Below are 71,255 nucleotides of genomic sequence, written 5' to 3' on the forward strand. Positions count from 1 at the left end.
GTGGTGTGTGTGCCTGTGTCTCACCTGGGTGTCAGCTTCAGCTACTGTCAGGAAGGCTGGTCTGAGGGTGACGCCCCATGGCAATGATCCCAAAGGCACACAGCAGTGGAGGGGCTAGGGGGAAAAAGGCTGAGGTTATATGGCTCTCCAAGTTGCCTCCTGTCACCAGGATGCCGCCATGGGGAGACGGGGCACTGAGAGAACTCTCTGTTCAAAGCATTCCCAGGTCTGAAAGTACTTCTCAAAACACCACTCTTACTTCCAAAAAGAGCACTCTTTGTGGGCTTCCCTGGAAAGCTGCTGGAATGTCAGCATGTGCTCGTCCTCAGAAGAAAGAACAAAGTTTTCTTCTACAAAACAGGAAGGTCTCCCTCACCCATACCGCAAGCCAGTCCTGGCACAACAGCCAATGTCCATCATCACAGTGAGGTGAATGGGCACCGTGGATTTGGGCAGCAGGTCAGCCAGTGAGGGCAGGGCTGTGGCTCCGGGTCCTGTGGTTCTAATGAATCTGCAATAGCTTCCATCCTACTCTATTTTGTGTCACTGCTGGGCTGTTCCCAGTCTGCAGCCTCAGTAGGCAGGGCCCACAGATGAGCTTGATGCCTGTGGTTGTCCAGACAACCCATCCCAGGCCAGGCTCAGGCAGCCAGGAGGCTGACGAACCACAGGAGAGCATGATAAGTGCACACGCTACAGGAACTTGCCATATGCATCAATGTCCCTCCAAGGGGCAAGGAACCAGTGCAACAGTGCACACAGCAAGTCCACCCACCATTGGACTCAGACGCAGGCACTCGGCGTGAGTATGGCATAGGAAACCAGAATGAGTCTCATTTTCCACATGAACTTCCAACTGCCTGAGTGGTTGTTGTAGAATTTAAAGACATTTTTCTGAACCCCAAGCCAATTCCTTCATCGGAGGCTCAGCTGAAGGAGGGATCTGTTCCAAAGCAGGGGCTAAAGCTATGTCCACCTCCCACATGCCGCCTTTCCTTACATGCTACATAAAATGGTTTGTCACAGGAGTTAACTTTTATCTTAGCTTGGGTTGCTCTACAGAAGATCATAGACAGGGCAGCTAAACAACAGACATTTATTTCTCACAGTTCAAGATCAGGTATCAGCATAGCTGGGTTCTGGTGAGGGCTCTCTTCCTGACTTGAAGACGTCCGCCTTCCTGCTGTGTTTTCACATGACAGAGAGGAAGCAAGCGCTCTCCAGTCTCTTTCTAAGGGCACTAATCCCATCATGCGGGCTCCATCCTCCTGACCGTATCACCTCCCAAAGACCCTAAGGTCATCATGTTGGGGATTACAGTTTCAACATATTAATTCTGGGAGGACATAAACATTCGGTCCATAGCAACATTATTAGTTTTAAGTGTTCTATTTATTTTTTTAACAAGCAATCCGTGTACACAGAACAAAATTTAAAAGTATATAGTGCACTCCCCTCCAATTCCTGCCCCCTAGACACCCCGTCTCCTCCCTGGAGACAAGCACTGCACAAGTTTCACGGGTATCTAGCCTTCCAGAGGTATCCATGTCTCAAGTGCAAACGTCTAAAGCTGGCGAGCGATCTGGGCCATTGTGCACCCACTGTTTTGCACTTACCAACACATATTGGAGAATCACGTCAGTAAATATGAAACTACCTTATTCTTTTAGCAACAGCATAGTACTATTCCATTATGGAAACATGCTGATCTATTTCATCAATTTCCTGTTAGCCAGAGGTTTCCAATCCTTTGTTCTTACTATGCTGAGGTGACTAACTTTGCATGCACATCCTTTCACACTCACCAAAATATTTGTTGGCTAAGTTCCTGGAAGTATAATTCCCAAGTGAAGGGATATGGGCACTTTAAATTTGACAATTACACTCTGGAAGCTGCCATCCGAAGTGTAATCCATGTGGCCCCATCAGCAGTGTGTGAAGGAGCCTCGCCAAGACAGTGCGACAGGGAAAAACACAAGTCGTATGTCACTGCGTACACTCACGTCTTCTTGTGAGAGTAAGTGTACTTCCCGTGTTTATCGGCTATGAGCATTTGCATCTTTTCCCTACTTCTCCTGTTTGTTGGTCTTTTTCTTTTTGATTTGGAGACACTGTATTTATCAGAGAACTTAGCCCTTTCATTTTGCAAGCCTTTCGATTTGTCTTTTGTCTAGACTATTTTATAGGTTTTGTGTTTTTTTTCCATACAGATTTTTTTATGTAGCTGCATTTATGAATCTTTCCTTTCATGTTTCTGGGTTTGGGGTCATATTTTTAAAAGCCTTCCCACTTCAAGATTGTAAAAAGCAGCTGACTTTAAATCCCCTCTACACACACACACACACACACACACACACACACACACACACAAACACTGTATTAAATGTAACTCTACTGCAGTTACGTTGTTTAATATCCACCCATAGAATTACTTCCCTGAGCTGGAAGGAAGATCAAAGATCAATATGTATAGCCCCCTTGTTTTAGCAGTGAGAGACAGAGACCCCCTGGGCGACTGTTATCACCTAATGTCACATGGCCAGCTGGCCATGTGGCTATGTGAGCTCAGGCCGCAGGGAAACCACGGTCTGTCTCTGAATTCTCCCCAGCCCCACATCATCCATGTCTGGAGTCTCTGGGGAACCAAGAGACGAACCAAGAGACGAGCTGAACGGTGGCTTCCACTTTATAAGCTTCACATACAGCTTTTCAATTGATTGTAAAATAATGCAATGCCTTCGACTGTGGGCTTCAGCAGGAGTTTTGAGATACAGATACAATTCCAGAGAGCAAAGAGAAATGCTTTTCCTGCCAATTCTTTTTCAGGGGGATAAAAACAAACAAACAAACAAACAAAGAAACAAACAAAACTGGAGTTCTTGAGAAAGCTCATCCTGGCTGTGGGTTTCCCTGGGAGAGTGAGACTCTTAACAATACAGGACTAAGAGCTCAAACAGGAGGGGCCACACTGTGCCACTGTCATGCGGGGCGGCCTGTGGGAGACCCTGCTCGCTGCACCATGTGTTATGCGGGGTATCCTGCCGACTATGCCATGTGTCATGCGGGAGACCCTGGTCCTACGCCATTTGTCACACAGGGATGTCAGGCGGGGTCTCTGGTCCCGCTCCCCACATAAGAACGCAGGACATGGTGAGGCCAAAAAGGAACACCCACGGAGCCATAAGTAGGGGAGTCATACCAGTATATTCTCTCTGGCGGCTGGGTTGGAGACACAGGAAACAGGAGCCACACAATTCTCAACCCTCACTGCGCCACTTGCAGGCTCAGCCACCATCTTCGTTAGCTCCCCCTTTTTTGCTAGCTTAGCCACGGCAGTTATATTAGTGGCTGATGGCTCACTGGTTACAGCTGACGGCCAACTAGCCACAGCTGATGGCCATTTGATCACAGTTGATGGCCATTTACTACCTGAGCCAGCACCTTTCTATGTGAGGCTGAGAGCCTGGAAACTGCTTTTTGGGGCTCTGTCCCCAAAGCTACCCTCACACAGCCCTTGGGGAGGACCCAGCAGAAGACACCTGGGCACCAGGCCAGCTACTAGTGCTGGGTGTGGGGCAGGGGCTTGAGAATGGAGGGGCAGTGGCCGCTGAAGCTTCTTGGATACTGAGCATTAGCTACTGTCATTGGCAGCTCAGTGGCGTCCAGCCCACCTGTCACCTAACCTTGGTAGGTGGCAGATTTGCTGGCATGCTTTTCTTTCCTCCTTTATAAAATGGAGTCATTCATTACCTATCCCGGGGGGACAATTCATTTTCTAATACCTTTAAATCAAAGAGCCATATTCTCTAACTTGGTCTGTGATCTCGAACAGATCCACTGACCTGCTCCCCACTGTAAGTTCTGGGGGCCCAAGACTCAGAGAGTGGGCACAGCCCCCCAACTCCAGTTAAGGGGAAGCAAAACCACCACCCACCTGGGGAGCTGGCCAGTCTGATCCAGGGCAGGGGAAACTGGCCTTGGAGAGAAGAATCTTTAGTGATTCTCCCTGGCTCTGCTCCCACCAGGCAAAGGTGAAACTGGGAAGGCAGGCAGGAAGGGGGGGTGGGGGGGCAGGCTTTATTCAGAACCATCAACGCCCTGCGGGTTTGTTTGATTTCTGCTATTCAAGGTACACCAGGGCGCCTTGCGGCCTGTGGCAGGGCCCTACCCTGCAGGAGTTAGCTCCTCAGGGGAACGTGGAAAGTCCATGTACCTGCGTGGGCTCCCAGACTAGGGTTTTTGCCGTCCCCACCACCCCTGCGGACCTCACCTTCCCAGGTGCCGGGCTGCCCGGGTCATCACGGAAGATGCCGCAGAATGCACTTCCCCCTCCCATGCATTGGGAACCAACCCGCTCCTGCCTCACCTGGCACCTCCCCTCCCTCTCCAAGGGGCCGCCCAAGGCACCTGGGCGCACGGGTCCCTCCTCTAATCCGGCCCACCCGGACGGGACTCGCATCTGCCCCCTGCTGTCTCATCCGCGGAGTACCTGAGAGCCGCCAGCCCGGGAAAGCCAAGCCCGCAGTTGCCGGGACCCGCGGGGACAGTGCGGGCTCCGGAAAGTGGGGCTGCGGCGGGAGGGGTCCGGCCGCACGTTCCCCGCGCGGTTACGCCTCCTCCTGCAGCTCCCGGGGTTGGTTCCCAGAGACGCTGGTTGCAAAGCCGCACCGGTTACAACTGCACATGCGTGCTGACTGGAGGGGCAAGGCAGCCGGCTTTGGATATCAGTTACTGGTAGCACCCCCAGCAGCATGCCCAGACCCCCATTTCGCAGAAACGTGGGGGCGTTTGCCCCGGACACTCGCGTCCCACTCCTCCCCTTCCAGATGACAAAGCAAGAGAGGCGGTCTGAGACTCCCCCCACCTGCTCCCAACACCCCAGCCGGCCTTCCCAACCCAGAACTCCAGGTGTTCCGAAACTTCTAAAACCTTTTCCATGAAACAGCCTGTCTCCCTGACACTCACCCTCCTACAGAATTTGATTCACTCCCTGCGTGGGTGGGAGTGGGGTGCCCGAGGCCGGGAAGGAGGTCTTCTACATAACTCCACCTGCCAGGAAGATTCTGACCTGAATTTTCCGCAGTTAATGTTTTAGTGCCACATTCATTGTGCCGGGTAAGGGCGTATGCTTTACCTACATCCCCACAGGTCTGCACAGGGAGCGGCTGTCCTCTCTCTAGTGCCGTCCCCAGAGGCAGAAACACCCAGCGCTGCCATTGGGCAAATCCCTGGGAGACCTTCCTCCCGCTTCCTCCTCCTCACAGGTGCGAGGGCAATGACGCCCACCTCGTAGCCTGTCTCAGCAGGTGCTCAGCATATGTTGGTAAGGAGACAATGCAGGGAACGCCGCCAGGTAGGTGCTTCATGAGCTCCGCCTGAAATCACCCAGAGGCCTAAGCCTCTGGCTTCTCTAACCTGGCACTCACTTCATCAGTGACTCAGCCAGAGCACACAGGTGTGCAGGCAAGAGTTAGCATAGCAGGCCTGAGTGCAAAGCTGAGAGCATTCTGGAATGTTCTCCCCATCCTAACTGATGAGGAAGGTTCCTTGTGCTAAACTGTTGGTGCAAACAACATACTGAGTACCCGCTTTCCTCGTGGAAGTCTGGAATCACAGAGGGTGCCAATGTGACCACTCCCCAGGAAAAACCCTGGGCGCTGAGTCTAATGAACTTCCCTGGTGGACTCTTCATAGGTGTCACAACTTGCTGGATGAATCAAGTGCGTCCCGTGAGAGTCCCCTGGGCGAGGACTCTTGGAAGGTCAAGCCTATTTCCTCTGGATGTCACCTGTGCACCTTTTCCGAGTGTGTGATCCTTGCACTGTAATGACTCAGGCTGTGAGTCCAAATATAATCTGAGTCCCCCTAGCGAACCATCAAACCCAGGGATGGTCGGACCACTTGGCCCAGGAAGAGTGCCAGCAAGGAGGAAGTTGCCGTCTTCCAGAACCTTAGAGATACGTTTGCCTCCTTCTATGCATTGGAAGCAAGTCACCAGGTCCAGTACACACAAACTCGCACACACACGTACACACAGGCCCCAAGGGCCTGAATATCAGTGCTGGGGGTCGTTTTGGAGGGCGCACACCCAGGATTCAATGTGACCAGTTGCCTCCTGTGGCCAGGCACCCACCCTCCACACCAAGCTGTCCATGAGCAAGGGCAGAAGGGCAGCCCAGGCAGCCATTTCCTGAGAAAGGCTCCGAGGACGGGTCTGTGCTCACTCATGTCAAACAGGTCTGATCCAGAGGTAATGGGCACCCACTAAGTTTCGCCCTGTGGACTCACATGTGCATGTAACCTTTCCACATCACTTACGCTTTGTGGAGTCCAGCGCACTCATGGCTTAATATCCAAAATCTCTATCCTGACCTTGGCCTCTGCGCACCTAGAGCCCCTCCCCCAAGGCAACCAACACTGGTGATGTCTTCTGTATCTTCCCAGTTATCTTATGCTAATTCAAAAGCACTTGCACATGTCTCCGCGTGTTTCTTCCTGCTCACACAAACTGCGGAGTAAACACATTTGTTTGCAGCTTGCCTTTCTTACTCCGTTCTTGGCCATCCCTGGATTCCAGCCCCGAGCGAACTCCTGCAGCCCTTCTGACGGTGGCACTGTCCACTGTGTGGCTGTCCCTCATGTCTCCCAGCGCCCCGGGCCTGGACATCGAGGGTCTTTCCAGTTTTCTGCTGTAATCAAGTGTTGCACCCAATGACGTTGTAGACTTACCATTTTGCACATCTGTCAAGTCTAGGAAGTGGGCTTGCTGGGTCAAAGTGATGGATGGTTGCCTTTTTTTTTCTTCAGGAATTTCTCTTCTCAGGAGGTATCTCAAGGTTCAGAGGGGAACAGTGGGCTTCAAGTGAAAAACGTGTCTCCCTTATCGCCCACCTGTAATGAGGCAAACATTTCCTGACGGATTGGTCTACTTCAGAGGTGCCCTGTTATGGGCAAGACACATTTCTTTGGCCAAAGCTCTTTTCTTCTGCGATGCCCACATTTTGGAGCGAAGCCACTTGCCAAAACATTGGTAAAATTGGAGGAAAAAGCTTGCAGTGTTACTGTTCATATTCAGAACTTTTTTTAAACTGCCCCAGCAGGCTTAGCTATATACCATCATTGTCCAGCTTGTGTTTAATAAAAGGGATTTTTACGAAGTTTCCTTCTCCCTGTGTAGTCTGTGCTCCTTTCTAGTTGCGTTCTCCTGTTCGCTTTGATCCCTGTATTCAATGCGTTCAGGTTTCTGGCAATCCTTGCCTTTCTATTCTCAGCGAGGGGCTACACAGAGTGTTGGCAGCACCGCCAGGGCGACTCGTCATCTCTCAGGGAGAAGGAAGTGATCATTTCTCAGGGGCACGAGGCCACTATCTTTAGGTCTTTTCTCTGGAGCTGGAGAGGCTCCCCAGAGGAGTGTCTCCAATAAGCTCCTACTGGAGACCGAGGTCTGGCTGCCCCACGCATTGTGGGGGCCGAGGGAAGGGCCACGTGTACAGTCCTAGTCCCTTTGGCCTCGCCAGCTGCCGTGTGGCATCCAGGCCCTCCAAGCCCAGAGCCCCACCGTCTGGCAGCACAGAGGACGGAGCTCTAGGGATCAGCTGCTTCTCAAACTGCCGTAGCCAACCCCGCTCAGCCAGATCTGAGCCTTTTGAGAATTCTGTGTAGCAGTGGACTCCTGGGCTATTCGACCCTGGTTTAGGGTTTCACTCTCGGTTCTATTACCACCTGTCCATTGGCCTTGCCACTTCCAAAATCGTACTGCTTCAGTACTTCCCACCCCTCTGTTACTTTCGTTAAAATGCCATTACTGTTTTATTACTGGAGCGTGGGAGGCAGTGAAATGAGAGGCATGGATTCAATCCATCTCAACCCAGACAGACGCTCCTAATTATCCTCCACTTTAAGAAAAGTTCCTACATTTACAGTTGACAAAAAAGTTCAGAGGCTTTCAATAGCCTTAATTTTAAGATGAAAACATACACTCAAATTTCACATGTGTCCCTCTGGAGTTTGCTCATTTCTGGCAATTTTGAAAAGCTGTTAAAGGCATGAAAATGATGCCTAAAAAGTGGCTGTTGCAACCCCCACTTACCACTGAAGTCCCGGCTCGGCTCCTCTCGGTCAAGACGTTTTTAAATTAGAATCCTGGCTTTGTCAGTTACTCTGTGATGCCTGCTTCCTTAGTTTGCTTCAGTTTTCTTGTAAGTGGGGGTAACCATGACCCCCCTTCATGAGGTTTTTGGATGGACTGAGTCACACGCCAGTTCCCAATTTGCTGTCCCATGGCTCCACGTTCATCCGTCACTACCTGCTCTGCCAAAACAGATCTGAGCCCCTGAGACACCTTTTGCCAACCGGGACCATGTTCTGCCTTGTCAATAAAGGGCACCAGACAGACGTTGCAGGAAGACACGGTTTTGTGGTTGGTTCTGTTGCCCCGGGCCCCCAGGCTGCCCAACTGCCCGTTCCTGGGGCCAGGCCCCTGCAGAGTATGGTGGCCAGCGGCACACAGCAGCTCCCATCTCCCCGTGTCCCTTCGAAGCTCTCGCTGCAGACTGCCTCTGTGGAAATACCTCTCCAGAGATTCTCCCAGCGGGCTAGAAGGTGGATTCCCAAGGTCAGCCTCCACAGACACCTGCCACGCAGTGAGCTGGGCTCACACCCTTCCCAACAGATCAGGGGGATTCCTCTGGAGGTGCTGTCTCAGCCCTGGGTAACAGCTGGTTTTCTGTCAGTCCTAAGTTCTGCAGCATTCTCTACTTTTCACTAGCCAGTCCCTTTCTACCCCCACCCTATTCGAGTCAGTACTTCTATTACATTTTCCTGTCCGAAGGTGTGGTTTCTCCTGATCAGACCCTGACTGACACCAGTCAATGACAGTACATCACTTAAATACCGTTTGCAGTGCTCAGGCATTGTCCTGCTAGAATCTGTTATCACCCAGGCCTTGGCTTGCTTACATGTCAAAGAGATCTGTGTAAAACAGGGTGTTCTGTTGTCCAAATGAGTCCATGGTAATTAATTAGGCTGCAGTGTGGACGTACCTGGATTTCAGCCTCAGCTCTGCCATGCACTGTCTGGTCTTGACAATTTACCTGTTGCCGATAGTTTATTGCAACTACTCCAAATAATGTTTCTAAAGCACCTCAACTAAACAAACGTTAGCCACCTTTACTGCAAAGAAAACACCAAGGGTTATAATGTCATTATAGATGAGCTAAGGTCACTTAGTTAGACCAAAGGTCTCCCAACCTGGACCCACACATCAGAACCACAGAGTTCAGATGAAACAATCTCCAAGTGGGGCCAGAGATACCACTTTAAAGAAGTCCTGGGAGGAAACTCGAGAACTAAGAAATCCTCTGCGTTTGACCTGTTTTTCTTTCTTTTTTTTGATTCCACAGGTAAGTTGATCCCATGCTGTGTTTCCCCGAAAATAAGAGGTAGCCAGACCATCAGCTCTAATGCATCTTTTGGAGCAAGAATTTGAGACCAGGTCTTATATAATTTTTGCTCCAAAAGACGCATTAGAGCTGATGGTCTGGCTAGGTCTTATTTCTGGGGAAACATCGTATCTCTCAGACTTCTCTCACTGAGCATAACACCCTCAAGGTCCATTCATGTTGTCACAATGGCAGGACTACCTTTTTGTTTTTTTTTAGTCAAGTAATATCCCACTGTATTTACATCTTATCTGTCTATCTACAGATCCTTGAGTCGTTCCCATGCCTTGGTTACTGTAAACAATGCTGCTATGAACACAAGGGTGAAGATATCTATTCAAGATACTGGTTTCGTTCCCTTTGGCTATGTACCAGAAGTGGGAGTGATGGATCATATTGTAGTTTTTAACTTTCTGAGGAACCTCCATAGTTTTCCACAGTGGCCGTACCATTTACATTCCCACCAACAGTGCACGAGGGTTCCTTTTTTCCACATCCTGGATAGCATTTATCTTGGTAACAGCCACTCTGACAGCTGTGAGTTGCTCTTACTGTGGTTGACGTGCATTTCCCTGATTAGTGAACCTGGGCACCTTTTCATAACCTGTTGGCCATCTATATGTCTCCTTTGGGAAAATGTCTATTCAGGTCCTTTGCCCATTTTCAAATTTTTCCGCTATTCAGTTGTGAGTTCCCTGTATATTTTAGATATCAATTCCTTATCAGACATGTGGTTTGCAAACATTTTCTCCCATCCCATAGGTTGCCTTTTCCTTTTGTTCAAGTTTCCTTTGCTAAGCAGTTTTTGAGTTTGATGCAGTACCACTTGCTTATTTTTGCTTTTGTTTTTTTTGCTATCAGGTCTTACAGTGAAGTCTTTAATCCATTAAGTTGATTTTTGTGTGTGGTGTAAGATAAAGGTTGTTTCCTTCTTTTGCATGTGGCTGTCCAGTTTTCCCAACACTGTTAAAGAGACTGTCCTTTTCCCACTGTACATTCTTGGCTCCTTTGTTGAAAATTGACCACATAGGCCTGGGTTTATTCCTGGATTTATTCCTGGGCTCTCCATTCTGTACTATTGATCTATGCGTCTGTTTTTATGCCAACAGCTTACTGTTTTGATTACTACAGCTTTCTAAGAAAATACAGTTTGAAATCAGGACATACAATGCCTCCAGGTTTATTCTTTCTTTCAAGATTACTTTGGCTACTAGGGGTCTTTGTGGTTTCATACAAATTTTAGGATTGTTCCTTCTCTTTCTGTGAAAAGCGCCATTGAAATTTTGATAGGGATTGCACTGAATCTGTAGCTCACACTGGATAGCATGGACATTGTACTACATTAATTCTTCCAACCTACGAGCATGGAATATCTTTCCATTTATTTGTCTTCAATATACTGCATCCACGTCTTATAGTTTTCAGTGTGTACATATTTCACGTAAGCTATTTAACATTAAGGAATTGCTAGGTTTTGGTGTGAAGTTATTGAGGCATTTTTTAAAAAGGGTCATCTTTTAAAATGTTATCGGATGCGATTTACTTCAAAATAGTACAAACAGGTGTGGTAGGGAAATGAGGAGATGTATTAATAAGATTGTGTTAATAAATGTGAAAGCTAGGTGACAGGGACACAAAGGTCCACCATTCTATGCTTGTTTTTGAAACCTTGAAATCGCCCGTCTTCATGAGCTGTGTCCAGCCCCCAGAGCCCTGCCTGGCACGGAGCAGGTGCTAAGTGACTGACTGAAGAGGCCATACAGCTCCTGCTGCTCGATGCCCCCTACAGGTGCTCTAGCCACAGTGCCTGAGGGCACATTCAGTGCCGGAGACTCACAAGTTGCTCACCTAGCCCGGACCGCCCGTCTCTGCAGCTGCGGCCGTAATACCGCCCTCTGGAGGACAAGAGGTGAACACACAGGAAGAGGCTTTCACACCAAACGACTCGCGTTGCTCAAGGGCCGACTTCACATTAATATTCCTTTTACTAGCTAAGAATGCTTTAATTCCAACATTTCCATTTACCCAAAAATAAGTTTGTTCCTTCTGCCTCATGAAGATGAAACAAGTCATACACACAAACAGTATCATTAGTAACTCTTTACTTAAGTGTTCCAAGGATCCCAAACCCTATTTAAAAATTAAAATTGCAAAGCACTCCATTCAATAAAAGCACATAAAACCCTCATGAGTGCACGGGTCACAATACAGTTTGTCTTACTCTGACGTTTCTTTTACCCTTTATTACAAAGGCACAGAAGCCACCTGAGACCTCAGATGTTAACCCCACTGCATTCGAATGTCGCACCGCTAATGTGCAACTTAACACGCGATTATTAAGCTGCCCGTACAGTTTCCCAAGGACTCGTAAGGAGATATAGATTCTTTCTATAAATAATAATGAAAACAAAAACTGGACTTTAACACCAATGTAGGCGTAACAGAAGGGACCTGAAACTTTCTGCAAGGGCAGCTGCATTTCTCGATGGAAGTTAAGACTTCAACTGTGAAAGTCCACGGCCTACACCAGGCACGCCGGCCCGGCTTCGCCAAAGAACAAAGGAAATGAGCGACTCCTAACACGCGAGAACAATCCTTTTCTTCCGCTCCCTATGAAAGCAGTACCGAGATCCCTCGTGGATGCGTCCATCACTCTGCCAGTCTCCCATCGTCCCGGGTCAGGCGTTCGGGGTGTGGGTGCGCCCCACGGCAGGGCCTGTGCAGAGTCCCGCCCCAGGCCTGTCTGGGCCTGCTCACCGGGGCGGGGCGGCCCCCGCCGGGCTGCTGCCTGTGCTGGCATCTGGACTGGCAGCCGGCTCTGCAGCCTGCTCCTGCTCGGCACTCCCCTCGTCCTCCGGGGGCGCAGAGCCGGCCGCACCCTCATTTGTCAGATCGGTATCTTCTTTCTTCTTCTCCGCCAACACCTCTAGCCCCATCATCCGGAGATAATGAAGCCGCTCATTCTTGGGCACAAAAGTCCGAATGGAGGCCTTTCCCCGCCATCCACATAACACAATGGGACACTGCAGGGTATCTGGTTTCCTACAATCAAAAGGGTTTCGTGTAAGTAGGGGAAGTCCTCATAACTGCATCTGAGGTCATGCAGTCTCTCTGAAAGAATCTACCCTTAAACCACCGGAAGGCACTTTAGTCTGTGATCCCACGGAGGTTTTCTGAATATTATCAGCACCCTCAGGTTGGCCAGTTTTTCTGCCTAAGAGTTCCAAGACTCCCCACAACACGTTCAACGTGAGAATTTCTACACTCACTCTTCTCATACGTGAAACGTGAAGACCTATCTGTGACGCCTCATCCCACCGACCACCAGACATCTCGGTCCCGTTACTTCACTGTCCCTCACAGTCTGCTATCTATTTTACAGAACAGACTGAGGCTCCCTGGAGGCCAGGTACCTCAGCCCCAAGTAACAGCCAGCAGGTTGGCATGTCAGGACTGGGACCCGGGGCCACCCATCCTTTTGCGACTCAGTGCTCCCCAGTTTGGTCTCACAGACTCTACCTCTTCTCGGTTACCCACTCACGTAACGCTACGACCCCCCCGGGAAACACCGTGCCCCACTGTCAACAGCACAGAGTGTCATCTGGCTCCAAAGCATCCCGGCCTCCTCCACTCTGCTGGGCCCCACCTTACAGAAGTGCCTGCCTTTCCTCAACTGAGACGGCAGTTGCCGTCTGTATTACTCGGTGCCGCTGACCACGTACTACACGTTTTCACTGTTTGCTACGTGTAAAGCTGTTTGATTTCTTTCAAATGTGACACGTGACTCTGGTCTAGCTTTTCGGCTCTTACAGGCCGTTTCGTTAAACACACGTCCCAAACCTACTTGATGTGAGGCATCGGAGGCTGAGGACGGAACGGACACAGAGCAAACATTTAATGACGTTTGTAAATAACAAACAGGAGAAGGGAATGGAAGGGCCTGAACCAAGAGAAATAAAAAGAGAGGGAGACACAGCAGTACCTTTCCATAGTGCTTTCCCTAGGGTAAAGCATGGACAGTAAGTTGATTAAAAACAAGAACAAAACCCGAGAGAAAAACACAAGAAATTTCCCAACTCCCATTTTCTCTTTTTTCAATGTAATAACTCCTGAAGCTGTCTTTTCACCAGTGTACTTTAACTACCGGAAACTAGTGTTTGTATCGGGAAAAGAAAATCCACGTTTTAAAATGTCCTCAAGTTTTCTACAGCAATCCACAGTATCGTTATTTAACACCTGAGAGAAAAACCATTCTAGGTCTGCCCAAGTGATGTGTAAACCCACCCGCATTCCTGAGACCCTGATGGCCTCTCCCGTTGCCCTGGTCCTCCTGTCAGTACAGAAGAAGCACCTCCCACTTCAAACCTTCTCTTGACCCAACCACTCACCTGGGAAGGCCCCACGCATTGTTTCACAGCAAACATCTCAAAAGCGTCATCTGCACCAGCTCTCCACTCCAACCCCCAGCACCTGGCAAGGGCCAGGTGCCTTCCTGGACTCTCCACCTGGGGCACTGTCTTCTCTCCCAGCTGGGTTTCCAGAACGCTTTCCCCCTTGGCTTCTGCAATATTCTCTCTTGCTTTATCTCCCACCTCCCATGCTGCTCCCACTTTTACTGACTTCTCTGAAGGGCAAGAACCGGCAGACCCTTCTTTTCCACCGACATCGTCTTCCTCAGGTACCACATCAGGCCGCAGGACTTTAAACAGGATGCAGCCACTCACAAATCCCAAACGCCTGTACCTGGAACTTCCTTTCTCCTCAATTCCCAAGCTTCTACCTCGCTGCCTATCCAGGCCGATCTGATGACTATTCCAGCATTTTCACTTCCTTAGTTGTCCCTCGTGTTTTAGGAGACAACAGCTCTGCTCAAACACCCAAAGCCATCACTGATGCTTCCGTCCCTTCACTCTCCAGTTCACCTCGTCTGCTCCAATGCACACCCAACAGGAACCCCACGTGCACCACTCGGCCTTGTCCCGCCCTCAGTCACCTGCTGTCCTCCTCCCGCCCCCACACGCGCGAGCACACACGCACACAGGCTGCTTGCGTCACTTACGCAGGGTCCGGCTCGTACTTCAGGACGACGCTCCCTTTGGCTGCAAGAGAAACAGACCAGCATTGCTGAGCTTTCCGGTCGGCGGACATCTTTGGTGAGCACATCTATGTGCCCAGAATCACGACGACAGAACACACATAATCTACACTCTTGGTCTGCAGGATCTCCTGGAGAAAGGACTTTCTAAACACAGGACGCCACCAGCCAGCCGAGCCAGGTGGCGCAGTCAAGACAGTAGTTGGGGACAGTGGGGAAGAGGGCCAGTCACACCACGAGGGCTCAGCGGAAGCTACTCGGCAAGGCTGTCAGACGCAGGGGGGCGGGGACAAGCTAGTGGTTAAGTCTCAAACGTCAAGGTTAAATAATTGCCCCGGCTCCCAGAAACCGCATGAAACAACACATTAAAAATGTCAAAATGTATACTGCAATCATCTAAATGTCGGACTGAAAGAGAAAAACAAGTACAAACGGTTCCTTTACCCTTTAAAATAATCTACTTTAAATTGTGGTTACACCTGTGAGACAACAGGAGACGGACTCAACACAGCCCATTCCAGGTTCTTGAGGCCCTAGCTTTAGGCATTAGACCTAAGGTCACAAAACCGCAGTCACGGACTTGCTCCGTTTTCATGAACATGAGCCAGAAATACTGAACAACAAAAATAAACAAGAGTGAAAAGAAAAACAAGACTCATCGGTGGAATTCTTGTGCTCTTATGTGAAAAGAGCACTGGAGTGATTAGTAGGGGAGGTTTCTGAAATATAAAAGTGTTGGTGTGACTAGAACCCACTGGGCTGCCTAGTGAAGCCGTGGCAACTGCTGGTAAGACTGCATCTTCTACATTAATGGGACTGATTAAAGTGCCAAAGCAAGCTGATAGCCTGTGCTGGGGGGGTGGTCTCAGCTTCATGAAGACAAACCCAAGACCCCTTTCTTCTGCTTCCATGTGGGGCCTTTTCCTGGTCGCCGTCTGGTGGCGGGCAGATGGCCTGGAGCATTGGCTGGTGAGCTGGCCAGGCCCCAATCCCTGCAGACCACAGTGGGTGGCTGGGTGGCACAGGGCCCCTAGCAGGGTCTGGGGAAGTCGGGTAACCCCAGCACACTGAGACTTGTTTCCACAAAGCGCTCTGGAAACTGACAGTCAGTGCACTGAATATAAGATCGAGAAAGACACAACAGAAGGGCCCACCCACCTCGGCACTGTCCTTACAAGGACAAGTTAACCTCTCAGCAAGTCACACTGCTTACCCATGTCCTTGGCTTGGCCATACGTCTCATTGCTAAGTTTTCTAAAAAATGGATTTTCCTGGGTTAATAGAATTTTAACATCTTCCAATGGTACGGTAATGATTCTTGAATTAATGAACGGATACAACGTATATATTCCCTGTGGGAACAAAGAGGTCACCGTTATGAGTGGAAGGTTATTCACAATTATTACCCCCTTCCCAGGATAAAGGGAGCCGTCGGTGCCCTCGGGACCTCTCCCAGGGCCGTGTCTGCCCGCCCCCTCCCCACTGCGCCTGCGTCCAATCTGTAATAACGTAGGCAACCCGCCCTTGGGGAACTCAACCACTCCAAGGGGGGTAAGCGCCAGCGGCGGCTGAGGCACCCAGACCGGTCAGACTGGCTCAGAAACACTGACTGGCGCTGCCTGCGTCCCACTCGCTCATCGCCTGTGCCACCACATCCAGTCCCCAAGTCACCTCCTGTGCTAACCGGAAAGCACAATCAAACTCTTCCCCGCCGTTATTCCGACACCAGACTTTTATCCCGGTGTTAATAACCTGTAAGTGAAAAAACAGGATGAAACACGCACAGAAATAAATCAGGGTAATCGATTACAATAATTTCTCCACCACGAGGAGGCAGTTTTTAGTAGCTACTGCAAAGAAGGAAGAGGAACAGGAAAACTGCAGTCATCTGACTAAAAGAGGGGCTTCCCAGGGGTTCTCACGGCCCGACTGATCCTCTCCGATGGTTCTGGTTTATGTGGCTTATACTAACGAACCATCACAAGAGACAGAAAGCAGGAAACCCCGAAAACACAGGAAGATGTAAGCACGTTCCGAGGGCCATCAGGAGCAAGGATGCTGTCACCCTGGACACCCCAGTGGACACACGAGACCAGAGTGAGAAAAGGCAACGAATGTCCTCGGACTGCTGTGAAAACACTGTGACCTGACCTTGGGATCTGCAGCCCACACTTGGGGCTGCAATGCCATAAATGACACAGGCAAAGGGCAACCTGAGGTGGGAAAACAGTAAAGCAAATGAAAACAGGCCTCAAGCAGGCAAACTCTGCAGAACGTGGAAACAAGTAACAGCAAAGGCCACAGGAGCCACGTCAGACCCTCCAAACCCTCTGCACCTTCCTCCCGTGACACACAGTGCGGGTGACACCGGCACAAAAGGGGCACAGGCCGTGACAGCACACGCCATCACAGGCACAGGGAGTGGTGGAGGACCAGCCCCTCACGGGGAACCTGGGCAGGCGTCCTCAGGACACAGCCGCACATGTGCGCCTCCCGTGTACCTTCATCCTCTCGCTGTTGTTCAGCAGCACGTTCCTCAGCTCCTTGGAGACCATGTAGAGTTGCCTTTTCTTCCCTTCTGTGGTTCGAGTTAGCAAATTCGTCCTCGGGAAGGAAGGGTCCAGAGCATAAAACTTCCTAGAAACAAGGCAGGGCTGTTTACAAGAGCAGAGCTCCAAGTCTAGCAGACTGAGTCTAAGCACCCTTCTCTCCCCGACGAGAGCTGGTGACTGAAGGGCCCTCAAGCTCCGCTGTGGATGCCCGTCTCTCACCTTAACCCGCCTCAGGTGGCACGTGGAGGCCAAGACCCCACACAAACAGAGAACTCCCCTCCCTGAGCTGCTACCCACTGACAAGGGCCCAAGACCACCACACTGCTTGGGAGACGCTTTACCAGGGATTCTTACAAACGTGTGCAAAGCACCAGCTGCCCAGCAGACAATGTACGTGACCACGATGGTAAACACATACATAAACGTAATGAATAGGGAGAGAGAATCTGACACTGTTACCCTCAGCACCTGTCCTCTCTGCTCTGCCTGAAAATGGCCAGCAAGGCTCCCCCAGCTCCCACCCAGACCTGCTCTTCCTCATTTGCTACCCGGGACGCAGTCAGGCAGCCTGGGCCTCTGAGGTCAAACTCAACGACTAATTTCCCTTCGGGATCACAGCCCAAGCTCTTCCACGTCCCTATCGTCTTTACCTGGGGGCAGCAGGCTTTCTCTGATTACTGCTCCCCTTAAAGCATTCGGTAAACACACTCTAAAGTTTCAACCACTCTAACATGCAGTTAAAAAGGGCAAATAATGCTATATACAGCTAAATAAAAAACGACGGGTAAGTATAACTGGTTACGCATCTGTAAGCCGAGCAAATGTCTTTAAATGAACGATTAAAAGGTTGACCTAATGCTTACTGGATAGGTGGAAATAACGGGTCGTCTTCAGGAATAAACACAAACGGGTCTTCTTTAAATCCGAACAACTTCATCTTCTTCGATGGCGGAGGGCTAAGAGGGGTGGGATGCGGTCAGGGCTCCGGAACCCGGGTAACAACGCTCACTGCCGACAGCGCCCTCCTCCCTTCCCGCCCTCCCCTCGCCCTGCTGTGCAGCTCGGCCTTTTGCACACGCAGGTCCTGCTGGCCTCCAGGCTCTACCTGCAGGTGGCAACACGCACGCACAGCGTCAGCTCATCGGCACTGACCATGACTGTGTGGGGAGGACAGCCCCACCCCCAGCAGGGAAGGCTCCGGGACCCCAGTCAGTCTGCGCGCTGGGGAGAACTAGAACATGGGGCTCAAGCAGAACCGCATTTCTTACCCACACACGCCGTCTTTCTTGTTTCCATTACTCTCTAAGCCCTCAGATGTCTCAGTTGTCTCTGCGGCGCCCATTCCAGGGACGGGTTTGCTGTCCAGCTCGGAGGGCCCCGCAGGGCTGGGATGCACAGGCGCTCTCGGTTCCGTGGCGACCCCCTGCAGCTGTCACAGGGAACAAGTCCGTGACACCCACGCTCAACCTGCTTTACGCTGCTACAAAGAACTAAACGCCAAGCTCACAAAATCCATCTGAGCTGTTTTCCACAACACTTTCTACATAAAAGACAACAGAATTTTTTAAACCAAGTATTTGAGATCTATTACCAACAAATCACGAACACTGTTTCTTGAGGTTAAAACCAACCGCACGTTAATGTCATAAAGAGCACAGGCAGCCCATTTCCTAGCGGAGGCTGACAACGCCAGCCTGTCTTCATTTGAAACGCTGCTCGCACCTGCTCTGCTAAGGCACGCTGAGGGACACAAATGAGTCAACGCCATCGCTAAAATACTGGGGCTGGGGGGAGAGGGCCAAAAAGACAAGGCCACGACCAACTGCAACATAAGGAAGGACAGTGAAACCTCAGGGCACCTGGTACAACGGCTTGGAAACCAGAAGAGGGCACCTCCAGGGACCAAGGAAACGCCTACTGTGTCCTGAGCTTCTGAACTGCGGCGCAGGCATAAATTTGGTTTTGAGAATGAGAAAAATGTTTTATTATATTAAAATAAAATGTTGATATATATCTTACATAAAAATCTTATGTGAAAGTGCTAACCGCCCGTCCCCGTGAAGACACATGTGCGCAGAAAGCTAACTGTGTCCCCGAGTCCACAAAGCCACACGGTGAGAGCCCAGAGCTTTCAACACTACACAACACTGCCTCCCAGAGAATAATTTATTTAAATGTAAAAAAAAGCAAAAAACGAAACCCTACCACAAACCTCCTGACAAGCCCTGGGGTGGCGCCCACCCTTCCTGCCCCACCTGCGCTTCCAGAAACACTGCCTTCCTTTCTCAGAGCGCGTCTCAAATGGCCCTTTCTCCACGAAGCCGTATTCCATCTCAAGGACCTACTGTTGCCTCCCTCCAAACACCAGAAGCCCTATGTCTGTGTGTTTCTCCCTGACTCCAATTCTAGATCAGCGTCTAATGGCTTCACTTCAGCTACCTGCTGGGGTCCCCAGCACGAAGAATCTCAGTTATCGGCGTGGCCGCAGGAGAGCCAAGCTGGGTGCCACAAAGGTGACCGAAACGTATGTCCTCAACAAAATGAATCGGAACTGATAGAGTAACAGAAAAGGAAAGAAGTGATAAGATTTAGATGACACCACATCAAAAGAGACAGGCTGAAGGAAAAATTCAAAACCCACTGATGTAGGTTAAGCACCTACGTAACCAACTACATGACAAAATGTCAACATAGCCCCAAATGCAAGTAAATGTAACGTGCACATATGTGTAACAGGCTCTAGACCTGTGCTGTGTGGCACAGAGGGCACCAGCCATATGTGCTGTATGACGGCTGCAAAGGTGACCAGTGTAGCTAAGACGTAAGGTATATCTTAGAGTGTAAAGTGCACACTCATTCAGAAAACTATGACAGCATATAAAATGCCTTATTAATAACCTGTTATTTTTATTATATGGAAATATTTTAAACATACTGGGATAAATAAAACATTATTACAACTAATATCACTTTTTCCACGTTTCCTTTTTAAACATGGCTCAAGAAAACTGGTCCCAAGTGGGGACACTGCACGAAGCGTGCACAGCTCTCCTGCTCCAGGCCAGGGACTCGGGGACCAAGCAGAGTCAAGAAATCCAGGGGCTCGCCGTGCCAGGGAAACGCTCTGGAGCCTAACCCCAGCCTAAGCTCCCCGTGGTGCATCCAGTGTGTACGGTGTGAGGCTCACTCAGGATTAGTCTGGACCGACCAGATCCCAGAAACCTGTTTCCGTACTGTTTCTCCAGTCTAAGCATCACTTGTGCTCACTTTTAAGCTTGGACCTGAAAGGAATACAGACCCTCAGACTATGACCGCAGAGCATGTACTGCGATTACAGAGGCCGACGCAGAGCCTAAGCAGCACAAGCTGCTAGATACGACAGCACATTAAAAGGCAACTGTGTGTCAGGACTCCCAAGGTGGCCCTTTCTCAACCAAGGACCCAGGAGGCAGTTTCACTGCTTACGGCGGGGTCAGGCCCTACGCGTTTCCTTTTCAGCCAGGCCTGGACAGTCTGTCATTATTGCTCATGGCCAAGGTGAAAATGGGTTGGCTGGAAGTCAGTCGAGTTCTGTCGACCTAAAAGAGGCTGAACTGAACCCACCCACAGGGAGTGAGAGCTCAGAGCCAGTTAGGGGATGGGTGTGGCATTCTGATTTTGAGCCACGGAGCGCTCTTTAAGTCTTTTCCTTTCAATTTTTATTAAAGAATTGAATTTAAGATGTAGAAGAAATGCGTTCCCCAAAGTCTTCCTTTTCCACCTATCTATCCCTCATAAGAAATTGCTTTTTGCTTGGCGAACTCAAAATTTAAATGAATCCCACCCCCACACACATTCAGGCTCAGCCATCTTCCACTCCCCACAAAACGTTCCACTGATCTGTCAGTTCCTGCCTCAAATGTACAAAGAGATGACATGGCACACGCTGTTACTTTGGAAGACGTTTACCTTTGGTGCACGTTTATTCCATGGCATTGAAGACTTTTTCACTAACACGGCCACAAAGAACCCTCCAGTATTTTGATGATGTGGTAATATTCTAAGACTGAAAAAAAAAACACACCACACAATTCTCACTTTATAACTGATCCAAAACACATTCTTTTAGTATTAAACATTAAGGCAAACACTCTACAGATGACCTGTGATAGAAAAGGCACGTCTCGTTGGAAATACCCACACAGCCCTCCCTCGTGGACCGGTCAACGTGCGATGTGTAAAAAGTTAATTCAGTACCCAGTGCATTACCATTTAGGTTCCAACCACGTTCACTGTTCACAAAGGCTCGATGCCAGCAGCTACCAGGCACGGAGAAGTTGCTGGTGTTGGAAAGGTCACATACCTGTGTTTGGCCGCGGGCACAGCCCAGGCGCACAGGAAGGCCCGAGGGCCTGACCTCCCATTGTCCCCAAACGGAGGGCCCCGCCAACTCACCACCGCTCCAGGTGCATGGCCTGTAACTTTTCCGGGTCCTTGGGGGGGAACATGGTCGGCCGAATCTGCGTATGTCTGCTGTGAGGAACCTCATCCCACTCTGCAAACCAATGTCCGTCTTTTGTCATGACCTGCAAAACGAGGACGGGATCCAAATCACTGGCTCTATCGAATCACGAGAAGAATCACAGGGCGCCCAGGTACAAGCTCTCAAACCTGACAAATGGCCACTCCCACTTCCTCCAAAGCTAGGAAGACTATTTGCAAAGATAAAATGAGATACTCTTTTATGACTCAAACAGGACAATCATTTTATAAAAAAGCATTTACCACGTGGTTAAAAAATAAATAAATAAATAATCAAGCCTCAGATAGTTTCTGGTTTAAAACTGTAAAGTGAATTGTTTCATACTGGAAACGAAGCCTGAGTCCTAGCCAATTAAAAAAATGTACCTACGGGGATGAGAGTAAACAAAGTTGATTTCTAACTGGAGAATAAAGGCAGGAAAACTATTCCACTGCCAGCGAAAAATATGTATAATCACACATTATCTATGACTTTGAAACTGACTCTAAACTGCATAACCAAACACAGCACTACCCAAGTTACCCCGGCTGCTTGGCCACCTGATAACTCCGACGAGCCGCTACGGTGTACCTGCCCTCCTGAGCAGTCCTCACAGGAAGGTTACCTTCCAGTGTCTGAGTCCAGGCATCCACTTCAGTCCTGGCAGTTCACACGACACGTCAGCCAGCTCCAATGCACCTAGGTATCCAAAAAACAAAAAAAACCCACGTTTTCACATTCTGCCCAGAGAAAGAAACCAGATGGAAAAGGTCACATAGTACTGACTGCGTGATTCTATGTACAGAAATGTCCAGGGAGGGCAAAACCAGACACAAAGCACAGTAACGACCCCTGCATGGGGCGCTACCAGGGAATGACTGCAAATGGGCAGGGGGCTCTGCTAGGGCTGATGGGAACAGGCTAAAACTGGACTAGTGAGGGCTATGCAACCACGTAGTACATTTAGTCAAGATCATTGAATTGTACGCTTCAAACAAGGGCATGTTACAGGATGGAAATGAGAAGAGCTCCACAAAGCTGTTGAAATGGGGAGACGCTGCAAAGTCCCAGGATGCACCCAAGACTGACTCCATGGCCAAGGCTCCCAACCTGTGGTCCGCTCCGGGGTTTCCAGACACACCCCACTCGGATGACACGGGTCTTAAGGCCTTTCTAACATTCCAGAACCAAAAAGCAACATCTAAAGTGAACTACGGAACGTCTTAAACATTCAGTTTTAGGCCCAAGTTAGTTTTCTAAAACTGCCCACCTGGGCACCAGTGCAGTTTGAAAACCACTGTGTCTGCAGCAGCAGTATTACAAGGAGCCATGAGACGGGGCCGGAAAACCTCCACATGAACGGACCATGATACACAGATTTAACAGCCTCAGAGGAGGACCCGCCAACAAAGCCCCAGAAGCCAGGGAAACTCGGACAATTACAAAAACAAGGCCAGAGAACCCCCAAGGGACGTCGAGCGGTTGACACGTGTGACAAAAGCACGGCCCTGCCTTCCACTAGTATGCCTGAAGTCTTCCTTTTCACAGTGAGACTAAATAACAGTGCAGGTTTATGGAAACTGGTCTTCTCAAACACCGTCCAGTGCTCAGCAGCGCCTTCCCGCCAGCATCTGGGTCAGAAGCCGCCAACGCTGGCCCAGCGGGTGTAGACTGAATGTTTATTGACCGCCTGTCCTAGAGCTAAGTGTCTGGGCACTTTCAGGGGGTGACTGCACCCGTCCAGCCACAATTGCCAGCAACTGTCACGTACGCAGCCCAGCAAAGGTCTACCGCCCGATGAAGCCATGTCTCCAGTGTCGTCTGAAACAGCCGCAGGCCACTGGAGACTGTGACAGCAAAATCTACACCGGAGTCCACCGGCCCAGGAACAAACCAGGTTCCGGGCTGGACACCCCGAGTTAACTTACTATTGAGTTCCATCAGCCACAGTTCTTCCCTTCAGCTGCCTTTTGAAATAAAGTACCAAGAATGTGGAGATTAGGACCACACCTTTCTGTAGACCAACAAAAACAAACACGACATGCTCACTTCAGGTCTAAAGGTGAACAGGGCGGCCTTACCCACAGCACCGACCCATCAATCCCTGAGAACCTACTAGGGACACCGTACGTCCAGGAAATGCACACTCGGTTCAGTATTTACGTTTCCACTAATGCCGTACGCACGTGTGTAGCAAATTTGGTAGCGTTCTATGCTGGAAGTTTGAAATTCCTCACTGTTTGCTTTAAGGAGAAGACGGTGGGAAAGGTTATCACTTCAGGGAAACCATGAGAATATGACATGATGGGAACTGCTGTTTCAGGACATTTCCGAGTCTGCCCGCCCCTCAGTATGAAGCGGTGCTCTAGACCTCATACCCACTGGGAGGGCCACTATCCAAACCACGGAAAAGAACAAGTGCAGGCGAGGACGTGGGCACGTGGAAGCCTTGTGCACTGCTGCTGGGAACGCACGGTGGAGCAGCTGCTGCGGGAAACAGTACGGAGGGTCTTCAAGCACAGAACTGTCCTGTCGGCAGCAATCCCACCTCTGGGCACACACCCAGCCCTGAAAGCAGGGCCTCAAAGGGTGGTGTGTGCAGCCACAGTCACAGCAGCACTGTTCCAAGAGCTAAGATGAGGAAGCAAGTCAAGTGGCCAAGACAGATGACAGGATACACACAGTGTGGAGGGCACACACAATGAATAGTATTCCACCTGAACAAGGGAGGAAAGTGACGCACGCTACAGCATGGATAAACCCTGAGAACACCAGCCCAGGGCAATGAGCCAGGCACAAAACGACAAACTCTGTGACGCACTCACATGAGACACCAAGAGTGGTCACACTCGCAGAGACAGAATACAACCATGGGAAGGGGGTACTGGGGAGTAACCTGAAGGGTTCAGAAGTTTAGTTCTGCAGGATGAAGAGCTCTGGAGATTGGCGACACAACGTGAACACACTTGACGCTACTCAAGTGTCCATTTAAATACAGTTAACATGGCAAATATTATGTATTTTACCACAATTACATTTGGAAAAAAAGCGGGATAAGCATCAGACATGATCTTTCACACTTAAATAAAATGGGCAAGGCTCATGATTCATGAAATATGACAAATCTATAATATAAGCATGTTTTCAATTAGATATAGCTCATTTTAGGGTTTACAGGCTGATCATATAAACTAACGCCCAGGAAAAGGTCCACAGGAATATACACTATTGCAATAAAGAAGTGTGTGAAAAGTATGGACTTTTACTAGACTCATCGAGCAGGCTTACCCTCACTCTTCTCCAGTAAAGATGCTATGACCGCTTCATCTTCAATGGGGTTCAGGGAACACGTAGAATACACCATCCTCCCGCCTTCCACGAGCTGTTCTGCGCCCCGCGTTGCAATCCGCAGCTGTAAGCTAAGGGTGGGATATACTAGGTCACAACGAGACAGCATGTCCCTCATCAGCACCTATCATGTCACATTTATTACAAGTTCTTATGACGGACTTAAAATAAAATACAAAATATTCCAGGTAAAATGAACCCTTCCCGTAAAAAAACAAAAAACAAAAACCTAAAGTGAAGTTTTAAGTGAAGTTAAAATAAACCTATATAAGGTGTTTCAAGTTAAAAAAAAAAAAGCATTTATTTATATAAATATTGCTTTGGCTGTTCCGTGTACCTTTCCCAACATATCAATAAACAAAGCATAAAATTCAAAATATTAGGTGAATTTCACTGTTAAAAAGTCTCCATACTTGGACAAATACTTGACTTTTCCATGAACAATCTGTATCCCTTAGGACATTCTAATCCTAATGCCTATTTCACAAAAACAGTGTGAAGTATTTAAGAAAAACAATGTTCTCACTAGAGTTACCAGTGGTTACTATTCATTCATACCCTTAGATCATCCACAGCTCTACACTTAAACATGTATAATTTTAATGTTAAATGCAAAAAATACGAAGTTCTATAGAATGCACAATCAAAACTGTTCAAAACGTGTACTTTAAAAATCCTTAGGCACAGAAAACCACAATACACTAGATATTACAGAAGTTATCTTTGAGTTACAAGATTTTGTTTATCCTTTTAAAAATTTTCCAAGTTTTCTTTCAAGAGAAAAAATATTTGACATCAAAATGTTAAACAAAATAATTCCACACAAAACAGAAAACAGGAGAAAGACTGGTAAGGGAGTAAGATAAATGGCCATTTCATGAAAAATACATGTTTGAAGTGTCACAGGACATTTTTATAGAAGGCATTTTTGATAAATGTATACCTGAAATGTTTACAATCTTCAGTTTGCTACTCTTAAAGGTTCTAAACACAACTACCTGTGATATGTACACAAACTGAAGTGTACACACAATGTGGTGCCCACATTGTGTGATGCTTATCACACTTTTTTTTACAAACTCCCATGAACGGTAAAGGTGGCCATGAGCGCTGGTGCTTAGTCCACATACCAGTCCTGGAACCTGGGCTGGACAGCCCCCAGAAGCTTTCCCCGTCTCCTGGCCACAGCCTGCCTGCGGGTCCGCACACCTCACTCACCCATGCAGCTGTAAGCTGTGTAAGGGGGTCCACTTCCTCCAGACATCAATGTTTTTCCTCATGGTGCCATCTCCACTGGAAAGAAAGACATTTAAGAACTTAAAACTCTCCACAGGTAGATGGTTCATGGAACAAACATGTCATATTCAAGCTAAACTACAAAACAGGTGTTACTTTATAAACACCAATGAGAAAACAACCTAAATTCTCAATAACGGCAATCAACTTTCTACTGCTGTTCTGGGGACACTAACGCATTCAACTTTTTAATGATACTTCAACTTTGGATTTAGTTAAGGTGAGAGACTTGCATAGGAAACCTCATTCACCACTTAGAGATGGCAATTTGCTTCCATTTGAGGAAAATACCAGCAAAGCTAAATTTTAGACCCAGGAGAGACACAACAACAAACGCGTTTAAGATGTTTTGATCTTACACGTACATGAATAATGACAAACATAAAGGACTTTCCACAGCAAATTTAATTAAGCCAATTTAATTTCTTTACCAAAAATTATCATATATCAGTTCAATACTCTTATCTTCTAGTTTTATTTAATGGATATTTTTTCCATGTAAATTTTAGAACAGACTTGCTCCACTAATCTTTCTGTCCACGTCCAATTTTAGCTACCCAGTTTTTCTGGCGTAATTCCTGTGTTGCTGGCTTTCTCTCTATAAAATGTAATTCTCCTTGTTGGTCTAGTCACACATTCTTGAGGTGAAAAAGCACAGAACGGAAATGTCTTAGATGATTTTCAATGTCGCTCACTTGTGTGGTGGTGGCTTGACATTCTACCCTAATTTCAGGGATTTCCTTCGCTCCCAACTTAGTGCTTGCTCATAAGGTCGCCTCATTCCCACAATGAGACGAGTTACACTGCTGATCGAAAGAACAGGGGGTAGGAAACAGCTGATCCAAAGGAAAATTAGAAAACTACAAACCAGAAAAAAAGGAACATAATCATGACCGATTTTAAATTTACTTCAAAGAAAAATTCCTCCAGGAATTTAAAAGACTCAGGCACATTCAGTGCTCCCAGCTAATTTTCAGACTGAGTTCTGCCCCTAGCGGGAAACCCACCACTTATTTAAACAAGATGAATTTAATATTGATGTATCATAAGTACCACATTTATTGCTAACAAGTTCCGTGGTAGTTTCTGCACTCTAGTGTCCACAAATTCCCGAGTTCAGAAGGTATTACAGCCTTGTGACAATCTCCCACGTCACTGCCATGGCAACTTAACAGCCGTCTTTCATCTGATTTGTTTCTTTTTGGAAAAACTCGGTTCTTCCATTATGCCATGAAATTCTTTTAAAGGTAAACTCTAGAAATCTAAAACGTACGTGTACAATTTGAAGAAAGGCATGTGAACAAATGCATTTCTCAAAGGTCTGCAGTCCTGTTTTCATTGGCTGATAATGTAAGACTCACCATAAAACCCAATGTGCCTTATTCTATGAGGGTGTTTTCCACACTCGCTGGTGCCAACAGAAACACTGGAGTGAGGAAGTCCCTCCAGGCAATGGCATCTGCCATGCACCACATGGGCGCTGAGGACGCTCTTTTCCTCTCAGGCCTGTTCTTTCTCCCTCCTTTTAGACCATTCACCCAAAGCGCGCCTCTGTTCTGCATCCTCACTCTGCTTTGCTGTGCTGTGTGTCACTGAAACCCTGAGTGTCTCCTATGACCGAGGCCCTGATGACTCTTCATACCAGTCGCCGGGAGTCACACGTGTAACTGTGGATGTGTGCAGCTCATTGGTCTGTACATGACTTATTTCCTTGGTGGATTCTGGGCTTTCTGGCCGCTTGAGAATCAGGTACCTGCAAGGGACGTCACATAGGATGCGATCGTAGAAGAGGACCTCCTTCCTCCCGTTGACCTCGATGCTGAGCCTCGGGATGCTGGCCGCGTCGTGGTTCACCACCATGATGCACGGGCTGCTCAGCCTCTTGGCCTGATGCACGAGCAGATAGCAGCGCTTGTTGTCCACGTCATTTGCGATGACAAATCCCTCTGGAAACATGAAGTTGTAGTGTCAGGGGAAAAGCAGCACAAGTAGAGCAATTTCCTGACACAAGTAACCTCTAGGCTGGCAGGTGAGAGCAATGTCCACCCAACCTGAGCCGAACATAAGGTTTGCCAGGATGACGTAGGTGTTGGAAAACAAGGAGTCGCTGGGAGGTTCTATCCTGGCTAAGGACCTCTGCAGGGACGTTCCCTGGGTGCCACCCTCTTCTCCTGGTTCTTCTGTCACCTTCAGTAAAAAGGCAAATTGCCTACTAACATGTTATGATCAATCTCTCTCTTTTAAAACAGCTTGAAATATAAAACATGGCTGATCAGAGGCTCATTACTAACAATTTGGGGAAAATAAGTATCCTTTTAGCAAGGGTATTTATCACAGAAAAGAAGACCTTTAAAAAACATAGCTAATAAGCATGCCAACTAAAACAGAACTAGAGTGGCTGGCTCACACAAAAGGAAGGAGGCGGGATAAAGCTAGACGAACTTGTTAAACAGCTAACCAACACTATGAACAGTATTTTTCACTTCTTTAAAAAAATGCCCGTGAAGGAGCATCAGTGGCACTATTACAGCTGCCATTCTGAGCACTTTGCAATCTTCTATGACATCCCCCATGTTCACGTCTGATGTCTCATTTCATACGTGATGTCTAATCACGTCACTAAGTCGCCTTGCAAATGGTGCTGGGATTTGAACTTCAGGAGTCCAACCTCAGCTCGTAACAACTATACTCCGCTGCCTCTCACCAAGGCAGTAAGTAATCAAATCAGGAACAAAACCCCACAATGTGGACTCTGACAACTGAAAATTCAAGTGGAAACTGCAATCTATTACGGCTTAATGAAGACCATTTGCTGTTACAGAAAACACACAAAATCTCCACTGGCTAAAGGCCCCTTGCCCCGTGCGTGCTGGTTAGAGTCCCAATGACAGGAGCGTGCGAACTGTCCAGCTCTACAGGCTCAGGAAGCGTTCTAACGGTTCCCTCATCTACAGCCCTCCAAAGCAGCGTCCCTATCCTCCAAAGAGCCAGTCCAATGCATACCTGGAAAAGGAACGCTCATGTCGGCATGCAGCATTTCAATCAACTGTGCGGTCTTGGATCCAGGAGCTGCACACATATCTAAGATCTAGTAAACGGCAATAAATACTTGATATGTTTATTTTAAGAACACAAACGTTCTACATTTAATTTAAAACAATTCGAGTCATTCCAGTACTGGATTTCTATTCCAAGCCCTGAATATATTTCTTTATAGAGTGAATTGACAACATGATGCATTTAACTGATAGGGATCCCATTGTGTAGAAGGCCCCAAACGACAGTGATAAAGCCCCTCTCTCCACAGAGGATGGGAACAGGTGGCACTGGAAACCAGGGAAGGCGACACATTTAGGGATGAGTGAAAAAATACTAAGTGTGAGAAGCATTGTAACATGCTGCCAAGGACAGAGCTACCTGGGCTCAAAATCTCAGCTCAGCCACTGCCTGGCCCTGCGACCTTGGGCCAGTGACTTCGACTTTTCTTTACTTCCATTTCCTCATTTGGAGACATGGGGACAGTGGCAGCAGCCACCCTCACAGGGACGTGTGGGTAAAAAAAACAATTTATGGCAACAGCACAGAACAGAGCTCGGCATATAACAAGTGTTCATTCTAATTTTCAATCGGATTTAGTCAGTCAAGACCCTTGAAGATAACCTGTGTAGTAAATAAATAAATTAAAAACCAAACTTTAAACGGGAAAATAGTTAAGTGATTTGTCAAAATTAAATAGGACAAAAATGCAAAAAAACCTAAAAGGAACCATCTATCCCTTTCTACTTTATCCAAAGTAAAAGAAAAAGAATAATATAATAAAACAAAGAAAGAAGGATTCATTATATTGAGAAACAAAGGTCTCAACAAACGGAGGCAGGGCCTCTGATAGCAGCCCACGCACGATTCCCGGCGGCGCACACGGTACCTTATGGTGAGGCTGGGCGTTGAGTAACAGCGGTGGGACCATACTAACGGCTTCTTGACGACTGATATTCCCCTAAGAAAACAAAATGTTTCAAAATCAGCAGTGATGTTAAAAAAGGCAGGAAATTTCAATACTGGAAATTTCAAATTTCAGATGCCCCAGCAAAAGGCCACAGACTCATACCTGGAAGAAGAGTTAGCACTGCCTCGCAAACATTAGGACGATTCTTATACTGGTGAGTAGGGGGTTGCTCAGCACCGGCCAAGTAAGGACGACCATGAATCCCAAACTTACCAGCAGGATGGCAGGTGTGTAGGTGTGATACTAAGTTTTACTGTTTTATAAAGGAAACCTGACACAGGAAAGGACTAAGCTCACAGACGCCCATCTCCCCGCCTTCAGGACGCCCGGAAGCCAGATGAGCACATCTCCTAGACACACTGCCCCGGAACCCCCGCAGGCAATGGAAGCGATCGAAGGGGGCACAGGAAAGTCACCGCTGGCAAGCTGTTCCCTCAGCTGAGACTGCACCTCCTATTACTTAGTTCCCCGTTCTCAGGGACAGCCCACGTCTGCTTTCCAGTCCTCAGAAGTGCCTCTCAGAAAGACGGGGAGACACCATCCAGTGCTCCCCTTTCCTTCTCAAAGATAAATCGTCTCAAATTCCTCAGTAAATCATCTGCTCTCATGATTTTTGCTAGCTGACCCGGGCATCTGCTAAACTGCCTGTTCAGACTGAGACAACATGTTCTCGATGGGGTCCAGCCCTTGCCTCGATCACACCTCTACTGTAACAGCCTGAAGAATGAATTCTTTAAAGAGGGCTGGGGGGGAATGGCTATAAAACATCAGCTCCCAGGCTTCCGCTCCATTCCAGCCGCGTCCTTGGTTCGTGAACAGCCACCACTGTGCACCTGACTGTCAGAACCTAAACACAGGCTGTACATTCACACCGGCTAACTTCCATCTGATAGGTTTCGGGCCAGCAAAGAGCATGTGACGGCTGAATCCTGACGGATTCACTGGGCACACTGGTTCTAAGCTTTGGGTTACGCATGTGATTCTGAGAAGCCTGTCTTCTGTTTTCATCCAAGTTTTCCATTAAGCATTGGACTGCGATGGGGACATCGGGCCCTTGATCCACACATCCCCGCAGTTAGTACTGATTCAGAAACATGTCCTGAAGGGGGTTTGCAGCCAGCTTTGAACAACCCAAAGAGTATCTTATCTGGTTGACTTCTCGTCAAAAACTAGACAGGTTCCCTGCGATACACGCTATCGACACGAAACTCCCATCTCCTCCACCTTTTGAAGCCACCAAAATCTGGCTCTTCACAAGGTATCCTGCTGTGTATCACTCCACTCCCCATAAACCCTCTGCTCTGTGAACCTGCCTTGCTCTCTAACAGTTTGTTGATCTTTATCTGACTTTGCATCTCGATTGAAGCTGAGTCAGGGAACCCTTCCCTGTATTGGTCCAAGTACAGAACCAGGGACGAGGCAGCACTCACTGTTTATCCCTAACTTTTGGGGTGAGAGTTGGGCGGAGGGTTGGAAAGCGAGGCAAACAGGAGCTCAGTTTACCAGGTTACCTAAATGGACAGGCGGCTGCCATGGCAAAAAAGAGCTGTGGGTCGAGGTCAGAACTGGGTGAGGGGAAGGTTTCTAACTCGGTTGTGGCTTCAGGAAGGAAACATGGGAGGCACGTTAATTCTGTCACGTGGGTACAGAAGACTGAAAAAGAATTAGCATCCGTTGACACACAGGTTTCCTTGGCTAGAAAGAGATTAGATAACAGTAGGAACTTCTGATTTTAAATGTGAGACTATTAAAAATTCCAAAGAATACAAAGGAAACAGCAAAGCTTACAACAGCCAAACTTCATGTATTGCGTGAGAAAACAGCTATTTTGTTGGTAAAAGTTTGATGCTAAAGGTAAAAAGTGCAGTGACCATAATGATGAAGGTTTCACTGTATGCCAGAATCTGGGATGGGAAGAAACCCAGAGGGTGAAGACAGTGTTGTTTCAGGAGAACCAAACCCACCCCATTTCGGTGGTTTTTTGTATGTATGTTTGTTTGCTTGTTTGTTTTGGCAAAGGTGGAGTACAGAAACAAGAAAAAACAGAAACGATAAAAAGTGAGTTTAAAAGTCTCCCTGTTAGGAAAGTAAGTAACACAGCCATAAAAACATATTACTTTCTCGGTCGGACAAGCAGCTGCACTGTGCACCTAAGAAGAAAGTGGTTGTTTCCTGAATGGCAGGCTATGGAGCAGGGTGCTGTGGGTGCCCCAGTTCTGTAGCCACCCAAACCCAGGAGTAGCCAGAAACACTCAGGCTGACAACTGTGACGATATTCTCCATTAAATTCATTAGCCAGCCCAACAAGAAACAGCTATATAAATAATCACACATTAAAGTAGCATATACACTTAAAGGTGCCTTTCCTTGATCACTTCCAGTGACAAGTATGGTTAAAATATAACTATGATACTAATGTGCACTTAAAGCTTTAAGCAAACCAACAAATCTAAAGAACTCTACTTACAGATTCGGTTTCGCTAACCAGAAACTGGTGAAACTTTTCCAACTGCGGAGACTTTCGCAAGATTTTTCGACTTAAATTTGTGTGCCAGGCAAGTTCTTCAGGATACCTGACCAGAAAGAAAGAAAAGACATCTATGGGTCATATGCATGAACGTGCTCTCTTAACAACTTCTTGCTGACCCAGGTCACACACCAAATAAGACACAGATTTTGTTCTACTTAGTCATCCACGACCCTCTCCAGTCCAGTCAGCCAACCCTGCAGGATGTCCCAGGGTCGTAAGGAGCATGATCGCACTGTATCATAGCCCAGGCAGAAACAGGGGAGCCTGGGAGGTCTCGGCGACACACGCGTATGGTAACACTCTAAAACCACGACAAGGAATGCTCAAGATCCGAAGAAAAAGGGGATACTGCTCTGCTCTTCACTATGGATGGTCAGTTAACAGTGTTTTAGAGGTCATCGAAAAAGAGATGCAAGATAACAAATTTCTTAAGAGTGCAGATCACATGGAATCAAAATAACGTGGCAGGGTAGGTATCAGAATGTTTGACAAATATTTGATTACAATCTTACTACATTTTTCGCTATTTCTAAAACAAACCAGTTCAATAATGTACTGAAATGTTTTATATGTCAAAAACCCTCGGAAACTGCCAATGCATTAATTTGAGCTCCTAGGTTGTTATTTATACAGACCTAAGAATGAAACATTTTCTGCCACTTCTGTGACTGTATTTCAACTTGCTATAAATGATGTCACTGATCAGGAAATGCGTGTTTTTTAAACCTGGCTTGCTCCAGTCCACTGATCTTCAATTGCACAGATCAGTACACTGATATGACACACAGAGTCATTCTCAATTTACCCAAAGCCTAGCTAAGCATAACACAGCACTGGGTGATAAAATCTTCAGTTGGAGCAATTATTAAATTGTAGGTGTTACAGTAAGCTCAATTTAACAATGCAAGGTCACAATGTTTCCATGTGTCAAACTGCAGCTGAGTTAACAGCCATGAAAATGAAACCAGAAAGTGTGGAAATGATACATTTGACTGCTTTGAAAACTTTCAATGATTATTTGACAGAAACCACCTCAGGAGTTAAGATTTTAAGACACTGCTCAACAGGTATGACACGAGATACATTTGAAAAGTTCTCTCTACCAAATGACAAAAGTTAAACTGGCTGAATCTGTTCAGTCAACCTCCAAATGTCCCAAGTGCTTTGGTTCTATTTCCTATGCCTGGTTGCTTCTTCAATATTTAACCTGTTTCAAAAATACAGAGGGTACCAAAAAAATGTATACACATTTTAAGAAAAGAAAAAAACTATCAAAGTTGTAATACTTAATATATACTGCTAACAAAAGACGAATACAAGTCACGTTTGACTTTTGCAATTACAAGAAGTGCTCAGAGTGGTTACCATCAGTGTCCAGATACTTCTGATTATGGTGAACTACTGTTTGAGCAACTCTGACCAGTGTCCACTTGTATACATTTTTGGGGGCACCCCCCCCCCCGGTATAAAAACAAAACACAATCACACTTACCAGGCAATTAAGAAAGATTTTAGTTTTAAATACTCCCTTTGGCCTCATTAGAGGTGAAATGGTAGGGGTGACCTCAAATTTGGCTTTATTTGTTATTAGGTTGGTGCAAAAGTAACTGCAGTTTAAAAGGTCAAAAATTGCAAAAACTGCAATTACTTTTGCACCAATAATATTCCACAAAATCTGCTCTCCCCTTGCAATCTTTACCAGGTTGAACAGCTAAACACCTAATTTTATATAATTCTAGCAACCCTGAATTGACTGTGAGTAATGACAGACAATCACGTGTGTTATCACCCTGCCAAATCACCAACGTCAATAATTTGAATTCTGCACATCATTATTTATTATAAATAGCTTAATTTTCATTTTTCAAATCCATACAAGCTGTCTAGATATAACTTGAGTGAATATTTCCCTATGTGCCTTAGAGCAAATTTCTAACAGCTAAATATGTAAACTTATCCTAACAAGACTAAAATTCTACTCTAAGTAATTAACATTTTGTAAGCTATCAATCTTAGGAAAAAATATACTTAAGAACTTTCAGATAAAACTGATTGACTGTTGAAATGAATAAAAAAATGTTTCTTATATAGCTTAAAGAACAACTTTTTTAAACCAACAAATGTTTAAACTCTGTAGATTTTTAACATGAAACAAAATAATCTCAAAGAACTACATTTAATTTTTCAATAATGTAATTCAAATTTAGTTCCTGAGTCTTTAAAGTCCTATTTTGAAAATTATTGTGTCTTTGAGGATCAATTAAAAAAACTACCACTGACACCTTTACACCTCAAACATTATTAAGGAAAAATCAACCTCTGCAAATACATACAACATCTATGAGAAATCATCTTCAATCCAGACATTAAACAGAACAAACAGAATGACCATTAGGTATTCTGTACAAACAACTGTCAAAATAACACTTTTATAAGAACACTTTAGGATAATTTCTTAGAGTTCTGAGTCTATGAAAAGGAAAAAGTGAAATCTGCCCAAGTTGTAAGTCCTATACTTAATACTCCTTCTACAAAACAGGGTTCCCACAAACACTTTCCTGAATTTTATTCCACTATGTATCAAAATCTTAAGAATAAAATATGATCTATTTCTGCATTTTGAGGAATACAGAAAAACATCAGACACCTTGGTAAGTTTCCACTTTACTTGCTTGCTGAGAAATTCATGGGTATCCCATACCTGGTAAATGAATCTGATTGAATAAATGTTTATACAATAAGACTATTATGCAGCTGTCACTGATAATGGAAAGAGCTGAGTATCAGGAACCCAAATCATACAGTATGCTGTTAAAATCCCAAAGAAACATCCAACAGCACAGAAGCCTTGTTGTACCTACCAACTCAGGGGTTGTGGGACTTCAACTTTCTGACCATCCACCTCTAGGTCCTCCAATTCCTTGAAATACTTGTTCTTTAAGCAGTGGAGAATCTCTTTGGCGTGGCTATTAAAAAATAAGCAAGTTTCAAACCATCTTTGCACTGGAGAGAAGACATTCTTTAATTGTTGCTTTTTTACTCCTTCAAAACTTAAACAATCCTCGTTGTTTCATCGCTAAAAGCTGATAAACTAAATGCAATACGACTGCATTCCTTCCCTCCTAAATATTCCTACAGTTCCATTTTTACTTGCAATTCATCTTGGAAAGATGTAACTATAAACATTTAAAAAGAGAGAAAAGACTAGAAGCTTTACAGAAACTCGAGAATGCCTTCCATTCTCATGGGTCCCAAAGGGTAGGCTTCCGCAGCTCACGAATACCCCGGGGTCAGCCTTTTCTCGCTGGCATTTTCTTTTCTTCTCCTAGCTCCTCTCTCTCCATGCCCCCTGACCTATTCCATTGGGCCCTGCGCTCCCTCGACGCTTCCAGACTCCGGGACCCACACTGCCGACACGCAGCGCTTCTCCACCTAGCACGGTAACACTTCTCCGGGAGCACACCGCGTGTTTAAAATTTTACCTGGGGCATCCCAATCCCAACTCCCTAGGGTATGAAGGCACGGCCCCTACCTTTTGTAACCAGTAATTCTTAACGTGGCCGGGAGGGGCTCCCTGAGCGCTTCCATGAACTGGTCCCACTCGCCCTCGGGCACGATCTTCAGCTCCTGGTAGAAGCGCTCGAAGAGCTTGTTCTCCTTCACGATCTCGGGGTACCCGCCTTCCCAGCCCTGAGGAACGAAAAGGGGCACCTTCCCAGGGTCCGAGGAACTGCCCCCTGACCACCCCAGGCCTCGGGTAGGAGAGGCCACGCGGGGCCCCCGCCCGCCTTCGTCCCGGCTCTTACCGCCCCGTTGCCCTTCCCGCCGCCTGCGGCGCCGTCCGCCGCCCCCTCCGGCCGCTGCCGCTGCTGCTGCTGCTGGAGCCGCCGGCTCCGCGCCCGCCGCCCCATGGCCCACGTGGCCGTGCACACCGCCCGCACACACCGAGCCGCCAGAGCCGGCCGCGCGCACTTCCGGGCTGCAGCTCGAGGCCCCGGCGGGTCTGCGCCTGCGCTACTCCCGGGCCTGCAGGCACCTTCAAGAAGGAAGCCAAAAGCGCCGCCACCCGTACTGGCCGAAAACAACGAGCGAGGGCATGCGCTGACAGCCGGAGTGGGAAAGTGGCTCCACGGCGCAGCCCCAAAAGCGTCTCCGCGCCGAGTCTCAGCGTTTCCGCGCGACCTCAGGCAGCAGTGCGGACAGCTCGAAGTCGCGCGTGCGCACGGCGCCGAGGGCGCGGCGGGCCGGGAGGCGGGGCTCCGGCGGCGGGGTGGGGCGGGGAGGCCTGCAGATCCGCCTCCGGCCCCGCCTCCGGCCCCGCCCCGAGCGACCGGCGCGCGCGCCGGCGACTGGTCCCACCCATGGAAACGGCGCACCCGCCGCCTCCGCACCCTGCAGGTGTGCGGCTCGCAGCGCGGGCGGCGGCCGTCGGCGCCTGCCTCAGGTAACCGTGCTTCCCGCCCCCTCGCCGCCACCCTATATGTGGCCCGCCGCGGCCGCCGGGCCATGGAGCGCGCCTGCCGTCCTCCGCGATGGAGCTGGCCGAGCGGCTGCTGCTGGACGCGTTGGCCTACCTGGAGTGCGCCCTGAGCTTCCTGTTCTTCGCGCTGCTCACGCTGTTGGGCTCGCCCTACGGGCGCTACGCGTCGCAGCGCGCTGCCTGGAGCCTGACGGCGCCCACCGCCTGGGCCGTGCAGGAGCTGCCCTCGCTGGCTGTGCCGCTCCTCGTGTGCGTCGCCACGGCCGCCGAGCGCCTCCGCCGCTGGCCCAACCGCATCCTCCTAGCCATGTTTATCGTCCACTACACGCAACGGTAACGGCCGGGGCCCCCGGCCCGGCTCCCTCTGCCTGCGTCGCCCCCGCTCGCTGCCCTCCCTCGGAGCCCCTTCTTTCTTGCCCCGTCCTCCTCCCCAGCGCCGCCGCTCCCCCTACTGTGCCTGGTGCTGTCACTCTGCTCCCACCCCCAGGGACCCGCTCCCTGCGGGACCCCCACCCCCCAGTCCCCGGCGGCCTCTCACTACACCCTGGGCGCTTCCCTCTGTCCCCTGGCGCACGGAGTTAACTTATAAACAAAAATCAGTCTGGAAAAGTGAGGAAGACTTTAGAGGACTTACGAGGGGGTAATAGAAAAGGTTTGGGGGGTTTTTGTTCTGTTTTGTTCTGTTCTGTTTTGTTTGTAAAACTTGGACCTAGAAAGTGTTCGCCGTATAATAATCCTGGGCTTTGTTCAACACCAGAGTGTCTCTGGCCAAAGGTAAACCACCTACGCGATCATATCTGGCTTCCTTTGTACCATTTCCAGTTGGGTGTCTTTATTATGGGTGGGGCTGTTTTCTCCTGGCCGGGCGATCGCCTGGAAAGCTGCCTTCCTGAAAGAACTTGGCGATTCCCCCTTTACAATCCTCACCGGTACGAATTGGTCCCTTCTGGGGCTTTCGCCTCCACATGAGGCAGGGAGCCCAGGACTGGCTTTCCAAGCAATGACTTGGAACACATCTGAAGTCTTAAAGATGACTTCCAAGCTTTTTGGGTTTTGTGAAGAAGTTTAAAAGGCTGTATCTGATATGGTCAAGGTCTTCCTGTAAGTTGGGGCTGTCTCCAGCTCATAAGGCTTCGGCTTCTGCACAGCTAAGCCAAATGGCTGAACAAAAGCTGGAAATTAAAAATTTATAAGGCTGCACAGTTCCAAAGGATGGTCTCTGCAACCTGGAGAGCTGGGTTCATCTATCCTGTGAGTGTGGGCAGGTTGCTGGACCTCTCTGATTTTGAGGCCCACCTGACAACACCCACTGCCTAGAGAGGTAGAAAGAAGTAAGCATGAGTGGGTTTGTGTGTGTCTGCCTGCCTGTCTCTAAGCCTCTCCTCAGGGCGGTTATCAGGACGGGGAAGTCCTGGGTGCCATGCGTCCTCATCTGCTTCTATGCAGGGACTTCAAACAGGCAGACTCAGTGTTCAACAAAGCTTCTGAGCCCCTTGCTCCCGACGCTCCGAGAGTGTTCCATTAAGCAAAGTGGTTGTCCCATTCTTTTTCAATGGATTTGAGCATGACTGCAATTTGAGTATCAGTAGAACCCTCGTTTCTACATACCTTTCTCCATACACATACCAGAACCTGTTTCTGTCTGTGTCTCTGTGGCTAAAAGCAAGCTCTGGAGTCGGATTGCCAGGTGTTATCTCAGCCCCATCACTGGGGACCTGAGATAAGTTACCAAGCTGCTCTGCAGGCACAGCTATGAAACAGGCACAGTGATGGTGCCAGCCCGTGGGATTGGCATTAAACAAAGACCACTCCCGGAAATGCTTGCAAGGTATTGGCAAGTCTGAATGCTCAGTACACGTTAAATAATACCATTTTGTAAGTCCATATACATACTCTGTGTGTCATTCATGCACGCTGCTGCAGCCTCGAGTGGTGATAAAGAATTTTGAAGATGTGGCATTGGAAAGGAAGGGAGTACTTTACAGCGTGTTGTTTGAAAGCCTGGAGCAGAAGCTTTTGAACTGAAGGCATCATGTTTGTTTCTAGGCTCACTGTAATCAGAGAATGAATACAGCCTCCCAAAGGGCGAAGTCCCGCCTAGAGTGATAGAACTTGAATAGATCATCATATACAGACGAGGCGCGTACACCCAGCTTTCGGGTGTTTTACGCAAGGCCCTCGGAGTAGGGATTGCTGGGATGACAGCCCCCAGTGCCTAGACCAGTGGCTTTAGAAACTGCTCCAGAGGCTTTACTGGGTCAGGTGTAGTTTTTTTAAACTGCGGGGCTATTTTGTTTGTTTTTTAAGTTGCACATGTTACCATACACATAGCCTGTGTGGTTTGGGGACATTGACGTTGTCCAAATAGAAAAGATACACGTTTTCCATTCTACCCAAGCAACTAATTTATTAAACGGTCATCTGACCTAAGTGAGCGAGTCCTTGGAAGAGAACAGAAGTGCCAGCAGCATTAGCACTTGGTAGAAGCCATGCAGCTGAGCTGGGAGACATTTATAGAGTCCCTCATGTGTCAGGGCACTGCAGGTGACAGGAGCCCGAACGGGGCTGGCCGTGGGAGAAGCCCGTGCCAGGGGACGCACTCCAGGGATGCTGAGCAGGCCGCGTGGGTGGCAGCTCCCAGAGTTTGGCGGGTGTCCGCAGGCCCTGTGCTGAGCTCTGAGGAGGGAGGCCGGGCCCTGCTCTGGGTGAGTGTAGCCTCTTGAGGGACAGGAGAGGAAGCCAGATGGAGGGGCTTCCCGGGTCAGGGGAAGGGGTATTTGCTTATAGTAGAGGGGAAAATGACGTGTGTATGTACTCATCGTGCAGACATTTACTAAGGGTTGATTCATGTACCTGCACTGTACTCACTACTGGGGCTGCAGAGACAAGGTATGCTCTAAGGAGTCAAGGAGAGTGAGCCAGATTGTGGGGAGTCTGCAGGAGCTTTTTGGCAGAAGACCAGGGAGGGCAGGGAGGCCTGATGAAGGGCGAGAGGGGACCGCCGTGGGAGAGACATGCCAGGGCTCTGAGCAGTTCCTGGTGGATGGCGAAGGACATTTGTGGGACTGTTTTTAATCCGTGACAAACAACTAAGTCCCACTGGAGCACGCAGTGTCACCGTCTTTACCATGACTTAGTTGGGGGCCACAGAGGGCGGGGATTGAATGGCCCCCAGATTACAGACTTCTGAAAACCTAAGAGGTCTCCTCTTCCTGACAGCCGCCAAAGGTCTGTGCTCAGCCCCGTGCGTGACCCGGCAGGATCTTGATTCCGCCATTCCCCCCGATTATGATGCCGGAGAACCTCACGGCTTCACGTGCATTGTTTCCCATGCGCAGTTCTATTAATGGCCCCTCAGATCCTGACCCAGCCTCACTCTGAAAGGTGGCAGGTGTAACCCTGAAAAACAGCAGAGACCTGGAGGGGGTGAAGGGCACACAGAATCCTTGGCCCTTGCTTTGTGGATTCAGATAATCTTTTTCAGAGAAAGAAAAACTTTTATACAAAAGTATAGATTGACAGTGAAATATTCATTGAGACCCTAACGTTGCCTTAAAGCACAAGGTGCATATTTAAGTACGTGGCTTTACTGGGGTCTGCACAGTTTGGGTATCACTGCAAAAGAGTCTTGTATGGAAGGAACGACAAGTAAAAGGAACTGCCCCAGATCTAGGAAGTGCTGTAGATTTCAGTGATCTCAAATTGTTGAGAAAAAAGTCGTAAAGTCAGTTATTAAATTTACAACCACTCTTGGTTATAATCATTTAAAAATGATTAAATCTGCTATTAGCAAAATTAGTCCCAAATCATCAAATTAGATACTTTATTGTCCCCAAATGGGGTGTGACATTGTAGGTTGTCCTGGGAGATGATGTCTGGTTGCTTTTGAGAGTGAAATCCTGTGCTCAGTGAATGCCTTATTTGTCACTGCAAGGAGTCTGGGGTGTTAATACCTATTCCAATTTGTTAGGAAAACGTGTCAAGAGATAATTCTTGTAGTCTACTGTGGGATTTAAACAGATGTGGAACATGAAATCTGACTTTAAATGTTTCAAGAATAGTTATTACAAGTGATTGGCTGCATTTTGACCTCTGAAGGTCATGCCTTCCCTGAGTCTTCCCCTTTGAGCAGATCACCTGTGGTAGGTGGGCACGGTGGTTGTCCACCAGCGAGATGGCTTCAAGCAGGCAGAAATCTGCTGCTACGAGAGTGGGGTGGCAGCTCAGAGCCCTGGTACCACTGCTCTGCGAATGGACATGTGGGCCAGGTTGGTGACTTTTATTTTTTCTGGTGACTCATTTTTCTTCCTGGATGCTTATACAATACTTTACTTCCTTAAAATTCAGAAAATTCCCCATAGATACTGTGTGTTTGCTTGTTTATTAATTTTGCCTGATTCTCTCTGAGCCCTTCCAATAAGCAACGTCAGGCCTTCAGCCCCAGAAATCCCATTTCTCCCTCTTGTTCACCTGGTCTATTTTGAATGTCATAGGTACCAGGACTTAAAATACTTGTCAACAGTGCATGCGAACAAACCTGCAGTTGAGGTACAGGCTCGTTGTAGAAAACTTAGAAAAGGCACAGAAATTCGGGGAAGAAAATAAAAACCACATGTAATTCCATCACTTAGAGATAACAGTGCCGATCTTTTGGTTTATCATTCCCATGTCTTTCACTGTTCTTAATAACTTTTTGATCATTTTATTCTTAAGCAGTAAGGATATACACACATAAACACATGCAAAATCTTGTATCCCACTTTTGTCACTTGATATAATATTTTTCTGCTTAGTTTCTACATGTAATAAAGAGGACTTCTGGCGAGTGTTTAATATGCCATGGAGTGATAGGCGGTGCCAGCCTGGCCCCGGTCCTACTTCTCGCCCAGTCCTCAAGATGTGGTGGGTGGTACACCTGGGAAGGTGACCTTGCCTTCGAGCCCGTCGTTTCCAAGTGTCCGTCTCCATCACCCAAGCTACCGTGTTCCTCTGAGCCTCCAGGTCCTAATCTGTTCCATAGGATAATCTGTTCCATAGGATTGTTGAAGTGTCACAACCATCCGTGTTGTTCAGGATTAGCAATTACTGGAAACGTGATAAGGAGCTATGAGAAGCACTTCCATGTCATGCCTCAGCTCGTGAATGCAGCCAAAGCAAACAGGCAGCAGACTGCCCTTGGCCAGGGAAGGTCCACGGAGTCTCCAGCTTCTGAACGCCCTCGGCTCACCCCGTCGTCAAACCTGTCCCACGTTTACTCTTGCCGTGCAGACATGAAGATGTGCAAGTTTCCACAAGTGAAACCACTTGGTGAAAAGCAAATCTGTTTCTTTATGTGGAACAGAAAGAAAATAAAGTGGGAAAATGGTGGGTTTTCAGTCCCACCCCCACTCTGATGAGCCAGAAAACGGAATGGCTTTGGAGCATCCTGGGACCTGACTCATTTGTATCCTTCAGCTCACTGGCCACAGAAAGTGGATTTATAACACATTGCCTAAATAAAGTATTTCTAAGTCCAAGTGCCTCATAGTTACTCTCCAAGTGATTTTCATTTTAAGGGGTTTTCAACTTCTGACTTAATTCGCTTTCTCAAAGATGGGTAATGCTCATTTCCCACAGTTCCTAGATGGAAAGGTGATTGTGAGTTTGGGTTTGAGACCACCTGTGAGAAAAGGCTTTTGAATACTCGGACCTGCTGTAACCGGGACAGCCTGGGCCCGGGGCCCTGGGTCATGACAGGTGCCGTGGATATCTGTCCAGCAGACATGCCACATTCCTTACGTCTGAGCCTGGCCCTGTGTCCCCAGGTGAGCCTTCACCATGAGAAGCTACCTGGCTTCCACTGCAATCCTTGATCTGCTTCTGTTCCTCTGGTCTAAATGAAAGCTCAAATAACAGCCATGCCCAGAAGCCAGTCTCTCCTCCCCGTTCTGGTTCCTAATTGGCCCAAGTCAAAGGGAAACCTTTCTGACAACAGCTGCATGGATTTCCAAGGAAAGTAAATAAAGCTAACAGGAATAACCCTAGAGGAGAAAGCACCCAAAGATGCCTAGCCGGGAGTAGGGCACTCCCCTCCGGAAGGTGCGCTAAATCTGGACGTCTGGCTACTGAGGATCTGGGCTCCTGTGTCCTCAGAGCCGGGGTGCTTGGCCCACCTTGGGGCAGGGCAGGGTAGGAGAGGAGACCTCCTCCTCCTGGAGCTCAGCATTGCTCAAGCCGGCCTGCTCCCCTGACCTTTTTGGGTCTGTGGCCAGGCCTATGGACCTCAGGGTCACTCACTGCTGTCCACTTCCAGGGCAGAGATCAGAGAGCAACAGAAGAGGTCTGTGTCATCCTTTCTGAGGCAATGGAAGGTCACGACCACTTCTGACATTCCCACGAGACCCAAGAGAAGTCAGTCCTCTCCTGAGGTCCTTCGTGAATGCCTTTTCCAGGTTCCTCCAGGGCATACACTGGAGCAGAAGTGACTATGGCTCCTTCCATGCCGTAGCTGGGGACACGGATGCAGCGTCCATCCCACCAGGAGCACAGAGTCCCCGCAGCACAGCGGCTGCCTGCAACCCACATCTGGTGGCTCGAGCAGGAGTACTTTCTACAGAAAGCAAAGCGATGTTTCCAGAATAGTACTGTGTTAATCTAGACCAGGGATTGGCAAACTCTTTTTGGAAAGGTCCAGATAGTTTCCACTGTAAGCTTTGGGCGCCAACAGACAAAATAGGGGATACTGCGTAGCTATTTACCACAAAAGAGAAAACAAATTTGCACAAAATTTTTATTGACAAACTTCATGTAATACTTAAGTGCAGTTTTTGTGGCACAGGTGTAGTGAGAAGGATGGACTTCTCCCTTTGGTGGGGGGTAACATTTCACCTACTTGGGCTTCACAGTTCGTATTCCTTTGACCAAAAGCCACTGTTAAGTGTTCACCTCTTCGCGCTGCTCTGCAGTGAGATTTTATCTTGGAGAATGTCTTCACACGGGTAAGCACTGCCAGATATTGCTACCAGTCCCCAGTTTAGGATTTCAATTTAGCATATCCATTGCTTGAAAGGCATCTATGGAATTCTGTTAGATTCTTCTCGATATTTGCCTGTTAGAGTGTCATTACTTTGTAAATTACTATCTTCCAATTGAAGATTAGGTGGCAACTCCACAATAATTGTGAAATGGTTTTTGAAATGTGGAAATCAAGGTTAAAAAAAACTGAATTTCTAAGTTTGAGCTTAGAAATTATCTCCACTGCAAATTTCTGAGAGGATGGAGCTCACCCACTCTAACAGCATAGAAAGCCGTTTCACGTCACTGGAGATTCAAACAATGTCAGTTGTTGAAATGACTTTTGCACAGTATGAGTTTGACATGAAGTGGTATTTTCCCTTTTAGTTTTGGCTTGAATTCGCTAAGAAACATCAAGTCTGCAGCAAAAGCTAATTCCCAAAGCCTTACAAAACTCAATAATAGTGGTTGAGGGCAATTTTTCTCGTTAAGAAAAATTTTAGTCTCAGCTCTGAGTTCAAAATAGGGTTACGTCTGTAGAGGGGATGTCAAGTTCACTGTTGCCAGGATCGGTTCAGGCACAGGCAGGAAATTGTTTTGCAAAGTGCCTGATGGTACTGGGAGTAGCTCCAAACCCCTTACATCTCCACAAGTTTCGGCAGTTTGTGATGGGTCCATTTTTGTGTCCCACACATTTTACCACCATCCATTATAACATCTTAGCGGATTCCACTGCGGGTTGTACTGAACTCGACTTTGCGCAACTTCTTTGGGAATCCTCCTATTTCTAGTTCCACGAAGACGATGCAGAGACCCTCATTCCTCAGTCTCGTCTGCCTTGGCACTGACTCTTCATATAAACAGCTAAGCAGTGTCAGTGACGCCTTTTGCGCGCAGCAAGAGCGGGGAAGGCTGCTGACTCCATCTTCTGCCTCGTTAGCTGACCGCGCGTTGCCTCTGGTGTCCGGTTCTTCAGCAGCTGCGCTCACAGGAAAGGCTCATTGTGTTCAACAGGTTTCTGTCCCCTGGACATGTTCCTTTAGCTGCTGCTGCTGCTAATGCACTGCCTTCCCAAGGCCTGTGGCTTTCCTTTCCTTGCTTGCCTAATAAATAAGCCACTTGGTAACTGCCTGCGGCTGTGGCCTCATTTGCATTTCTTTTGGAAAGAAATTCCCTGATAAGATTCTGTTTTCAATTGCCTTCACTTTTCTGGCCTTGGCTGTCCTGTGAGTTGGGGGTATTGTGATGAGCGGGTAGGTGGTAATGCTGACCTTGGCACAGCTTTTGCGTCATTACTTCACCCTCTAATACAATAACGAAATTCCCCGAACTCCACTGTGCCTTCAAAGCATGACAAGTTCAGGGCTCTTGTCTTGACACAACCAGTATCGCTGATACGAAAATAATTTGGAATGTGTTATGCAAAGACATGCATGGCACGCAGAACACTGCAGCACGGCGGTTTGCCGCACCGGGCAGCCATGCAGAGGGCTTAGATTGCCACGGACAGGCCCTGTGACAGCCACGTAAGTCTGCAGGGGTCGCTGCAGTGCCCCCCAGACAATATGTAAACGGATGACCAGGCCGTGTTCCAATACGACTCCATTTATGGACACTGAAACTTGAATTTCATATGATTTTCATGTGTCGTGAAATAGTCTTGATTTTTTTTTTTTTTACCTTGTGGAGGGACAAGGGGCCTCATGTGAAACCTAACAAGCTCAGGCGCCTGAAGAAAACCACAAGGGACAGCGTGAACATAAAAGTTCCTAATTAAGGTGGGCCATGGCGGGAAGTCATATCCTTAGCCTGTAGCTTCCTTGACAAGGGTCAGTCTTTACCTTAAGTGAACCTGTCTGTTATCTTTTTGCATATAAGATGACATACCGTAGGAATGTCAATAACCCCTTTTTTCCAGACCAGAGCAGGAAACTACAAAATCCCTCATTGTTATTCTTGTTCCCTGATTACCACCTCTATGTGCTATAAAAAGTGAACGACTAACTATCCTGTACCCACCTCTGTGAAAGAAGTACCTGTCTCTCCGATTTACTTTTACCCAGTCCCAGAGACTTCCCCACTTTGCTTTCTCCCACCCCCTTAATCTACCACCAGTGGAATTCATGTAACCCTCCTCCTTTGATTCTACGTCTAAAATAAGCTGCAAACCGCCATTTTACCAAGCATTTTCTCAATCCATTGAGACTTTGCTTCCAGGTAATTGTCATCCGTTCGGCTCAAATAAACTCTCATAAGTTTTTTCTTAGGCTGGATGTTTTCCCGTCTACAACCCACGATTTAAAAATGTAAAAACCATTGTTAGCGCCCAGGCTCTACAAAAACAGGTGGTGGGCTGGATTTGCTGACACCTGACCAGACTCCTGTTACTAGAACAGGCACGGAACATCAGCGACAGAGGAGGAAAGGGGTGTGAGGGAAACATGAGAGGTTTGGGTTTCACCTTTGCAAGGTGCCAGCCAGTGTTTGCTGGTCGTTCAGAATTCAGCCCTGAACGTGAAACTAAATTGGGAGACGTCTGTCAAAATTTTGCCATAGTACTTGATTCTCATCTCCTGCAAGGAATACCTGCCACGTTTGCAGAATGTTTCCTCAGAGTTGCTTCTTTACCATTTCATTCATCTCTAATTCAGACACGTGTGCCATCGAGCCCAGAAGACTTCCTGAAACTGGTTTCGTTTAGTACCTGCTCCGTGTATGTCGAGCTCCCTAGATTTAACCCTCCCCTTTTTGACCAGGCATTCCTGTGATCCTTTGTTGAATTGAGCGTGATGTTGTTCAGGTCAGCAGTCCGAATAGCTTATGAACTGCGTACTCGACAGTTTATCAGGCCTCTTTCTAAACCAAGTCCAGCTCTTGCCTCTCCCACAATTCTTATTTCCTGTTCTTCTTTTCTGTATTTCTTCAAACTCGGAATTCTAACACTTCCCCAGCTCTATCCTGCAATTTGCCTCCTGGAAAATTTCTCGTGACCTTCACCGCCAGGGAAGTTTTCTCTAAACGTTCTCATCCTGTGCTCCCTTTCCTACTTCCCCATGGCTGGAGAATCCCCGAGGCTGACTTCAGAAATGAGCGTGCCTACTCTTGGTGCCGCTGGAGTCTACACTCAGGAATGGAGTGACACCCCATTGTCTCTGCGGATGACTGTGTCCTCTGGGCGTAACTCGATCCCTGGGCCCTGACTGAGAAGCAGGGATGGGGAGAAACACCTTGATGACAGCACCTCTTCACAAGTCACAATCTCAGCCTGTTTTTAAGGCAGCCCACCTTGGTCCAGGCCACACACGCTTCCCCTAACCGAGACCGAATCCTGCCATTCGGCGCAAGCTTCTGCAGTGAGCCTGCATCCCAGATGCCACAGATCGCACTGTACCAACCATCTGCCCGGCCGTGCACCATGTTTGTGAGATGCAGAGAGAAGTGGCTGAGATCCCCTGTTGTTTTGCAGTGGCTTGCCAACACTACAACTTCCAGGCGAGTAAGTGCCTCACTGATGGCATGCGTCGTGGTTAAGTGGATGCCTGATACCCCACTGGTGCTTCACCCTAGACCTGTATGAGGTCCTCTGTGGGGGAACTGGCCTAATCAGGATGAGAACCCTGAAGATTGCTTCTGACTCACGTGAGTGTTCTCCCAAGGAGCCGAGTGCAGCTGTGGGGAGAGAATGCCTTGACGCACAGCCAAGGTTCTGTGACTGCTGTCATGCTGTCGCTCTTCCTGCTAGTAATTCATTATGTTTTCTCCCTGGAGTGGAGGGGCAGAATGGAAACAAATAATAAGCTTTTACGTTTCTCCCTTGTTTTAAGGTATCATTTACATAAAATAAAATTCACTCATTTGAAGTCTATGGTTTGATCAGTTTTGATGATTGCATATGGGTCGTCGTCACAATCAAGATACAGAACAGTCGTATCCCCTTAAACATCCCTGTGCCTCTTTGCAGTTAATACCCTCCCCTGACTCTAGCTTTGCTTTTTCTAGAATTGCATAATTTCTTTCATTGGCAACTGTTCAAACTGTCGATTTGTTTTTGGGTCAGTTTTGTTCACCTGTGTCTTTTAAAGATTTTGTCTATTCATCCAGCTTGTCAAATTTATTGGCATAAAGTTGTTGATACTAGTTTCTTATTCTCTCCTTAAAGTCTGTAGGTTAGGTATTGATGTCGCCTCTGTAAATTACTGTGTCTGCACTGACTTGAAAGAGAAAACTCCAATACGAAATAAAATTTTGCATCTTCTTCATACGTTTCTAGTTTCTCATTGTTACATTTTCTTTCTGTAAAGCTTCAGTAGCGTGGACCTAAGCCAACGTGATATAACAGAAGAACATGGTCTTCCAGTTCCCCCGATTTACACTGACACTCAGCCACTCACTAGCCCTGTGGCCTCGAGCACGTGACCTGACTGTTCTGAGTCTTAATCCCACACTCGGGGGAGTGTGTGCAAAGTGTCTGCTGTGCAGGTAGCTGGGGAACTTGTTAATGGATAAAATGGTGTCTCCCAAATTGTACTGGTCAGACTAGAACGAGTATGCGTTTTAGCGCAATGGAGATTCTGCGAGCCTCGCGAAGCTTCCGTTTTCTCTAACTCAGTGTGTCTGTTTTACATTCTGTGTAATGAGAATCCTGGGTTTTTGCACTATGGGGTACATTGTTGAAACATGGTTAATTCTTTGTCTAGAAATTCTGCTTTTAAGGGATATAGTAAATAAGTGTGTGTGTTACTGAGAATGACTTATGTACACAAAAGCAAGATTAAAACCCCAAGACACTTAAAATAGGATTGTAGGAATGATATTCTTTTTTTTTTTTTTTAATTTTATTGGGGAATATTGGGGAACAGTGTGTTTCTCCAGGGCTCATCAGCTCCAGGTCGTTGTCCTTCAATCTTAGTTGCCCGGGGCACAGCCCACCATCCCATGTGGCAATTGAACCGGCAACCTTGTTGTTGAGAGCTCGCCCTCTAACCAACTGAGCCATCCGGCCGCCCCCAGGAATGATATTCTTTATTGTTGTTGTTTTTAATTTGTTTCTGCTTCTTCTTTCCTAAGGTCTTTGATTTTCCCATTTCTGATCCGAGGAGGAAAGCCGACGCCACTGTACGCGTGTGTATTGGCATTCGCATTCTGTACCTACAATGGCTACTTGCAAAGCAGATACTTAAGCCAATATGCAGTGTATGGTGACGACTGGGTCACTGACCCCCGATTCCTAACAGGTGAGGAGGTCCTAGTGACACGCTTCATCGTTCTAGTCACTTCAATTTTCACGTTCCAGTCCTTTCCAGTTCAAAAAAGCCCACACTTCTGGAGAGAACAGTTTCTGAGGGTACATGCCCTAGCTGCGTGGGGGCTGGCAGGAGTCAGGCTGCCCCAAGGCTGTCCAGCATCGGGAGAGGACACAGGAGCCCAGTGCCTTCACCCGCCTAGACACTGAAAGTACAAATACCGGTTCTTAACACACGCCCCCAAATAGCCACGGTCCCCACAGAATGAGCAGCCACTTAAGATTCAGGAGACTTGGGCAGTGACTGGCCATGTAGTCTAAGAGAGTCCCACACCTCTTACGGTTTCTTCTGGAAGGTGAGAAAAGGTTGCATTGGGTCATCTTCCCACAAGGCCAGTAGACGTTTATGATCATACTAAATTGAGTAAACATTTACATTTGTGAAGTATTTGAAATTTTTATCAACATAAAGCTATATTTTCAAGTTCTAATTATAACCAAGTTCTGAACAAAAATGAAAATCAAACATCAGCCATCAAAAATATTTTTGCAAGAGCATTAAAAATACTTGATCTTGGGGCCATTGTCTACAAAGAAAATTCTTCTGTGTATTTATGTAGTTTATCCTCCCGGTCTTTAGAAATTCAAGCACTTGCAGGTGGGACTTGCCCCATGGCCATGCACTAAGGGGCATCAAATTGTCCTGCACATTTTCCAGCTGCCCCACAGCCCTTTGCCCTCGGCTCCATAAAGTAACCTTACGTTTCATTTGGGTTTTTCTCTGTATCGATGTGTAATAATAGAGAAAACTAACATTTGTGTAATACTTGGTTGCCAACAAAGCACTTTTACATTTCCTCAGTCATATTTTTTTTCTGTGAATTAAAACTTTATTCCCAGGACTTTGCCCTGATCACACCTGAGAATTGTTACGTGGGATCTGCTTCCTCATCTCTCAAAGAAGGATGGGTGAGAAAGTTGTTCAGGATTTTTTTCCCAGCTCCACACATCCATGCCTCCCCGAAACACTAGACAAAATGATTCAGTTTTCACACTGCCCCCAAATAGCTCCTTGATTTCCCTGCTTCTTTACCCGATTCTCTTCTGCCTCATCCATTGGAAGGAGAAAGAACAGGCTTGGCGGCCAGCCAGGAGCTGTGCATGTGCCTTATGCTTCCCCAAGGTCATGACAAGGGCAGAAAGGACCCTTTTGCAGGAGAAAGGGAAGGTCCAAGGGTTAAGCAGCTGGCCCAGAATCTAAACTAAGTAGCAGAGTAGGGGTTTAAACCGGCTGGCCACACTGGTCCCCACAAATTGGCGAGGAAGGGTCAGAGGAAGGGGACTTTTTCATCTAAAAAACAAGGAAAGGTTTTAGTGTCTGTGATTCTCATAGGAGGTGTTTCTGTGATGAATTGTTGGGGTATTTTTGTCACGTGCCTTGGAAGCTGGCGTAAAATTTAAGATGCCAATAAGTTGTACACGAACCTCTTGACTTCTCTGCAATGGAACAGAAGGAATCAAAAATGAAAACACTGGCCAGTTAGGAAACAAACTAGGTTACTTTCTTTGTATTTGTGTCATAGAATTTATTTTTTAAGGAGGCAAACATGAAATTACATGAATAATTAATTATATTTACAATAGTTACCATGAAGAGCTAAGCAAATAGTGATGATAATATCCTAACAAAAAGTTTTCCAGAGAAGTAAAAGTCATTCACCTAAAAGATTTTACACAAAGATTTTAAGATCCTCAAAATGGAATTAAATGTTTAGCTTAGATGAGCACAAATACGTTTTCTTGCCAATCTAGGCAGTGAAGGGAGCTTGTCTCTTAGAAGAAAAATAAAGTAAGCATGGATTTTGAAAACATGATTCTTTCTGGAATCCCAAATTGGAGGCCACATCACCTACAGGGGACATAGTAAAATACAAAAAAGGTAGCAAATTAACTATACAGTTATGGGTCCAATAAGTGACTTATAAAACACATTGTAAAGCTTGGTATAAACTGTTTAGAAAGATGCCTCCAGTGGTAAAATCAGAAGGAACAAAGCTCAGAACACTCACCAGACACCAGCTTTACGTGTCCCTGTTCTGACTGAAAGATACATAATGCCACTGGGAAAACCGGAGAGTATTTAATAACAATGTTGTTCCAAGTGTACGTTTCTTTGACGTTGAATGGGAAGCCGCCATTAAACATTTGTTAAGTGTCTGAGCTGTTTTTATCAAATCAACTTATTTCTTTCATAAAACACTATTTTGGCGTTTTGGCTTTTCTTGTTGGAATTAATTGATGGGATACTAATAAGTCTCCTTCAAGTGATGAAAACTCTCTGAAGACTTTTACATATGGGAGGGAAAACACTTGGGAAGCTATGGGGTGTCTCGGGAGAGCTGGGTAATGGCGGTGGGAGTTTTTGTTGGGAGCTGAGGCCAACGGACAGACCTTGGAATGCAGAGTAATGAGAGAGCCTAGAATCAGGTGGAGAAGCCACAGATGTGCATGAAATGTTCAACCGAGGCTACAAAGAAAGGGGGGGACCAGCACCCCTCCAGCGGCCTGCATGCAGCTCGTCATAATGGAGCACACCCTGGGCTGTCACCTGTCCTCCCCCCTCCCCGGGGGAGGGGCATCGTGCTTCACACCCTGAAGTTGTTGTGACGATGAGGCAGTCTTACGGGCTGAGGAGCCGTGTGCCGAAGTTATAACTCATAGTTCTAATCATACCACTCATGCTAAGAACGTAGGTTATGGCCGTCAGGTCAAAGTACTTTGAATGGATCAGTTCATTTATTAATAAGAAAAACCAAGCCGTCTTGAGCATACCTGAGAACAGTGCCTATGAATAATCTGTCTAAATAAAGGACAGTATTTACATCATAATGATGTTTTCTATCAATTATGGCTAACATGTTGCACTAATACTGGTGATATGAAGGGTCACAGTGGTGACGCTCGCTCAGGCGTAGGCTCGTCAATTTTGTAGTTTATGAACATAACACTCTTGTGGATTTTTTCCTTCAGGTTTCGTCCTGTGGTTGGTAGGCATGCTGATAAACATCCACTCAGATTACATCCTAAGGAATCTCAGGAAGCCAGGGGAGACCGGGTACAAAATACCGAGGGGTACGTACTGAAAATGGAGACTGTGTTCTAAAAGTGCATTGTGCGATACTTTGTTTTTCAGGTTTGGCAGATCTAATAACTAAAGTGTAGCGGATTGGCTGGAGTGTGCAATGAGTCACTGCTGTGGAGAGCAGTCACTGTGATTATTTTTTTATTAGAATGATGAACCAGTTCTGGCCACCTGAATGGTTTTTAAGCAAAAAGGAAACTCTAGTTAACTCTGTGTTCGGAAAGAGCATGTAAGGAAGAATTCATGGTTTGCAGGGCTGTCCAGTACTTCATTTCCAGCAATATTATAGAACAGGTACCTTGACTGACCCTCCCACTGAAAATGAACAATGTGTGAATTTTTTTTTTAATCTTTTTAAGTGTATCAATGTGATGTCAGGAAAGGAAGTCATTAGAGGGCAAAATCCGAGTGAGTGCCAGCATCTAGAGCACATTTGTAAGAATCTGTAGCCACTAGCTGTCCTCACGCTGCTTTGTAGCCCAAATTCGTACCACTTAGATGGTCTGACAAACCTCATGAACAAGCCGTGAATTAGGACCAGGTAGTCTTAGGAGGGTGGTACCTACACGCCTCGGCCAGCATACATCCCGATCCCCAAAGGGACCTGCCTTCAGCTCAGGCCTCAGCCCAACGGACCACGTGCCAAGGAATAAGAGCCACACTCGAAAGTTGCAGAGCCAGTGAGGAAATCCGGCACCAAGAGTAACAGCACAACTAAACAAGAGAGACCTGAGATCTTAGAGTTAATAGAAACAGATTATAAAGTGAATACTTAAATGTTTAAAAAACGTAAAAGGGATTGAAATTATGAGTCAAAGACTGATAGACCATAAAAAGGACTAAGCAAATATGAGGTAGAAACCAATAGAGCTTCTAAAATAAAAAAATTCAGTACGTGAAACTAAAGTTTCGGTGGAGCTGGAACGCGCACAGCTGTGATCAGTTTGAACCCTTCCTCGCAGCTGCTGGGAAACCATACCAGGCGAACAGCAACACAATGAGCAAAGGTCCAAAATCCTCCGAATCTCAAATAGCTTAAACCGCCGCCCTGGGGCTGGCCCGCAGAGTATGCAGCTCTGCTCTCTGGCCTCAGGACCTTTGCTTCTCCTGCCTGGAGGGCGCCCAGCCCTCCCACACACCTGTATCCCACCTCACCTGCCCAGCCACTGTCTGTGATCAGAACCGCCCCCCCACTCCCCACCCCCCCGCTGGCCTTCCAGGCCTGTTGCCCTGCTCTGCACCTCATAGCACCCCACACCCTCTGCCGTACCCTGGGTTTTCCTGGGGTACTTTTACTCTTGGGTTTACTGTTCCAGATATGGGCGGGGGGGTGGCGAGAGGGGGGTGTCTTATCCATGGTGCATCCCAAGTGCTTGGACCACAGTCTGGCCCATTATGTAGACCTGATGAATCTACCTTTTGTGAAGGTTTGATGAGTGAATGAATGAGTGAGTGAATGAATGAATGAATCTGTCCTTGAAAATGAATATTTTTTTTCAATTTCTGGTCCAGAGCTCTGTGCAGGTCCCTCTTACCTAAGCTAGTTCATTAATTGTTATTCTGTGGGCTCTGTCCTTGCTCAGGGGTTCTCTGTGTGGCCCTTAACTAGTGAAGCGATATATTAAAGTGTATGAAAACTGGAGCACTTTATATTCAGATAAATGGATAGGTATTGATACAGGTATGCAGTTAGTACCAGAAACTGATCTAAAATAGCAAAACGAGTAATGTTGCATGTGTTTCATTGATGACGATTCTGTAGAAGTGGGGTTTTGCCCAGTTGAAGGTCTGCGCTCCAGGGAGGTCGTCGCTGGCTTCTTGGGGCAGCATCCGGCCCCTTGGTCATCCGGGCACGGCCCCTCTGTGCTTTCCTCTAGGAGGCTTGTTTGAATATGTCAGTGCGGCCAACTACTTCGGAGAAGTGGTGGAGTGGTGTGGCTACGGCCTGGCCAGCTGGTCCGTCCAAGGCGGCGCTTTCGCGCTCTTCACCTTCTGTGTTTTGCTCTCCAGAGCACGGCAGCACCACCAGTAAGTTTTAGAACACCTTTAGCACTTTCAGCTTGTGCTCTCACCTGACTGTACCGACTTTTAGGTTAGATTTTTGAAATGCTAATGTTAACTTGAATGGCTGAATCCCAATTCGCACGTACTGTGGCTAAACAAGCACGAAGCCACACAGGTACCTGAGGAACGACCCGGCTGTCAGGCATCCAAGGCACACGGCAGCACCTGTTCTGAGCCTCTTTGAATTGACGCTGCTGGACTCTGGATGCCATGGTCACGTTGAATGTCCGCAGGAGATTCGGGGCGGGCAAGGCCAGCACGTCCTCCCGAGTGGGCAGTGTCTAGGGGAAGCTCTCAGAAACTTGCTGGTGTCCGTGGTCTGCACGCCAGGGGGCTGCCTTCAGCCACTCAGGCTGCGAGAACAAAAACACCATGACCTGGGGGCCTTCTGAACAGCTAACATTTCTGACAGTTCAGAGGCTGCGAGTCCCGAGAGCAGGGTGCCGCTCGTAAACGTCCTCGAGTTCTACTGAAGGCTCTTCGTGGTTGCAGAAGTCCCTCCTGGCAGTGTCCTCACATATTAGAAGGAACAAGGAGCTCGCCACCGGGCCCCTTTTATCCAGGCACCCGTCCCCCCCATGGGGCTCCACCCTCATGATCTCATCACTTCCCAAAGGCCCCGCCTACTTACACCACCCGCTTGGGCCTCAGGTTTTTAACATGACCCTGGGGAGACACGTTCAGACGATTGGCCGCGCAGGCCTGTGAAAACCACCTGTACCTGAGCTTTGTATTTGCACGTCAGCAGGCTTTGCACTGCTGCCATCCGTGCACACGGTCTGCCCTGGACAATGTTGTTTGCAGCCCGTAGCTGCTCTGGAAAAGCACTAAGCCCGCTGGCCAGCTTCTCTGCACTTTTCTCCTTACATGTCCTGCGGGTATACAGAACAGCGCCTGAAAATAGACGGGGCAGTCTGTTAGGAGTCTGTGTCCGTGGGTGACAGAGCGCTAAACTCCTCCAAAATCTAAAATCAGCAGGACTTGGCTGACTCGCTTTCAGTGTGCTGTTGTCATGTATTTCTGCCCTATTAACAAATACCTATTATAGTTGTGATTTTTAATCTGTTTGGCATTCTTTTGTGCTTATGGGAACTCCTTTTTTTCTGCCTGTTTCTTCATCTAGTCAAATTATTTAAAAGTTTTACTCCATCCACTTAGTTTCCACCCTTCCCTACTACCTGTTCCCCAAAACAAGCAAGTGTGCCTTTGTTGCTATAATTTATATCAAAATGGAAAATACCTGTTTATCTCGAGTGCAGGGCCAAATTATGGTCGGCCCCGTGTTGTATTTTCCCAAGTCTGTCTGAGAATCACCAGGTCGGGTGCCCTTTCCACGGTAGTTCTCTCCTGGGGACTGGAGAGAACTGTCAGAGCCACCAGAAGCTCTCCTGCCCCACCCCCACCCCCAGTCTGCATGCTTCTGGGGTCTGGACAGATAGCTTCCCCCAAGCTGGTCACATCTTGGTCACACGTCAGTGATTTTCCTTGCCAGTATAAAGATGAATAATATGGGTCACTTCTGGTGAATCATGCTTTATAATCAGATACATTTAATTCTTCATGATATAGCCCAAATCAAACTGTGTATCTGAAATGCCAAAGTTTGTATTACTACTTTTAAAAACTCTGTATTCCTTTGTAATAAAAAAATATTGTCCATTTTGTTAGCATCTGTTAAATGTTTAAGTGACAAAATTATTTCCTTTTTTTTAATGTCCTTTTTTTCTTATTTTAGGTGGTACCTTGAGAAGTTTGAAGATTATCCAAAGTCCAGAAAAATTTTAATTCCATTTTTGTTTTAGGTCGATTGTCAATGGAATTACGTTCAACTTCAAGGTTTTAGATGATGCTTCTCTAGGGATTATAGAAATGCATTATTTCTCAGTAATTTTTATCTTTTCCAAGGTTTACTCTAGGAATTGTTTTCCTAGCACATTTGCAAGCAATCTAATAACAAACTAATCAATGCAGGTTGTAGTGGCACACGGCTAGCAAGGCAGGACTCTGGAACTCTGGGTAATTACCGCACTCCATCTCTCTGATTTTGGACTTACCTCAGGTTCTATACAGCAAAGTGTGCACAAGACCGGAATGTAGGCACCGTCTTCATCTTCGATGGCCTCCATGGACCAAAACCTTCTACTACCCCTCGTACGACCCCCTACAACAATTGGTTCAAGGTCAAGGGTGATGTCCCCTGCCCCCGTGGACGTGTGATCTATCTCCAAAGTCCCTCTCATCCTGCTGGGTCGGAGAGGCCTGGGGTACCCACAGTGTGGCCGTGACTCAGGGAAAATCATGAGTCTCTGTTGGGTCCTGTGTAGGCGGAGAACATGGGGTAGAGAAAGGAGACACGGGTGGCCCAGACGGGGCCTGGATGAAAGGCAGCTGGCGGCTGCTCCAGAATGGCTCCTCAGGTGACTGCACTGGCAGGGCAGAGCACTGGGCATTTGTAAGGAGCAAACTCCTTTGTCCCCCACAAAAGGGACGGGGCCCCCCAGCTCAGCAGCAACCCCACCCCCCACCCCACCCTTACTCTCCAGTCACTTGCCATCATCAGTCTCCAGAATTCTCTGGTGTGAGATGCTTTTACTTCTTCCTTTTTTTCCTACTAAGTAGAACTAGAATTTTTTAAGGCATTTTTTTAAAGTACTTCACAATATTGCAAAACGATATCTTGAAACAGAATTTCTTGAGATGCACTGGAAAGGTCCGTGAGACAACCGGCAGTAGTAAACACACCACTCACTGCCAGGTATTTCAAAGCAATCTCCAGGTAGAACACTGTTGAATGTCTAGGCCATGTGTGAGCATCTGATGGTTCTCCTGGCCGGGGACCTGCTGCCTCAGCCGGTGCCACGTTTGCACAGGTGGAAACCCGAAGAGAAGTGCAAATGGGAGACTTCGCATTCACTTCCGACCTGCTGACGGTGCTCAGGGCAGGCGTCCTCCAGAGCTCGCCTGAAGTGGTGTCCTGTGGATTCACCCACTGCTCCCGCCCGACTCCCCAGGCCCTTCTGGGCTCGCCTCCCACGCAGGGCTCCTCCCTCACGAGTTTTCATGCAGACTTTGTATTCTCCGTGGACTGTTAGAGCCCCTTAGGGGGTTACAATTACACAGAAGACTTCGTGATGCAACTGTGCGTCATTTTCACTAAAAATGTTTTTGCGGGGAAATGTTGTTATTAAATGAACTTTGGCCCTTTTTCTGACCCAATGATCACTTAAAACCATAGAGCAATAAAGAGCAATAAATATTTTGGATCTCCTCAGGAAAACTAAAGAAGCCTGGGCCAGTCTTGACTGATTTGGGCCCCGCATTTCGGAAGGCGCGCCTGGCCAGAGGGATGTTGCGAGCTGGAGAAGCACGTTGTGGCCTGACCCCTGTCAGCTGCTCTGTGGTCCTGTCCCAGTGGGCCCAGTGCCCCAAAGTCTGATGCTCTGCTCCTGTTTCCCAGCATGCACTGGGTGGATGATTGACCTGGGAAGAGATCCAGCCTGTCTTGTCACTGCCCTCCGTTTCCTTCTAGCTGAGTAAACTGTCATCAGCCGTTGTACTAATTACACTAGTTAAGGAGATGAATAAAGTTACTGTTAGAAGTCCAGTCCTTTCTGTTAGTCTTCATTTGTTACTCTTTTGACACTCGTTTCCTCTGGAAGTTCAGACAGTCACATTGTTAGCCCTGAAACCTGCATTCACGTTTCAGAACGTCCAGTATTCTTACTGCGGTGGAGCCCTGTCATGTTCTTCATGTAAATCGTGTGCGTTTCTGTGAAGGTTATTTTCAGATATTTGATACTTTGTTTATTGTGAACAAGACTGTGTACCTAAATATGTTTATAACTAGGATAAATCAAAGCTATTGAGGTTTCTACATTTGTCATATCCAGCCATGCTCCTGAAGTTATAAATTCCAACTTTTTTCTTTTGTTATTTTTAGGTTCTCTAGCTTTGCAGTCATATCATTTGCAAATATCTTGAGTTCTTGTTTTACAACATTTGAAGCTGTTGCTTTTGTTGTTGTTTTCTCTTTATATTAGCAAGAAATTCGAGAACTATATTGGATAATAGAGGTAATCATCAGGATTCCTGTGTGATTTTTAACAGGGATACCTTTTGTGAGTTTACTATTTTGAGCATTCTTTTATTTTCTTACATGGTTATTGGTCTGTTTTCTGTTTTAGCCATTGGGATTATTTCTTAAAAAAAGAAAAATCATCTACTACTTTTGAGGTTTTCAAATGTGCTCCATACAGATGAGAAATGGGAAAGGGTTTGCCAATGTCCACGCTGACATTCTAATCTTGTGGGTTATTTTTTCATTAGATATTTTCAAAGTTTATTTCTTTTGTTTTACTGTAAACTAACTTTTATTATGATGCTTTCCTGTGTACTTCCCAGTTTAATGATATTTCCTTTTACCTTATTTTCACTATTCTGATGTGGGGGAGATGCTGTGTTCCTAACTGCTTAGAAGGAGCGCTGTATGCACTTCGTAGCGGCCCATGTGTAGCTTTTAGGGCTGCGTGTTGCTGCTAAATAAGACTGACTGCGTTTCCTCCATTTACTAATGTTCCTATCATTATGATTCTAAACAGTCTCCAGCTGTACTTCTTAGGTTTGCTTTGATCTAAATATTTTTAGGAAACTAATTTCTGTGTGGAATGATGCTTTTAACTTTTCAACCACTTGGGGATTTTATTGAAAGGTTTTTTGTTCTTTTTCGCATGTGTGGATAGAGATCATTTATATGAAATTTCTCCTTTGTGGATTTTGAGTTTGTCTTTGCAGCCTCTAGCCTTTTACAATAATAACAAGACCATTTTTTAAAAAAAGTTTATGCTCTTTATTCAATAGTTTATTAATTCAAACATTAATTACATTGTTAAAATTTTCTACAAGCTTATTTTTCTTTTGTCAAATTTTTCTTATATTTCTAATAGTTTTTGCTTTATTTTTTTTGTTTGTTTTTTAAAGATTTTATTGGGGAAGAGGAACAGGACTTTATTGGGGAACAGTGTGTACTTCCAGGACTTTTTCCAAGTCAAGCTGTTGTCCTTTCAATCTTAATTGTGGAGGGTGCAGCTCAGCTCCAGGTCCAGTTGCCATTGTTGGTTGCAGGGGGCACAGCCCACCATCCCTTGCAAGAGTCGAGGAATCGAACTGGCAACCTTGTGGTTGAGAGCCCACTGGCCCACGTGGGAATCGAACCAGCAGCCTTCAGCGTTAGGAGCATGGAGCTCCAACCGCCTGAGCCACCGGGCCGCCACCTTGCTTTATGTTTTAATGCTGTTTTGCAAAACTTTCCACCATGTAGTCTGTACCTGTTATCATTATAAGACAATCTTCCTGCTGAATTCTTTCTTTCTTTGAATTCTACTTTGATAAGAATATTGCCATACTGCATTTTTTGTTGGTAAATTCATCTGGTATTTCTTTGCCTATCCTATCATTCCAAGTTTTTAAATGTCATCTGTTTTGTCTTTATCAACATAATAAATAGACTTTGCCATTTAATAAGTTAGCTTAAGTTATCATACTAATTGCGATACTGAAATATTCTGTCTCATGTTTTCTGTTCTTATTATTTGTTTGCAACTTCCTTTGTTTACTTCCTGTAGTGATTTGGAAAGGAGATTTCCTTTTTGTTGTTGTTGTTGTTTTTTAAGGCAACACTAAGAATAGTTTTCATGTTTTTTAGGAGTACACTTGAAAGTTCCCAGTTCAGTTGGATGACCTGAACATATGAGGTCTGATAATTACGTTCGTGAATTTGTTGCAGTGATGTTGCTAACCCTTTTTTATATCAGAGGGATCATTCATTATGAATCTGTACCAACTGGACAAACAGTTAACCAAGTTTACTATTTCGAAGTGCTGAAAAGGCTGCATGAAAAAGTTAGATGACCTGAACTTTTACCAACAATCCATGGCTCTCGCATCACGACAATGCACCAGCTCACACGGCACTGTCTGTGAGGGAGTTTTTAGCCAGTAAACAAATAACTGTATTTGAACACTCCCCCTACTCACCTGATCTGGCCCCCAATGACTTATTTCTTTGTCCAAAGATAAAGGAAATATTGAAAGGAAGACATTTTGATGACATTCAGGACATGACATGAAAGGTAATATGAAGACAGCTCTGATGGCCATTCCAGAAAGAATTCCAAAATTGCTTTGAAGGGTGGACTAGGTGCTGGTATTAGTGCATAGCTTCCCAAGGGGAGTACTTTGGAGGAGACCATAGTGATATTCAGCAATGAGGTATGTAGCACTTTTACTAAGATGAGTTCCCGAACTTAATTGTCTGACCTCATATGTGTTTACTCCTCCTCCCTACCCTGAGCCCTGCTACAATCACGGCAAAGGAATTGGGAGGTTTAGGAGGGAATGGCCTGTAAAGAGAATGAGGTGAGTCACCATCGCAGCAAACCACAGCGTATGTAGGGGAGGGGACAAGAGGAGCTGTGATGATGGGGAGCCCGTACTGTGCTCTGCTGAGACGGCAGGTCCTAAACGCCAGGGCTGACAGAAGGGGGAAGTGAAATGTGCACCTCAAACCACGGCAAACTGGAAGTCTGCATAGCACAGATAACAGGGTCCCCTCCATTCCTGCTCCTGCAAACAACACATAAAGCTCAGAAGTCAGCTATAGACCCATTCCCAGAGAAAGGAAAGGTGGGGGGGCAGAAGAGGTGGGGGAGGGCTCGCATAAATGAAAATGAGGAATTTGGGGAGAACCAGAGCAACTAGATGTTGGCATTCTACAAAGGAACATAAAAGGATTTCTCCACACTTTGATCTTTAAGGACCCTCCAACACAATGGTTAGCTCCCTGCGTCCTGCTGCACGGGAGACCAGGAGACACAGAAGCCCCCCGTTCAGGCTCCTACTCAAGCTTTCCTGGTGATTTTTTAAAAAATGTGAAACGGTGACCAAGAATCACTGGATACTTAAGAAAGTCTACCTGTTGAAATAAAAATGTGTGCTTGTGGAGAAAACACCATTCCAGGAGCAAAAGGGAAATGTTGCTTAAAAATTATAATGTCAGGGAGAGTTGACATCAACACGTGAGTGAACAAACTGGGCCATCGTGCACTGGAGTCAGCAATGAAGGGATGAACTAGTGACGCAGATTTACAAGTCACATGTGAAGGTTTTGTATCCAAATATGTATGAAGAACTCAAGAATTTCAATAATCAAATCTTTTAAAACAATTTTTCATGGGCAAAAGATTTGAACAGACGCATCACCAAAGAATACATATGAAGGACAAGTAGCACGTGCATAGACGCTTACCATATTTACTCATTAGGGAACTGCCAATCAAACTGTGAGAACCACTGCCCATCTCTCAGAATGACAAAAAGAATGACCAACACTTTGGATTGCATTTCTCCTCCATGATTCATTCTTTATATAGGGCTCCCCATGAAAGATGGTCATTTCAATGGGAAGTGCATGGAGGATTGGAGAAGAAGCTGAAGAAGTATAATCTCAGTTTGCAAAGGGGCAGAAGTCAGGGGGACACTGTACCCTCAACACACAGTTCTCACTGCAGGTACAGAGACCGGGAGCCTGGCAGACTGACAAAGGACTCCCATTACCCTGACCTGGAGGAGAGTCTTGGGTCTAAAAATAGGATGATTACGTGACAATCTGCACACTGAATGGTGGGTATGTTGCCTCCTTCACCCGGTGCACTCCCCCAAATGCCAGTAGCCAGGATAACACACACACACACACACACACACACACACACACACACACAGGAAATCAGCAAAATCTTTTCTGGAAAAAGTAAATGCTCCAGGGGGGGAAAAAAAAGACTTCCACAGATGAAACTTAGTTGTTTCCCAATAAAAATTAAAAAAAAAAAAAAAAAAAAAAAGAATGACCGAGGGGTGGCAAGGACGTGGGCCTCTCACACACTGCTGGTGGAGATGTGAGATGGCACCACCATTTTGGAAATCACTGTGACATGTTCTTAACAAGTTAAACCCACACTTCCTATATGATCCAAACACTTTACTCATAGATGTGAGAGCATATGTCTAAACAAACACTTTTACGTGAATGTTTATAGCAGATTTATTTCTACTGGCCAAAAACTAGAAACAATCCAATCATCCATCAACAGGCAAATGACTGAACAGATTGCGTTATATCCACACAAAGAATACTTACCAGTCTGCACCAGAAGAGGAGTAAACTATAAATACCAGCACCAACATGACTATCTCAAAACCATTCTGCTGACTGCAAGCAGACAGATACAAAAGTGTATCCAAATGGTGTACAGAGCAGTGTTTGCCTGGGGCCGGGGTGTTTACAAAAAGGCATGAGGAAACATCTGGGGTTGATGTTCACTGTCTTGGTTGTGTGATGGTTTCATGGCTGTATGCGTCAAGTTGTATACTTTAAATATAGGCAGTTCATTGTCCATTATATTTCAATAAAGCTAATTTAAAAAACATGCTATTACACCCGTAAAACAATGGGATGCTGTCAGTACAAAATTATCTAAGAATAATGAATCTAGGAAGTTAGAAAACAAGAATTTGGTGATTTGGTAGAAGAAGCAGAATGTAAAATCAAGGCTATCCTAGAAAAAAAATTTAAAAAGACCAAGAACCAAGAAACACAGGATCACCCTGGGAGTGAAACACATTTCCCTCATGGGCGTTCCAGAAAAGCTCTTTCTGATCCTTTTGTCACCTGGATGGTTTCAGACGGTTCTCTCCACAAAAGCGGACCAGAGGTTCACTGGGAGGTGGCCGTGGAAATGAGGCTCAGACCAGAACAGGAAGGCCCATTGTTTTTCTGGTGTAGGAAGCAAGCAAGCAGCAGCAGAACCGTTCACTGGAGGATAATGCAGTGTTTGTGATTGGAGAAGAGACGCAGGACAATGCTATCTACGGAGACGTGTAGTGAAAGGGTAAAAGTACGGCCTGGGTACCGTGAGTCCACGAGTGTGGTTGTCTTTGCAGACGAGAGGAGACTGGAAGAGAGGAGGGGATTCGAGAGGACCGCAGCATCCTGTGATGGGTATCTTTTTTCTCTCTTGTTTATTTTAAGATCTGAAGCAATTTTTTTTCAAATATTAATATTTACGTATGCTGAGTGGTTATGTTATACTTTGTGGTTTTATGTATTGTTTGAATTTTAATTTTAAAGAAAGGGTACTGAAATGGGCCATGGAGTCTAGATTGTGAGAAAGTGCAGCCAGGGCCTCTTAAATGGGGCAAGGAGAGAACGGGCAGTGAGGAAGGCGTGTCTGGAAGCGGAGGGCTGAGCACAGGGCCGCTCCCAGCACCACGGAGAGCTCCACGCAGACACCTGCAGCGCCCCGTGTTCTTAGGGCCCAGGGTGTTCCGCATCTCATTGTTGTGAACGTTGTTGTTTGCGGTGGGGGAGGGGGGTATCAGAGGTAGCGCAGGAGTTCAGGAACCCTGCTGAGGTTCCATGACAGGTCCTCCAACTGAATGAGGCAACTCAACAGGATAGGTTCTGTATCCCGCGTCACCTTCTCCCAAGGGAGGAAAGCAGTACATCTACGGAGCGTCCACTGCGGCCAGGCACTGACATGGACAAGGCGGGTGAAAGGCCAAATACAGCTTTGTCCTCAGAAGAGATGTGGCCTAGTGTGGAGATAGATGTACAAGGAAAATACAATATGATGTTTGCGTGAGGGGGGATGAAACAGACGGCCCTCAAGTCTGCTCAGAGAGGTTATAGGATTTGGGGAATAACAACCTGGGTGGTGGCCATTCATACCTGCAGAGGCCAGAGGAGTGAAAGAGCAAGGCAGCTTCCTGGGACTGCATTTGTCCCATGTTGGTGGGGGGAGAAAAGAAAGAAGGGAATGGAAGAGACTGGGATAGACACAGGGGAGAAGCACGTAGAGAAGGTTCCCATGTGGCAGCTGAAGGAGGATGGAAGGAGCTGTCATTCAGGGCTCCCTGGAGAAGCCTGGGCAGGAGAATGGCCCCGTGGGACAGAGACAGTGAGTGGCGTCGCCGGTGGTACCGGAAGATGAGGGGAGGAGGCCGGTTAACGGGCAGGGAGACAGGCGGGGAACCCAGCGAAGAGGAGGATCTGGACCGGAACAGTGTTGGGGGGGAGGGGTGCACATGATAAATAGTTAGGAGTGGGAGTGGAAGCCTATATTTTCAAATGAGCAAAAGATTGGAACGGACACCTCACTGAAGTAGATGTACCTGTGCCAAATAGGAAAATGCCAATTAAAACCATAAACATATCACTACACATATATAGAATGGCTCCAACTTAACAGCATGGACATACTAAGTGTTGGTGAGGATACAAAGCCACCGAAATGTGCACGCGGACATCACGGGGGCCATGGAAAACGTCAGGCCACTTGGGAAAACTAGCAATTTCCTCCCCTCCGCCCCTTCTCTCTCTCTCTCTCTCTCTCTCTCTCTCTCTCTCTCTCTCTCCCTTCCCACTTTCCTTCCTTTCCTTCTTGTATTCTTTCATTCTCTCTCTCTTCCCTTTGTTTTGAATTGTCAAATATTTAATTAGCATTAACATTAAAGGGCAATAATTCATGGTCTTACATTTTTACCACCATTTAATCATGAACAGCAAACAAATACTGTTGGTGTACACAGGAACATCCTAACATTTTGCTAACCTCTTCACTCTGAGTTTGAATTTAGCTGAAGTTCTATTAAAACTTAGGAAATCTTAACGACAAACAAAAACTGGATTTCTTAATTTTTTTGCTTATTCTTTGAAGAGCATTCACAGTGCGAATTTAATAAGTACATCATTGCAAATTTTATAAATTAATTCTCAACATTCATCTTCCCTGGACGTAAGCTTACTGAAAGCATTCCTTCGTTGTCAAAGCTCAAAAGTATTTATCGCATGGCATCCTGAATTACAAATGCGATACTACAGGACTTGAAAACAGTTTATCACAACCCTGACCATAGACCATGATGCCATAAGAGATTCCAGTTCAACTTGGCAGGCGAAACATAACTTAGACTTAAAGTGCTGTATTTAAAAAGAAAATAAATTTTTGATTTGGATAAATAAAAATAGTTCCATTTTCAGCACTTGGCCCTACAAAGAATGGAGTACACACACGAGAATTATGACTGCACAATTGTCCTACTTTGTTCTTTCTAGAGACTTGCTGGTCAAGTAATGATTCAGACATTTAATGATTTATAACCCAGGAGATCCCAGGTTTCTGCATCAGTCAGCTTTTTCTCATAGCTCTCTGATGTTACATGTTGAAATCTATAAAAATCCATTCTCAATTTGGCAGTCCCCAAACTATGAAAAGTTTCCCAGTAACTCTCCTAAGTCATAACTTATTTACTTTCCTTAAGAAAATATTGTTACATTTACGTCAAACACTTTAAAAACTACAGGTTTGCTCACAGTGGAGGATCTCTAAGGCACAGTAAAAACTGGTTTGACCAGAAAAAGCAAACATTATTAACTAATAATGCAATCTTTATTAACAAAATTTTAGCTCTATTTTTTTCATAAAAAAAAACCACACAAAACAAAAACAGCTAAGTGGCCTCATCCTGTAAAGATGTATCCTTTCCAAATTGCAGGGAAAGGGACCTGAGGACTTTCTATTTTATTTTCTACCCTATGCCTTAGAATTCCTCCCCAAATCATCCTGAGCCACCAGAGCAGCACGTGCAGAGTGTCTCATGGTAGTGACAGTACATGAGGCTGTCAGATATGAATTCAGCAAAAGCAGGAGGCTGATTGTTAATATGTTACATTGTTCACACAGTAAATGGTTATATCCTAATTATTTACATAGGACATTGATTTACTAAGAGGAAAAAGATTGTAAAATAAGAGCAGCCAGGAGATGAGCTCATTCAATGTTCAGAGGGTCAACTGTTCTTCCCACTTTCTGCGGGTAAATCCCCGTCCAGACAGAAATCTCATGGCCGTTCAACTCGTGCATTTTCCTGAGTTGTTGCCTAAACAGCACGCCAGCGCCGTCATGAGCAGTAGACTTCACCTGCTGAGTGTTCCCTTCACACAAGCTGAGCAGGCCCGGGAGGCGGGTGCCAAGGAGCCGCGGTGAGGACGGCCTGACCTTCGTGGCTCACGTTACCCCCCACTCCACAGCCTCGCCCCGTGCCCTGCGTTGCCGGAGAGCAGCGGCCACACTGGGCTGCCCACTGCAGTCCACCTGGAGACCTAGTGGGGAAGCTGGGACATAGTCAGGGCTCACAACATACTTGTTAAATGAAAAGAATGGCTCCTGCCTGGCTGCTCACTGATATGACAAAACCACAGCAGGAAAGCCCCACGGTTTAGTGTCAGCCTCGGTGGGGCAACAGAGCCCAGCGGTCTCGCGAAATTGGGGGCTTTGGGGAGGACAGCCTGGATGGACAAGTGTGTGCCTGTTGTTGCCTCCGGCTAGAGGTCATTCAAGTTTCGTATGTGGCCAAACACAACCGGCTTGTGTTTTCAGACCCCTAAGAGTCTTGGAACCCTGTCTCCTTGGAAGCTGATTAGTGGGTGTGTACGGTGGCCTGGGGTGTCCTGTCAAGGGCCATGTTGGGCAGAAACAACTGGCAGAAGCTAAAGAACCTGCCTGGGCCAGTTTGCCAACCACCCCACCCACATCTGCCTCTCTGCTTTGTTATTTGACCGTATTCTCAAAGTGTCGACACAGCCCTGACACGCTTCACCAAGGCTGAGCTCTGGGGGTATCACTGGGTGATGATGAAGTCCCAGAGTGCCAGATAAATCATGACTTTAGAACCAGTAGCGTAGGCTGATTTCAGTCCCTCTAGCCTTCTTGTACGTCCCTGGGAAGGGCCCACTGTTTCTCCCTTCTGAACATGTGTCGCCCACCAGCACTGCCACCAGCTCTCAGCTGGGATTCAGCGTGGGACCCTGGTGCTGACACCCACTCCCAGGCATGAGGCTGCCCCACATGGAAAGAGCCCTGCTGCTCCTGGGGCCAGCAGCCTGTCCTCGGGGAACCTGGGTCCAGCCTCTCTATCTGGTCAAGCCCAGGGACGCCTGGCACACTTTGCCCATCCGCAGCCCGCCCTCATGGTGTGAGGTCCTCAGGGAACCAGATGCATCCAGACACTCAGCCCGCAGCTCATCACCCAGCACAGGGAGCCCTGGCCACCCTGCATAGGTCTGCTCCTTCTGAGCGGCCCCTCGGTGTCTGCAGAGTCCTGTGAACCTTTCTGCTTCCCCACACCCAGCCTCCTCTGCCCCATGTACTCTGCAGTGGCCAAAAGCCCTTTTACACTCTGCTCTCCTGGTTCACCTGACCCTTGCCCCACCCCCGCCTTCGCCAGGGTCCAGAGAGTGTCTCCTTCCTCCTCTCACTATCCCCAGGGCTCGAAGGGGCAAGCTTCTCGTGCTTGTCCTCTGTCACCTGTTGGGCCTTTTGCTGACCTCAGCCTCGTGGTTATACCTTAATGTTACACGACGCGCAGGGCAGATGGAAGGACCGGCTTCGCATGCAGGGGTTGAAGTCAGGCAGTGTTCCACAAGTGCTCATCTCACAATCGCCAGCTGCCTTATTTGTTTGAGCCCCAAGTGATTTTCCATCAGCCCAGACAGTCCGTTTCCATCATTACTCAGAACCCTCAGGCTTAACCCCATCTGACCTGGTAGCATTTGGCCCTGTCTCTCTTCATCTTTTATCTGCTTCTCACCCAAACCACCTGAGAGCCAGCCTCTGCCTTCAGAGACCTACTGGGCACAGCCTCAGTCACCTGCTGTCTGCTACCTGCTCAGTTTATCTGTGGGAAGACCACACCTCCAACTGTCTTGGCCAAAGCTGACACCCAGCGAGACAGAGAATGTATTGTGCCCTTTTTCTCCTCAGTGGACACTTATCTGGGCTGGGGTGCACTCAACACTATTTTCTAAGCACTGGGTGTGTGCCAAGCACAGTCAGAGGTGCTGGGGCAGAGGGCACACGAGACACTCTTACCCAGGTACAATGACAGGCAAGAATCAGATAAGTAGCTAAAGTCGTGGCTGGTAGGAAAATGTGACAAGAAAAGCACAAGGCCGAGTAAGAGGATTCTGACCCTCAGTGTTGTCTGAACCTCCACCCAGGCCTTGTGGTGGCCAAGCCCTGCCCACCTCTGTCCAGATGCTGACCAGTGTATACTCCAGGCCCGCCCCCACTATCAGGCTCTTGGGGACACAGGAGTGCCCTCCATTTCCCTGTCGCCTTCTCTGTTGGCAGCATGCACAGGTTTCATCATGGTGAGTCCCTTATCAGACTCCTCCAGCAACTTCCATTTCTGCTGCATCTGGGGGATTCTGCTCTGGGTTCCAAGGCACTGCGGTTTGGACCAAGGTGCCCCATTGATTCCATCTCTAGGACTCCCTGACCTGTTGGTAGGGTCCTCTTGGCATCACAGCGGGACAGCCGATGGGTCAGCTCGTGTGGGGAAGGCCTGGCCGGCAGCAGCGTCTGTCCCTCCCCTGGCCCGGCGGGAGGAGGGCTCTTGCACATCAAGCCCACCTCTGACGCTCGCTTGCAACCTGCTCTGAGATGTGCAGTCACTGTTGGGAGTCGGACAAAGGACTTTCAGCTCTAAAAAACTCATCTGAATCAAGTTTTCACAAAATTGAAACATTTAAATCCATAGTTTAGAAATTCTATTGTATTTTAGAAAATGGTGGGGGGCGGGGGGCGGGGAAGGGGGGAGACAATGAAACTGATGCAAAGGAGGGGGAGGGCTCGTAAGAGAGAAACCCATTCTTTTTTTTTTTTTTTTGAGGACCCGGGTGTGCTCGTCATCTGAGGCCACACCTGTCAGTGGCTTTAGCCAAATTCGTCACAAGAGAAGACGCCATGCCATCGTGCCTCAGCCATCGGCTGGAGCTTTCATTCTGCAAGTTGCTGACTCCTTCTTTTGTCACACAGACAACACGGATCTCTCCTTCTAACTGAGCCATTTCATCTCCAGGTGTCCTAGGGCACCTGGTGTGCTGCCATCCCAGCTTCCAGCACTGGTCACACCACCTTACTCTGTTCCTTGCTGGGGCCCAACTACCTCTCTCCCAGCGCTGATGTAACCCCGTTCCTTCCACCAGATCCCTGGTCCTGATTGCCATCATGTGCCAACCTGTGCAGGGATTCTGCGTTTCAGGGCACGAATTAACATTCATTAGAGGACGTCTCTAGGTTTCTCTCTTACAGGAACCCGCGCGTGGCTCCAATCCCAGCTGAGCATAGAGTGGGAGGACATACAGAGCAGTGAAAAGCACTGGCTCCACTGTTTCCTACTCACATGACCTTGAAAAAGTCACCTAAATTCTGTGCCTCAGTTTCCTCATTTGCAAAACAAGGATAATATCGTCATGTACCACAGAGTGAGGTTTCCATCAAGGAAGGACCCCGTGTATAATGGTGGCCTCATAAGATTATAATGCAGCTGAAAAATTCCTATCGCCTAAGTGACATCACAGCCGCCCTAACGTTGTAGCACAATGTGTTACTCACGCGTTTGTGGTGACGTTGGTGTAAACAGACCAAATGCGCTGCCAGTCGTATGGAAGTCTAGCACACGCAGCCATGTACAGTACACGATACTTGACAACAATAATAAACGACTATGTTACTGGTTTATGTGCTTACTGTTCTATCCTGTTTATCATTATTGTAGAGTGTTCTTTCTACTTATAAAAGTGTGCTGTGACACGGTGTGCCCTGCTACACTGTGCGTACTCTCACCCATCTTGTGTCTGCTGAGTCTCAGTCGCACGGTCTTCACTTGTGCTTGATTTAGTCTCGTCTAGTTTTGTACAGTAACGGGCTGCGCTGCCTTATAACGCAGGAGACTAGGCTGGGCCATCCAGGTGTGTGGACGTGCATGCTGACGTCTGCACACGACGAAATTGCCCAGCGCACTTCTCAGAACACGTCCCCATCATGAAGTGGTGCGTGACTGGAATAGGCTGTAATAGCACTGCTCCCTGGCACAGTCGTCAGCATTAAGTGACATAATATTTGGAAAGATCCGAGACACTGGCACATGAATGTGCTTAACACACGTTACAGGATGATATTTGCATGATTGGGAGGTATCAGTATGGTGCCTTCTCAACTCTGCACCCAAATACTATGGAAATCACCCAGTTATGAGAAAGCTACTCTGCTGTCTCAGGGTCTTAGCTCACTGTTTCCTTTTTAAGTCCACGAGCATCTTCACCTTCTTGTCTTGTGCTCTTTTCTTTTCCCCCGCCCCTTCTTCCTCCTCCCTGCCAACTCCAGTCCAAGCCGTTGTTTCTGTCTCGTTGTGTAGGACACGCTCCCCGGCCCATGCTGGTATTAGGAGCCTTGTGCTCCCCGGGGCTGAGGCAGTCGGTTGCCAGCTCACAGCAGCTCATGGCAGCTCTCGCCGGCTGCCGGCCACTCACGCTGGCCACCAGCCGCTCCTGGCAGCACATGGTAGCCCACGGCAGCACAGCGGCCCGGGGAGAGCCACAGGGAGAGCAATTGTTCACAGTCTTAGCTGTAGAGGGCGCAGCTCACTGGCCCATGTGGGAATCGAACTCAC

At 47.3% G+C, this 71,255-nt stretch overlaps 2 protein-coding genes across 2 annotated transcripts; one reads left to right on the forward strand and one right to left on the reverse strand.

The window, feature by feature from the left end:
- Positions 1–11,527: 11,527 nt before the first annotated feature.
- On the reverse strand, positions 11,528–37,016 carry NSUN2 (NOP2/Sun RNA methyltransferase 2). The gene is made up of 19 exons (XM_033110925.1): positions 36,575–37,016; positions 36,301–36,458; positions 35,630–35,734; positions 32,706–32,811; positions 30,158–30,229; positions 29,236–29,320; positions 27,986–28,178; positions 26,155–26,229; positions 24,877–25,007; positions 22,214–22,287; positions 21,522–21,652; positions 21,036–21,132; positions 18,356–18,516; positions 17,951–18,043; positions 17,037–17,172; positions 16,207–16,287; positions 15,749–15,887; positions 14,500–14,539; positions 11,528–12,482 (listed from the first exon to the last, which is right to left on the reverse strand). Exons 1-19 carry the CDS (start codon positions 36,677–36,679, stop codon positions 12,194–12,196), a joined length of 2,271 nt encoding a protein of 756 aa, XP_032966816.1. The 5' UTR covers positions 36,680–37,016; the 3' UTR covers positions 11,528–12,193.
- Positions 37,017–37,218: 202 nt separating this feature from the next.
- Positions 37,219–58,296, forward strand: SRD5A1 (steroid 5 alpha-reductase 1). The gene is made up of 5 exons (XM_033110333.1): positions 37,219–37,581; positions 49,309–49,475; positions 52,514–52,615; positions 54,503–54,653; positions 56,425–58,296. The coding sequence occupies exons 1-5, from the start codon at positions 37,301–37,303 to the stop codon at positions 56,489–56,491; spliced, it is 768 nt and encodes a 255-aa protein (XP_032966224.1). The 5' UTR covers positions 37,219–37,300; the 3' UTR covers positions 56,492–58,296.
- Positions 58,297–71,255: the final 12,959 nt, after the last annotated feature.

The sequence above is a fragment of the Rhinolophus ferrumequinum genome, chromosome 7 (assembly GCF_004115265.2).
Source record: "Rhinolophus ferrumequinum isolate MPI-CBG mRhiFer1 chromosome 7, mRhiFer1_v1.p, whole genome shotgun sequence".
NCBI classification, from domain to species: Eukaryota; Metazoa; Chordata; class Mammalia; order Chiroptera; family Rhinolophidae; genus Rhinolophus; species Rhinolophus ferrumequinum.

Coding starts and splice junctions, on each gene's coding strand:
- NSUN2 (XM_033110925.1), bottom strand. CDS start 36,679: ATGGGGCGGCGGGCGCGGAGCCGGCGGCTCCAGCAGCAGCAGCAGCGG. Junction 28,179..29,235: donor CATGAGCGTTCCTTTTCCAG/GTATGCATTGGA, acceptor TCATGTTTCCAG/AGGGATTTGTCATCGCAAAT. Junction 18,044..18,355: donor AAGAAAGACGGCGTGTGTGG/GTAAGAAATGCG, acceptor CACCCCTCTTAG/CCCTCCGCCATCGAAGAAGA.
- SRD5A1 (XM_033110333.1), top strand. CDS start 37,301: ATGGAGCTGGCCGAGCGGCTGCTGCTGGACGCGTTGGCCTACCTGGAG. Junction 49,476..52,513: donor TGACCCCCGATTCCTAACAG/GTGAGGAGGTCC, acceptor TTTTTCCTTCAG/GTTTCGTCCTGTGGTTGGTA. Junction 54,654..56,424: donor AGAGCACGGCAGCACCACCA/GTAAGTTTTAGA, acceptor TTCTTATTTTAG/GTGGTACCTTGAGAAGTTTG.